Here is a 60948-nt window from a genome sequence, read left to right as displayed (position 1 = left end):
GTGACAGGGCCACAGGCTACACATGGAGCTTTAGGGTTTACGAGGGCAAAGATAGTCAGGTAGAGCCGGAAGGATGGCCAGATTACATGGGGAGCGCTGGCAAGATCGTTTGGGACTTGGTGTCACCCTTATTCGGAAAGGGGTACCACTTATACGTATACAATTTTTACAGCAGCGTGCCACTTTTTAGTCACTTGTTTGATCATCAGATTAGAGCATGTGGCACCGTGCGACCTAATCGCCGGGGCTTCCCCCAGAGGCTTGTAGATGCCCATCTTAGCCTGGGGGCGAGAGCCTGCTTCAGATGTAAAAATTTGCTCGCTGTGGAGTGGCGGGACAATAGGAATGTTTTCGTTCTTACCACCCTTCACGCAGACACGACAGTACAAATTCGTACGGCGACTGGTGTTGTGGAGAAACCCCTCTGTGTCCACGAATATAACCAAAACATGGGAGGGGTGGACCTCAACGACCAGCTGATGGCGCCGTATCATATTGCCCGCAAGACGAGACGCTGGTAGAAAAAAGTGTCTCTACATTTATTTCAATTGGCTCTACTGAATGCTCACGTCTTATACAAAGCTTCAGGACAGAATGGATCCTTCCTTCAATTCCAGAAGGATATCATCACAGAACTCCTGTATCCAGGCGGTGCTGTACCTCACCATCCCCAACCAAATGCAGTAAGCCGACTGCATGAGAGGCATTTTTCGTATGCCCTCGAGAGTACCCCTACCCAACGAGCCCCCAAAAAAAGATGTCGTGTCTGTAGCAAGCGCGGATTTATGCGTGACACCCGTTATTTTTGTCCCAAATGTCCTGCCGATCCTGGTCTTTGTATTGGGGAATGTTTTGAACGCTTCCACACACAAGTTAATTATTAGTGTAGGGTAAAAACATTTCACAGGCTAGGCTCACTTACACAGGGTCTCCCAAGATGCCATCGCATTTTGAGAGACCCAAACCTGGAACCGAAAAGTTGAACAGTTACAAAAAAAAAGTGTTAAAAAAAAAAAAAAAAGAGGAAAAAATAAAAAAAACAAAAATAGTTGTCGTTTTATTGTTCTCTCCCTCTCTATTCTCTCTCTATTGTTATGCTCTTTTTTACTGTATTCTATTCTGCAAAGTTTTATTGTTATGTTTTTTCATGCTTGCTTTTCAGGTATGTAATTTACTTTACTGTTTTCAGGTACGCCATTCAGCTGTTGTGCGGACTTATTTATCTTGACAGCAACAGCGGTAGCTCCCACGATATATAAAGCCGCGACTCCAGTGCTGTAGGAGGTGATTTCACCACCACAGTTAAAAAAAAGAGAATATATGCCGAAGCATGGGGGCAGCAGGGGCGGAGGAGCGATTTTGCTCCTAATGCAGCGTACATACGGTTGACATTCCTACGGAGGCTTTCCTGTGGAAAAGTCTGACCATGTGTACACGGCATAGAAAAGTCCGACCGTGTGTACGCGGCATAGAAAAGTCTGTACACACGGCATAACTTTTTTGCGGGAGGATGCCCCCATGCTTCGGCATATATAAATGGTGCATGTATGCCCATCATTAGAAGTGGGTGGATGAAGGGAGGTATTCTAATGGTGGGCATACCCACCGATCAATCTTTTTTTCGTTCAGCCAACAGGCTGCATGAAAAAAAAAGGTTACAATACATGTCCAACAAGAACCATCAACGTACTGGTATGTTGCTGGACTTTGAATGGTTATACCAGAATGATGCCTGCGGGTTTAGGCATCATCTTGGTATCATTCTTTTCAGCCAGCGGTCGGCTTTCATGTAAAAGCAGTCCTAGCGGCTAATTAACCTCTAGACTGCTTTTACATTCAGTGGGAGGGAATGTCCCCCCCCGGATATAAACAGCGCCATTGGGAATATGGGGAAGCATTTTATCACACCGATCTTGGTGTGGTCAGATGCTTTGAGGGCAGAGGAAAGATCTAGGGTCTAATAGACCCCATTTTTTTTAAAAAAGAGTACCTGTCACTAACTATTGCTATCATAAGGGATATTTACATTCCCTGAGATAACAATAAAAATGGTAAAAAATAAAAAAAATGGAAGGAACAGTTAACAAATAAAATAAAAAAAGCGAAATAAATATATATAAAAAAAAAAAAAAAGCATCCCTGTCCCCCCCTGCTCTTGCGCAAAGGCGAATGCAAGTGTCGGTCTGGAGTCATATGTAAACAGCAATTGCACCATGCATGTGAGGTATCACCGCGAAGGGCAGATCGAGGGCAGTAATTTTAGCAGTAGACCTACTCTGTAAATCTAATGTGGTAACCTGTAAAGGCTTTTAAAAATGTATGTCGTTTTTCGCCACTGCGCGTTTGTGCGCAATTTTAAAGTATGTCGTGTTTGGTATCCATGTACTCGGCCTAAGATCATAATTTTTATTTCATCAATAATTTGGGCAATATAGTGTGTTTTAGTGCTTTAAAATAAAAAAAAGTGTATTTTTTCCCCAAAAAATGCGTTTGAAAAAACGCTGCGCAAATACTGTGGAAAAAAAAATTGCAACACCCACCATTTTAATCTGTAGGGCCTTTGCTTTAAAAAAATATATAATGTTTGGGGGTTCAACTTAACTTTCTTGCAAAAAAATAATATGTTTTTATGTAAACAAACAGTGTCAGAAAGGGCTTTTTCTTCAAGTGGTTAGAAGAGTGGGTGATGTGTGACATAAGCTTCTAATTGTTGTGCATAAAATGCCAGGACAATTCAAAACCCCCCCAAATGACCCCATTTTGGAAAGTAGACACCCCAAGCTATTTGCTGAGAGGCATCTCAAGTCCATGGAATATTTTAGATTTTGACCCAAGTTGCGGGAAATATAACTATATATATATATATTTTTTTTTTTTGCGCAAAGTTGTCACTAAATGATATATTGCTCACACATGCCATGGGCATATGTGGAATTACACCCCAAAATACATTCTTCTGCTTCTCCTGAGTACGGGGATACCACATGTGTGAGACTTTTTGGGAGCCTAGCCGCGTACGGGACCCCAAAAACCAATCACCGCCTTCAGGCTTTCTAAGGGTGTAAATTTTTGATTTCACTCCTCACTACCTATCACAGTTTCGAAGGCCATGAAATGCCAAAATAGCACAAAAAAAAAACAAATGACCCCATTTTGGAAAGAAGACACCCCAAGGAAACTGCTGAGAGGCATGTTGAGTCCATTGATTTATTTATTTTTTGTCCAAAGTGATTGAATAATGACAAAAAAAAAAAAAAAAATTGTCACTAAATGATATATTGCTCACACATGCCATGGTTATATGTGGAGTTGCACCCTAAAATACATTCTTCTGCTTCTCCTGAGTACGGGGATACCACATGTTTGGGACTTTTTGGGAGTCTAGCCGCGTACGGGACCCCGAAACCCAAGCACCGCCTTCAGCATTTCTAAGGGCGCAAATTTTTGATTTCACTCCTCACTACCTATCACAGTTTCGAAGGCCATAAAATGCCAAAATAGCACAAAACTCCCCCAAATGACCCCATTTTGGAAAGTAGACACCCCAAGCTATTTGCTGAGAGGCATGTTGAGTCCATGGAATATTTTTTTTTTTTGCCCCAAGTGATTGAATCATGACCAAAAAAAATAAAAATAAAAAAATGTACAAAACATTGTCACTAAATGATATATTTCTCACACATGCCATGGTTATATGTGGAATTGCACCCCAAAATACATTCTGCTGCTTCTCCTGAGTACGGGGATACCACATGTGTGGGACTTTTTGGGAGCCTAGCCGCGTATGAGACCCCGAAAACCGAGCACCGCCTTCAAGATTTCCAAGGACATACATTTTTGATTTCACTCACACAAATCTTAAAGGCGGTGCTTGGTTTTCGGGGCCCTGTACGCGGCTAGGCTCCCAAAAAGTCCCACACATGTGGTATCCCCGTACTCAGGAGAAGCAGCAGAATGTATTTTGGGGTGCAATTCCACATATAACTGTGGCATGTGTGAGAAATATATCATTTATTGACAACGTTTTGTAATTATTTTTTTTTGGTCATTATTCAGTGACTTGGGGCAAAAAAATTAAATATTCCATGGACTTAACATCCCTCTCAGCAAATAGCTTGGGGTGTCTACTTTCCAAAATGGGGTCATTTGGGGGGGTTTTGTGCTGTTTTGGCATTTTATTGCCTTCGAAACTGTGATAGGTAGTGAGGAGTGAAATCAAAAATGTATGCCCTTAGAAATCTTGAAGGCGGTGCTTGGTTTTCGGGGTCCAGTACGCAGCTAAGCTCCCAAAAAGTCCCACACATGTGGTATCCCTGTACTCAGGAGAAGCAGCAGAATGTATTTTGGGGTGTAATTCCACATATGCCCATGGCATATGTGAGAAATATATCATTTAGTGACAACGTTTTGTAAAATAATTTTTTATTTTTTTTTGGTCATTATTCAATCACTTGGGGCCATAAAATTAAATATTCCATGGACTCAACATGCCTCTCAGCAAATAGCTTGGGGTGTCTTCTTTCCAAAATGGGGTCATTTGGGGGGGTTGTGTGACATCTTGGCATTTTATGGCCTTCAAAACTGTGATAGGTAGTGATAGGTAGTGAGGAGTGAAATCAAAAATGTATGCCCTTAGAAATCTTGAAGGCGGTGCTTTGTTTTCGGGGCCCCGTATGCAGCTAGGCTCACAAAAAGTCCCACATATGTGGTATCCCCGTACTCGGGAGAAGCAGCAGAATGTATTTTGGGGTGCAATTCCACATATAACTATGGTATGTGTGAGCAATATATCATTTAGTGACAACTTTGTGCAAAAAAAAATCAGTTTGTCATATTCCCGCAACTTGTGTCAAAATATAAAATATTCCATGGACTCGACATGCCTCTCAGCAAATAGCTTAGGGTGTCTACTTTCCAAAATGGGGTCATTTGTTTTGTTTTTTTGCTATTATGGCATTTCATGGCCTTCGAAACCTTGATAGGTAGTGAGGAGTGAAATCAAAAATTTGTGCCCTTAGAAATGCTGAAGGCGGTGCTTGGTTTTGGGGCTCCGTATGCGGCTAGGCTCCCAAAAAGTCCCACACATGTGGTATCCCCGTACTCAGGAGAAGCAGCAGAATGTATTTTGGGGTGCAATTCCACATATAACCATGGCATGTGTGAGCAATATATCATTTAGTGACAACTTTTTGTAAACATTTTTTTTTTTTTTTCATTATTCAATCACTTGGGACAAAAAAAAAAAATATTCAATGGACTCAACATGCCTCTCAGCAGTTTCCTTGGGGTGTCTTCGATATTTTTTACTTTTTGTTATAAGAAAAATCATTTTTTTTTCAAAATTTACGGTCTTTTTGCGTTTATATCGCAAAAAATAAAAATCGAAGAGGAGATCAAATACGATCAAAAGAAAGCTCGATTTGTGGGAAGAGAAGGACGCAAGTTTCGTTTCGGTACAACATTGCATGACCGCGCAATTACCAGTTAAAGCAGCGCATTGCCAAATTGTAAAAACACCTTGGGTCTTTAGACAGCGTATTGGTCCGGGGCTTAAGTGGTTAATAAACATTGGCACATTCTTACCAATGACTCAGTGCTCCACTCCATCCTTCCAGGTAGGCCTCAGGTCATTTATAAAGGAGTTCCATCTCTCAGGAATCGAGTGGCACCCAATATATTACATCCCCCCTCCCAGTAGCTAAGGCTTTCTCGAACATCTGACTGGCTTTTACCAATGTAGGAGATGCAGGGTGTGTACTTTGAATGGTTGCACTCATAGGCGCACTAATAGATTTTCATCTTCAAGCACTCTTGCTGAATTTGAGATTAAGCCTTTCATAACCTGTTCCACGGTAGGGGTCGTTTACCTGCTCCAGTGCCCTTGTGGGCTACAATATGTGGGCAGGACTAAACGACCCCTTCGTGTCAGGTTGAACGAACATATCACGAACATCCTTAGTGGGTTCCCAAAACATCCACTGTCCCGACACTATTTAGAGGCCCACGATAAGAACCCAGCCAAAATGATTTTTTTGAGTATCGATAAGTATGCCCCACAGTGGCACTTTGGTGTGCAGCATATCCAGGCTAGAAATGGCCTGGATCCATAAAATCAAATGTTATACCCCTTTTGGACTCAACGTGGAGGTAGACATTAATGCCTTTATTGACAACTCTTAGTTCTGTTGTTTTACTAAATATCTATAATTTATATATTTTTTTTACTGCTGCATAGATATTTTTAGGGTTTATTAAATATCCTTAGGTTTCATTTAAATATGAACATAAGGTGTTTCACTAATTGGTGGTAATTATATATATTTTTTGGGGTTATTTTGTTTATTTTATTACATTTTGAATCACATAATGGTTGATATTTGTTGCCTGCAAGCTGGCCATTGTACGCATTAGCGTGTCTATAGAAGTTAGATATTTCACAATACTAATACCACTTTCACACAATTTTTTTTATACCTTAAAGATATCTATCTATCTATATATATATATTTGGGTATTTTATATATTTATATTTAAAGCGGAGGTTCACCCTAATTATCAAGTTTATCTCAATCATATCAGTACCCGACGTCAAAGCAGAATCCGTTGTTTTTTTTTGTTTTTTTTCAATGTGATTGCTTACCTTGCTAAGCCAGCATCTAGTGTTACTTCCGGGATCCTTTCACTGCGGGAGTGGGCGTGTATTTCGTTTTCCCCGACCGTGCGCTATGTCTCCTGGGAGTGATGTATCGAGCCTCCCAGGAGACGCGCTGTACTGAAATCCCGCGTTATGTCGCGGGTCACGTGACGGCAACTGTGTAGTGTTGACGGCGCAGCTCGCCGTCAACACTGCACATTCACCGTATCCCGGAAGCATTTGCTTGTGGGCTTCAGACTGCCCACAATCAAGATGAAAACGTGTATCACAAATTTTTATAAACTATCGTTTTGTGCTGAATGACTATGCGGACGGCTAAAGTATTAGGACACGCGAGTGCAGGATTAAACAAGGTAACACCGGCACAATCATTTAAAAAAATAAAATAAAAAAATAATACCCGCGGAACCCCCGCTTTAAGTTTTATATTAATTCTTAAACTTTTTTTTATCGCTGTTAAAGGAGTTCTCTAAGCTAAAACTTTTAACCCCCGCTGTGCCCGGGCTGTAAAACTATACAAAATAAACTTTCACTTACCTGCCTACGATCCCCCGTTGTTCCGATATCGCCGTCCCATTCTCCGGTCCCGGTCTGTTCCACTTCCTGCGGGTCGGTGACTCACAGTGCGCTCAGCCTATCAGCGGCCGCGACGGGACATTGCTGCGGCCGCTGATAGGCTGAGCGCACTGTGAGTCACCGACCCGCAGGAAGTGGAACAGACCGGGACCAGAGAACGGGACGGCGATATCGGAACAACGGGGGATCGTAGGCAGATAAGTGAAAGTTTATTTTGTATAGTTTTACAGCCCGGGCACAGCGGGGGTTAAAAGTTTTAGCTTGGAGAACTCCTTTAATGATTAGGGATTTTTTGCTTTATAGGAATTGTCGCTTCATTTACTTTGACATATTCTAATGCAATTTTCTCATCAATTTATATTTACTGTAATATAGGCATTGTGTGTGATTAGTGAAGTTCCATAAAAAAAATTCTGCCCTACTAGTTTTATTAATCTTAACATATATTAATATTGCTTATGTGACGTTATTTTAAGTTAGGACATAGGTGCCCTCTTGCCAGTGAGCAAGATGGTTCCTCTGCTGGAGAATCAGATTGAGGCTTGGTTCTCCTTGTTCCTATTTATTGCGATGACTCAGTGCGTCGCCCGTTTCCCAGTGACGATGCCTAATTGAGACGAAACGTACATCGGGAGGATAGACGTGCTGACGTTGTCACAATAGAGACGGGCGATCGTATGCCGGTCGGCTTTTTCATACGAACGTTCTTACCAATACGCTTCTTTTAAACGACAGTTTGTAAGTGCACATTTTGTCTTTTGAATAACTATTCTTGGTTTTTAACTGTATTACGCTATGTGAGCTTTTTAAATCTTTTTGGATGAATGGTGATGACCTCTGAGTGCTAGCAGTTCAACTATTATCCAGCCTTTGTCTGAATCGGAGGAGTGTGACTGGTCCCTGCAGGTCCAATTATACAGGCTGTTTTACCAGCTTGTTCTGGTAAGCAAAAAATCCTTACGGTGGTGGATTACGAGTGTTTTGTGGTGTGAAATTATATTCAGTATTTCTGATGGCACCTTCAAGTCTGGGACTTAATTTCACCTTCAAGATCATATTGGATTTGTCTTCATAGACTTTCTTCTATGTGATTTGTCTCACTTTTAAGACCTCATTGGATTGTTTTCATAAGACTTTTTTCTATGTGGTTTTTCACTAATTTCTTAATCTAATTTGATTGATTGAGGATTGGCTTATTTCAATCTCTATCATTGTTGGCATTTTCACTTTTAGTTATTGTATTGTAGCGCAGCTTGTTTTACACTTTATATACATTAACAAAAACACCCTGTGGATAACGAAATTCTAATCTAAGAACCCACCACAGGAGCCTATGCTAGTATGTGTGACACCTGTCCACCCTAAGCATACATAAATAAACCGACTCTGGAAAAACATAACGCCCCCCACAGGGGATAAGAAAAGGGAAGGAGCAGACTGTCCCCTATTTTCTTACCTTATGGCCTGCATAAACCGATTGAGTGTCTAGACCTGCTTAAACGGATAAAAAAAAATATGGAACACTTCACAAATTTGCGTGTCATCCTTGCGCAGGGGTCATGTAAATCTTCCCTGTATCGTTTCAATTTTAGTATATGTGCTACCGAAGCAAGCACCCTGTATCTCCATGTGCTTGGAAGCATTCGGCGCCATCTCTTATTTAGGCCCCTATTTAAGGAGGTGGAGAATCCGGGGAGGCGCTGTGGATCCGACGTCGCCCTCTGGCACAGCACGCCTATTTATCCTTTGGATACCCTAGCTAGGGCTTCACTTCCTGGAGTCTGGGTGTACCAAAATGGCCGCTGTCCGACTTGGAGCTAGAAGCTACCTCATCACTCTGCGCCCCCAGTCCACATGCTGGGGATAGAGAAGCCCTGTAACATGGGGATCTCTTGAAACAGCAGAAAAAAAAAGGCACTCTGACCATGCGGCTGCCTACGGCTCCACTAGGAGAACCTCCTGCTGTGCCATTCCAGATGGACCCACTGGATCACCTCCTCCACTCCTCACAGGTAACCTCACTGAGGATACAGCCATAAATCGGGAGAGGGGGTCCCTTATTTTCACCCCAGACTGCTTCCTTCAGGTTTTTGGGTGGCCCAAACTGACTCATACCCCTGTTGAACTGGGTACGGATGTCGGGAGGACCCTGCCCTCTAGCACGAAGGCCGGAAAAATAACAAACATCCGTTTGGGGTTCCTGTCTGGCTGGAGGAAACACAAATACTGAGGAGCCAATGCAGGTGCTGTGCTTTTTTTATGATGTGGATCATGTGTTTCCTGTGCTAGGTGGGAGGAGCCTCTTTGTAAGCCATCCTGGAAGATGACTTGGAAAAACACTGTTCCAATGCAGCTGGAAGTACAACTTCTGCTATACATTTTGGCACCAGCTGAGTGGGGCTTTAAAATATATATAAAAAAATCCAGATATTAACATAAGCATTAGTGTTTTTTCTATAAAATGTCCACCACCAAGGCATGCTGACATACCATACTCCCATTCTATTTGTGCTCCCAGGACCTACACAATGCTCACACACCTGCTTTGAGCTACCACTGCATGGTGCAGTGTGTACTCAACACAAGAAAAGGTTGCGCTGACTAAATATCAAAATAGATGTCTAGCATGAAAACAGCATGAACCTGCAAAAGAAAGAATTTTAAATATTCAAAAAAACTGTCCACAGGCGATGTTTTAAAATTCTTACATTTAATCAGTTTCAAGTTCCTCTTAAATAAAATAGAATTATTCTTCTCATTTCAAATTCCTCGACAAATACCCAAATGTGTTACCTGATCAGATGTGAAACACATCATTGATGGTGAAAGTGTGAGGAATGTAAAATAAGGCATATTATGAAGCGTTCTAAATACAAGCGTGTGTGAACTGGATTACCAATTGCAGTTGAAGTTTGTTTTACCTAGTGAAAGGGCAACCTACAGATCCAGATGAGGTGCTCTCTGCATGCTTGCAATCAGTAATCTCTTTGTAGAAGCCAAAAAATACTTCTGCCCCTTTCTGTTCCAATTTGAATGCTGATGTGAAGGAAATTATAGGCTAGTGCAAGAGAGATAAAACGTGAGATTCTATTTAAATATGCACATTGAAAAGAAAAAAAAAAGGCTGTAAAAGGAGTACAGCCAAAGCTTGTTTGGCTATACTTCTGTGGATCACAGGAGTGCAGTCCGGTGACCCGTTTTCAGGAGAGAACGGGCTTAAGTACACTCCCTGCTCCAGTCAGCAGATCCAGGTGTCATGACCATAGAGTCGGTATCCCTGGACTGCCACTAGGCTCAGTCTCTTAGTGAGCCGCTGAGAGCGTAAGCTGGCCAGTCCTGCCCCTTCCACAGCCCAGTGCTCAAGTGAGTGTTGGGGCAAAGAGAGCCCACCAACAGTCAGTAGCTCTCTGCTCACAGCTGTGAGAACCAAGCAATCGGCGGTGTGCGATTGCTCGTTTCTCATGTTAGGAGGGGCTGGGGCAGATGCAGCATCGAACCAATGCTGCATCCACCTAGGCAAGTACGATACCAAAAAAAAAACATACATCTCTTTTGATTTTCAATCTTGAAGGATAATCCTGTTCGCCCTTTTAAAAGGTTAACTAACCGCTCCAGCGTTACATACTTGCATCAGTTCGATAGCTACAGGCCCCAGGGACAGTTTACATTCAGCAAGGCAAGTCTTCTCCAATGCTACATTTGCACAGTAAAGATCAAGCAAAGTACAGGTGTGTTCTACACTGCACCAACACCAAGGGGAAACAGGACTGAGATGTAAACAATCCCCAGAGGCCATTGCTATTGGATTGAGCCACATACACATCTCCATAGAAGGGTAGGCAAATATATGTTAGTCCACCCCAAAATGTCCAAACAATTATTTTAGTAAATATAAACTTCTAAATACCTTTTCTCATCAGCAGTTGGCGCAGTCTTATGACTTCTATTGGTGTCTGGTTAAAGCTGGTAGAAGTTTTCATTCTCACATTTGTCCTGAGGCTGCAGGACCCCTGAGCTTCTGTCTGGACAGTGTGGATTGCCCCCTCCCAAAGAAAAATAAATCCTAGCAATACACACAAAACTGAGCATGTGCAGCTTAGCCTCCAAGGCTTTGTTCTATCAGCAGATGGATTGGGGACATTGGAATGAGAGAATCAGAGGGATCAAATAGCCCTTTTACACAAGGCAATGGATTAACCCCTTAGGTTTCACAGTGAGTACAACAAGCATGCTTTACTGCATATAAAGACTGTTGTGGGTTTAGTAACTCTTTAAAGCTGAACAGTCAGCTTTGGGGGGGGGGGGGGGGGGATGGATGTATACACACTGAAAGTGACTAGATCAGTTTCTACTAGAACAATGTGAAATATGAGCCTATTCCTCAACCCCCCAATATTCTAATGCACAGTGGATAGCCACCAATTGTTCACTACATATAACAGCAAAGGGAATGGATGGCCAGTTGCATGGCTTCAAAGGAACCAAAAAAAGGTGGGGGGTCCCGGGGGAATTACTGCATTGTGCCTTTTTTTCCAGCCGACTCAAGTTTGGCTTTAAAATGTTATGTGGGATTGGCATTTAGTATGGCTACTTTAGAAAACTTACCAGTGTCGTGCAATAGTATCAATGACCAGATTAGGATGATCATGCTACATTAATACAGATCAACAAGATATTGTGTCAGCAGCATTCCTAAGAGTCTTACCTTTACAGATATTCAATTTGTTATTGGAGAGCCATTTTAACCAAGAAGCCACACAGAAACCAATTAACTTTTTATTCATTTATTATTCAGCAGCAAAATCCTCAAAGGCCAATTGAAATCCTAGATAAAAAATTTAAAATCCAACCCCTTCAAATTAGATATAAATTTACTAATTTCAATTCAGCCCTCCCATTATCCCTTTTAATTACCATCTATTGGTGCTGTATCCGTCCCAGGGGATGGCTCCAGCGTGCCTCTGGTCTCCTCTTTGCTTTTTAACAAAAAGAAAAAACGTGCAACTCCTTCTGGCATCCTAAGCGCTCCACTTGTATAAAAAAGAAAAAAAAAAAAAAAAAAAAAAAAATTCTATAGAATAGCCAATTGGATGATTAGGAAAAAGATTCCACACGAATGGGGTTTAGATGGGGCAGGAATCCACTCCTATGTTCTTGTTATCTGATCCCGCTCCATGAATCTTGGCAATTCATCCCTATCCTATTCACTCCTTCCTATGATTTGAATCCAATGATCCACAGCTCCAGGATTGGGATCCAGTGAGCCCTCTCCAATCCAAACCTTTATAACCAGCAAAATCAAAAAAAAAAAAAAAAAGAGGCAGTTAGATATTATCAAAACAGGTTTCTGGGAACTGATCAGTTATGTGTGCAGACTTGTAACAAAACAAAACCAAAAAGAAAAGAAAAAAAATGTATGCACATATAACGATTACATTTCCCAAAAAAGTCTAATTTAATGGTTATATCATTAAAATACTAAAGAAAATAAATCTTATTAGTTTATCTCATGACTGATACGGGCTGGTGTCACAGAAGCGCTTTTCACAATGAAATGTACATCCAGTGTGTGCTTCCACCAATTCACCATAGTGGGAACATATAGAGAAAAACCAGTATGCCACCCAAGTGTCAACAGGTGATTTGCTGTAAATACAGACTGCATTTCTGACTAAACACCTGCTTGTATGATAAAGTGCTTCCCCATAGACCCCCACCACAGACAGGAGAAGCATGTCAGTTGTACATTTCTGAAAACTGTGATAACAAAAAGCACCCATTTGACACCAACCGAGGAGGAAGGGGGAAGATTTAAGTTTTCTTTGAATATTTTTGTTATGCCCACATATCAGGGAAGCACTTAAACAGCAACAATGCTAATAAAACGTATAGTTATTTAGGACAGATTATGCTGCTGGCATTCCAGATGTGTCAAGCACCTGAACTTAAAGCACTGAACAGATGTAAAGAGAAAGTTGCACATCAACCTATTTTATAGAGCTACTTCAATAAACTAGCGTAGTTTAATATTTGATGTTTCAGCTGTTAACACATGCAGTACCTCAAATTGTCAATAGTACTAGAACATATTCAGCGGGGATTGACTACAAAACACATGTTTAGGGCAAGGTGGGTCTTTTGCAAAGGCTTGGTTATACACACCGCCTTTAAAATAGCCATAAATTGCTTATAAAACTAGAATTGCCTGCTATAACACCATCACTCTTGGCCAATATGTTTTATTCTGCCTATTTATATATTCTACACAAGTGGAAAGTTCCAAAGGTTGTGCAGTACTGTCATACACACCCCTTTAAAAAAAGTTATGCGACATGACTGCATTACCCCCATTTTAAAAGAATGCCTTAAGACTTTTACCCTGTAATCTGATGTAAAATCTAATGCAATTGAACTGGCCACAGCTAGAAATTTTTCACTATGAATCTAAAACATGAGTGGTGAAAAGGTCACAAAAACTAGTAGGTCCAGCTGTGTATTACAATTAAAATAAATGTACTGTAAGCAAAAAACAAGGTGGCCTATCAAGTTGCTTTTAGTAATTTTTTTCCCCCTGAGCAAGGATAACTCCATCAAACTTAAAGTGGTTGTAAACACTTTTTCACAACTTTATGCTACAGGTAAGCCTATATTAAGGCTTATCTGTAGCGACCCAGGATATCTCCTAAACCTGCACGGTTGAAGAGATATCCCCCTATGGCTGCATGTGCCGAAGTCATCAGCACATGCGCACTGGGGCAAATTTAAGCAACAACAATATGTACCATTGCTTCAGTTTTCGTGCCATTACCAGCGGCTCCTGCACGCATGCGCGGGAGTGACATCATCGAGGCTCCGGCCAATAACAGTGTCGGAGCCGCGATGCCGGAAGTAACTTCGGGACGACATGTTGGCGGCCGGAAGGGGAAACATGAACCACTGCGGGGGCTTTGATCTGAGGAAAGTAATACATAATGAGCTAGTATGCTATTGCATACTAGCTCATTTTGCCTTTGTCTTGCAGGGTTTTTTCTGGGGGGGGGGGGGTATTTTTGGACGAGGGTTTATTTCTTTAAAGCAGAACTAAATGCATCAATACTTGCCTCCCGTGACGAAACATCGGCAAGCTCCCCTGCTGGCATAGGCAGCGCCCAGTTTTTTTTCCCTGGGTCATTGCTGCACCAAGATGTACAGAGATTGTACAGTGATCTAAGCATGCGTGTATGTTCTAAAGCATCTTTTGAAGAGCAACGCAAGAAGCCTTCATTGCAGAACAGACCAAGCATTTTTTTTTGTAATAAAGGTCCTAACGCAAGACTAAGTTTCAGTTAAGAATAATGCAGTTTTGCCTTGCATAAAAACATTTTACCTGGTCCCTTAACCTATGAAGTAAAGGCATAAGAATATACTTATGCATGAAAATGTATCTAAAAGCGCCAAGAAATAATTTAGCTTGCAGAAAACGAATAAAATGTAGAGTGGAAATCTATTTATATATAAACTACATCAGCCAAAATCTATAGCTGTATTAGGAGAGTAATTTGTGTAGAACTGCATAGCTAAGCAGGTGGCACCAGATGCTGCAAAGATTAAAATATATAATGTTGCCCAGCTAAGTAGCGTCCCAGGTATATGAACCTTGAAGCCAACCGAACAGAATTACAAACACTTTGGCTGCCAATTATTTAAACTGTCTTTATTAGTCTGCCGAGATACTAATTTCACCCATGCGGCTTATTAAAAAAGTTTTAGACTCCACACGCAGGATGTTCCTTGATTGATGTACTAAAGGGCCAGGAACACAGAACTAGAGCGTGCACACACCCAGTGACAGGAGTAGCGAGCTATTAGCAGTTAAAGGAGACGTATGGCCAAAGCCATTTTGGCCCCACTCCTATGGATCTCAGGAGCGCAGTTAAATTTTGCACTCCTGTGACCGATTTTCAGCCAAAAGCAGGCTAAAGCCTGCTGGCAACTGACATCACTCAGCCAGTCAGACTCTGGATGGATTCATACTTTATTCAGGATCCACCCAGGAGCCCGAACCAGTAGCCGGCCAAGCCTCGCAGCAAACAGCTGAGACTGTGCCAGCCACTCCTGTCACCTCCACAGGCCCAGCACTGCAGTAAGAGCTGGAGGGGGAGAGCAGAGGGGAGAACCGAGCGATCAGTGGTCTAAGGACTTGTAAAAAGCACCAAGTGGAACATTTTGGCATTTTTTTCTTCTTTTTTACATGTTTTTTCTGCATTGAACAGTCTGTAACCACTTTTTCCCCACCCAAAAAATGTACACCAGACAGGAATTAAAAAATTTAAAATTCAATATCCTGATGCATAAGATGACATCAGCTGTGTTGCAGAGCATAGGAAACGCATTTGTATGACGAAACCCCAAGACATCATTGAAAAGCAATAGTTTTAACCTTATGTTGTGTGCACACTTAATCTAATTTTTGATGGAGCTATCCTAATGGACAATATTGGCCACAAGAGGGGAAACAAGTCAGGCATCACCCAAGTTGAAGGCTTACAATACTACCTAAAGAAGCTTAAGTAGCATGTACCTCCCTCAACTGACAGATTGATATTTTAAGATCTGGAACAGCAGAGAAAAGCAATGTGGTGTATTATAAGAATATGGCAAGATAATAGATTAAATAACCCAAATCTTTAAAAAAAAGTGTAATGAGTGGAAAAAGGAAGCGTTGCAACCTACACACCTATGAGTAGTTTTAAGTGCAAAAAGAAAAAAAACTGCTCTTGATCAATAGTCTACAAACATCTGATTTTGAAATCTATTTAATTCTGACAAATCAAAAAAAAAAAAAAAAAAAAAATGAATAAAAAAAAATAATTAAAAAAAAAAAAACACAATAGCAATGTTTACCAGTCACAGAGAGGACATGCAGTTAGCAGTATTGATATTATACTGTAAACAAGTTGAGAGGCCTACAAAACAAGTATCGTGGCAGACTTTATCCTACAAGCACTTTATTAGTTTAAAGAGCAATCCAAGATCTTGCTTTTATAATACTTATAGCATAAATTCAATACTGCCAATTTGTCTCACAATAGCACTTGGAGTCATACCATGGCCTCCATTTTTGATCTGATCCTCCTCATGCCTCCATCTGAAAATCCTAAAATGATTGAAATGTCCTCCATAATCCATCTCTTCAGTTATGTCTACAGAAAGACACATGGAAAGCAAGGTAAAAACAAGATTTCCCCACAAATGAAAGGAGAAAAAAAAAGTTAATATTTATACCACAACCACCCCAAATCCCCACCGCCACCACACATTGCAGACAACACACCACAACACTGGTGCTTCTGAAGAGAGGCTGGTCGACTTGTGAAATTATACCTACAACTGCTAAATACGCTTTTTGGGCATGAAGGAATGGAAAAGGAAGATACTGGTGTAAGCATTAGCCTTACTATTCTAAGCAGAAGGCTTAGCGCTTCAAAACTTTAATAAAACAGTGAATTAAAAAAGTACTGAATAAAGTAACTGTATACAACATGAGGGGCTACAAAAGAAGCATCACTTCACTTTTATCTATTTATGTGCGGGAACGAGATCTGCTGTGACGGGGAGAGTAGCGAGGGGATCCTCGGCTTCTTCTTGGAGAGTAGCTGCGGCTGCGACTGTTGCTTCTACTACGGCTTCTGCTACGACTACGACTGCGAGAACGCGATCTTCCATAGCTTGGGCTTCTTGGACCATCGACTTTTACACGAATGTAGGCAGTTTCTCCCTATTAAACAGATAGAACCTGGGATTGAACAAGCCAAGCTTAAACAGCTATGCATTTCAGGCAAGATGAAATACTCTTAAGGTGATGGAAATCCATTGTTATTGAAGAAGCCTAGACAATCTTACCTTTAAACCCACAAGATTAATAACCCCATTAAAAACCATGCAGCAATGGTAGGAAAAAAAGCAAACAATTATATTTACCTCATGTGACCTAAATTTAGTGTTATCCAGTTTCCGCACTGCATAGGTCATATCTTCTTTTCGCACAAACTCCACGACACCAGTACCATCTCGGTAAACATCAGCGTAACATACATCACCTGCTTCACGCATGTGATCCTTCAAGTCCTGCCAGCTTCCACTTGGAGGAAGTCCTGAAATTAAAAGACAAGATGAGGTTAACACTGGTTAAAACAAAAAAACTCTTGCGAAAATTCTTAGTTTTGCATAAGGTGGGAGGGGTTTAAAAGTCTTTGAAGATGATATTTTTAATCATGCTTAGTCAACTTACATAATCAAAAAATGTAAGCTCAGACAATTGCACAAGTTTTTACAATGCAAAAAACTCATTCATATTACAACCCAACAGCACATGGTCCAACAACCAAACTAAAGCATTCACACAGTAAGGGATTAGAACACTTCTCAGATTTTCTATTGCGGTCTGAGACCTCCATTAGGGACCCTTTCTATTAGTCCTGTTTACCATCATCACCAAAAGGTAATATAAAGAAAATTCTCAAATTTTGTGTTATACCCAGAACAAGAATAGTGGCGATATCTTCCAATTGGGGAAAGTTAGTTCTGGCAACAACCAGAGATTCCCTTAATTTATAGGAATTTCTCTCACTTCCCCGCTTTACATATGGGACAGGAAGTGATGAAAAATCTCCCAATGGGACACAGATTGAGAAAAACAAACACAAAATATTGGACATGGCTTCAACCCTACTTTATTTTTTGATAAAGGTTAGTCTTTAGTTCTACTTTAACTGATCTACCATCTGTGGCACACTCTGTCCTCCCTGGAAACATGCCCCATATCTGGTTTGCAGTTAAAACCCTAGTCATCCAAAAACTTGCCTGTGTTGTATATGACACAACATATTATATGCTAGCAAACTGCCTACTCAAATTTTAAGGAAAGGGTGCTAAAATTCAGTTTGCAGGATAACAGGTCCATAAACTATGTGCATTTGGGGGGAAAAAAAAGCAGATACAGTCCAGGAAGCTAAAGCCTGGAGGCAGATCTAACGCAAACCTTTTATTCAAGCAAATACTTTGTTTTGGACAGTTTAAACCCTTTGACCTCCGTAATTTACCCCCCTTCATGACCAGGCCATTTTTGCGATAAGGCATGATTTTGCTTTAACTGACAATTGCGCAGTCGTGCGACACTGTACACAAATAAAATTAATGTCTTATTTCCCTCCACAAATAGTGCCATCTTTTGGTGGTATTTAATCACCTCTGTAGGTTTTATTTTTTTCCCCACTAGAAACAAAAAGACCAACAATTTTAAAAAAACAAACTTTTTTTTACTGGTTTGCGCAAAAGTTATAGCATCTACAAACAATGGGATATTTAAAAAATATTTTTTCCTAGTAATGGCGGCGATCAGTGACTTATAGCGGGACTGCAATATTGTGGTGGACAAAAATCGGACACTTTGAGGACCCGTAACATTATTAGTGATCAGGGAGCTTTGACTGCTTGAAGACATGGATCAGTGTTCCTGCTTCATAACATCCATGTCTAATATACTTGCAGAAGGACAGTCTGCTTGTGTAAACAAAGTACTGAATGATCATCGGGTCCACAGGACCCCCTGAACCGGGGACGGCGCACCTGAAACACGGAAGTGCAGGAACCTGCATCAGTACGGGACTGAGCAGATATGCCACCCTGTAGCAGTAAATTAAAAAAAATTCCCTGAGAAAAAAAAACAAACAACTTTGGCTTAAAGGGGTTGTAAAGGTAATCCCCCCCCCCCCCCCAAATAGCTTCCTTTACCTTAGTGCAGTCCTCCTTCACTTACCTCATCCTTCGATTTTGCTTTTAAATGTCCTTATTTCTTCTGAGAAATCCTCACTTCCTGTTGTTCTGTCTGTAACTACACACAGTAATGCAAGGCTTTCTTCCTGGTGTGGAGAAAGCCTCTTGAGGGGGCGAGCAGGAGGCTCTCTACTTTGCAGATAGAGAAAGGAGCTTTGTTAGTGGGCGTCCTGACACTCCTGTTTGCCCCCTCCCCCCCCTTAAGACGCTTTCTCTACACCAGGGAGAAAGCCTTGCATTACTGTGTGGAGTTACAGACAGAAGAACAGGAAGTAAGGCTTTCTCAGAAGAAATAAGGACATTTAAAAGCAAAATCGAAGGATGAGGTAAGTGAAGGACTGCACTAAGGTTAAGGAAGCTATTATGGGGATGTTTTTTTTTACCTTTACAACCCCTTTAACCACTTAAGGACCACCTCCTGCACATATACGTAGACAGAGTGGCACGGCTGGGCACAAGCATGTACCTGAACGTCCTCTTTAAGTGCCCAGCCGGAGCTGAAGAACGGGGAGAGCGGTGTGTAAACACAACTTCCCCGCGGCGCTGTCATTGATCGTCTGTACCCTGATATAGGGAAAGGCGATCAATGACGTCCAGCCCGACCCCCTACAGTTAGAAACACATACGAGGTCACACTTAACCCCTTCAGCGCCCCCTAGTGGTTAACTCCCAAACTGCAATTGTCATTTTCACAGTAAACAATGCATTTTTATAACATTTTTTTGCTGTGAAAATGACAATGGTCCCAAAAATGTGTCAAATTGTCCGATGTATCCGCCATAATGCCGCAGTCAAGAAAAAAAAAAAAACACGATCGCCGCCATTAGCAAAAAAAAAATTAATAAAAATGCAATAAAACTATCCCCTTTTTTTGTAAACGCTATAAATTTTGCACAAACCAATCGATAAACGCTTATTGCGATTTTTTTTTTACCAAAAATATGTATCGGCCTAAACTGAGAAATAAAATGTTTTTTTATATCTTTTTGGGGGGTATTTATTATAGCAAAAAGTAAAAAATAGTTTTTTTTTTCAAAATTGTCGCTCTATTTTTGCTTATAGCGCAAAAAATAAAAACCTGCAGGTGATAAAATATCACCAAAAGAAAGCTCTATTTGTGGTAAAAAAGGACGCCAATTTTGTTTGGGAGCCACATCGCACAATTGTCAGTTAAAGCGACGCAGTGCCGAATCGCAAAAACTGGCCAGGTCCTTTAACTGCGTAATGGTCCAGGTCTTAAGTGGTTAACATAGCCTAAAGGTCCTATTTTGCACTACAGTGTACAAAAGTCAGTATTTGCATAACTAACTCAAAAGCTCACCAGCACTTTTGTTGGCAAAAAAAGTTATTGCTTGCATCCCATATATAACTTACCTGATACTACTACTCTGTATTCTGAACGCCTGGATGGAGGCCCATATCTTCCACGAGCAGCTCCTCCACCACCACCGCCACCTCCTCCACCACCGCCGCCACCACCTCCTCCACCACCGCCTCCTCCTCCTCCACCGCCGCCGCCTCCTCCACCGCCACCCCTTCCACCAGCTCCTCTGCCACTTCTTGGAAACTCTACACGTAGACGATAGCCATCATAATCATAGCCATCTCTTCCATACACTGCATCTTCAGCATCCCTGAAAGAAAAAAAAAAAAAAAATGTTGTTTGCGTAGCTGTATTAAAAAAAGGGAACTTTCAGCCCAATTAAAACACATTTTTTCCCTACCTTCTCCCACATTTGGATTATGTTTATTTATTTTTAACTTCACTGCCTTTTTATGTACCATACATTTCTGCACATGTACGGAAATCCCCCCCTCCCACATCCAAAGATATACTGCAGGACTCAAACGTGGCATGCACCAAAGAGGAGGCCTGAGTTAAAGGGGAGTGAAGTGCCTCCAAGATTGAGAGCATACATTTTCTTATAAAAAACACTGCTAGCACCAATTACATATGTTGTGAGTTTGTGCAACTTGTTCTCGTAGCTGCTTCACCTTGCTACCTGGCCAATCACAGCTTTCCATCACATACAATGCAGGTACAGCAGTCTTGCATTGTACACCTGTACAGAGGCGGTCTACTCACATTCCAAAACAGTAGAAAGCCCCTTGCTAGGAATAAAGCCCCATTCACTGGGAGAAAATACACGAGCCCCATGCAGGTCAGTGTTCTGCTTGTACAGGGGAAGCACAGATGTTACATGCATCCGTGTCGGTTGTCTATTGGCTTATATGTCACACTGGGAGCAGTCGCGGCATCCCAATACACAACAATGGAACTGCCAACAGAGATGAGCACAACTGTGCATTCCTGTGCCAGAAAAACATAGCCCTGCATGGAGCAGATGTGTAATTATCCTGTGTGAACAAAGTTATTCCTTGCAGCCCTGCAGGCTGCTTTCTGGTTATCTGGAATGTGGGCAGTCCTCCTCAATTCAACTATATAATCACCATGATGCCTAAGGCAAGTATTTGTCTCTCCCGCTACCTTAACAAGCACTTAGCATATCTAGTAAAGGGCTCCACTTGTAGTTTTTTTTGAAGAAGCCCAGAGTTAGGCCTTAATTCAAACACTGGTCATACATTGAACAATTTTCCTTTAGATTTACCACAACCATATAATCACAGAACAAACTTAAATGCTTTTTAAAATTGTATGCACTACATAGTTGAAGGTAAATCTAAAGAAAAATTAAGATAATTGTATAATGTATGCCAGCCTTAGCCAGTGGTTGTCAACTTATGAGCTAAAGAGGGGTCCAAAATGCAGCCCCTGTCAAAGGGCCAGACATAATGTTCGATATATGCAATTACTTGAGAATTGTCAGAAACTGCAAACCTAATAGAGAAAATGATGGTCAGAGTGTGGGCATGCTACATTTTTGGTTGGTAATTTGCCACATAAGACAATATGAAACTAGGAACATCTTACATGAGGCTAGTAGAGATCTATGCCATCACTCTAAGGGCTCTTTCACACGGAGCGTATCCGCATTGATCCGCTCCGTTAGCCCAGCGGGGATTCCTCCGTAAATCCCCGCTGAGCTGTCGGCGGACAGGGCGGTCCCCGCACACAGTGCAGAGACGGCCCTGTCTCTCCTCCGCTCACCCGATCTGTTCCGCCGGATGGAAGAAAAATAGGGTTTTCTTCCATCCGCAAAAGCGGATCTTTGCGGACGCGGATGGTTGTGGACGTTAGCGGATGCATCATCCGCTAACGTCTGCATCATCCGCTAACGTCTGCAATCCCATAGGGCTACATTACAAGTCCGTAAACGGACTTGTAATAAACGGACCGTTTGTCCGTACGTGTGAAAGGGCCCTAATACATAGATCACTGGATCTCAACTCCTGTCCTCAGGACCCAACAGGTGAGGTTTGCAAGATAACTGAAATACATCACAGGTGAAATAATTTGCTGCTCAGTGATTGCAGTATTCTAGTCTGCATCTCTCCCAAGATAATACTTGGTAAGTATAGGTTTGCCCCCCCCCCCAATCATACTTACCTAGGTGGATGCAGCATCTGTGTCCCCCCCCAGATGCCTTTACAACGAGAACTGAGCCATCCAACATGGCCGTTGGCTCGGTTCTCACACCTCCCCTGAGCTGTCAATCAGCATCTTTCTCTCCTCTGCACTCACTGGAGCTAAGCAGGGATGGCTGCCTCAGAGGTTCGCTGTCAGTCCAGGCACCTGGCGGATCCAGACTCCCATTGTCGTGGTGCCTGGACTGATTCCTGTGATGTCAGAGAGCGGACTTTAGTCCACTCTCTGCTAAAAACGGGTCACAGACGTGCAAAACGAATTGCACTCCTGTGACCCATAGGAGAAGCCCAGGCTGGACTGCTATAAAGTATGGTATGTTAGTGAGTTCTTAGGCCAGGGGTTGAGAACCACTGCTTAACCTGTGATCCTCCAGCTGTTGTGGAACTACAAGTCCCATCAAGTCTCTGTCAGACCCCTTTCACACTGAGGCGCCAAAAATAGTGCCTCTCCAGTGTGAAAGCCCAAGTGCTTGCAGGGGGGAAAAAAAGCCTGTAAGCAGCATCTTTGGGTCAGTTTGAAAGCAATGTATATACCGCTCCCAAATCACCCTGCCCATTGAAATGAATGGGCAGCGCCACACAACGGGCACTTTCCACCCTTTCTTCGGCTGCTAGCAGAGGTTAAAAGCATCCGCTCCCAAAGCACCCTGACCATTGAAATGAATGGGCAGCGCCACAAAACGGGCACTTTCCACCCTTTCTTCGGCCACTAGCAGAGGTTAAAAGCATCCTGCTAGCCGTCGAAAAGCACTGCTTTACCGCCAACGCACCCTGTCCAGAATGAAAGTAGCCTCAGCCTTGTAGTTCTACAACAGCTGGAGGATAGCACAGGTTGAGCATGCCTGCTCTAATCAATGTTTCCCACTACAGACCGCTGAGGTCCAAGGGGTGCACATCGCATACCAAGAGGCCACAAGTTGGGCAGCAGTGATCAAACTTGAATAGTCTCACACTAAAAAAATTGGGGCATTTCACAGACAAATAAATCCTAACTGGCTAACTACACAGGCATAGTCCTAATTCACCAATCTCAACACCAGGATAAGGATCTTAACGTTTTTTTCCCTCTATAATTAGCCCAATAAAATGACTTTGTGCTAAAGCTTTATGAAGTGAATCTGAAGCCGTTAAAGTGAAAGCACGGTACAGACAAGGAAGACGTGTGCACATCAGCCCAGCGAACAAAGACTAGACCGTTAAAGCCACGCGGCCCAGACCGCCTCCACCGCCAGGGGGCGCTACAAAACACTGCACGATCGCCGCATGTGCTCATGGCTTCACAGCCGCCAAACGTGCCTGTATGCTTCCCCGTGGCTGTAGGCCCATTGCGGCGCACACATAGCAGTCCAGGCACTGGCACCAGAGAGACGACTAATTACCTGGGGTCCTCGAACTCCACGAAAGCAAAAGGCGGCCCTCCGCGCCGGTTCTTGAGGTCAATGTCTCGGATGGCGCCGTACTTGTAGAACACGTCCTCTATGTCCTTGGTGCGGATGTCTGGCGGCAGGTTCCCCACATATATCCGACAGTCGTTATTACCCGCCGGCCCCCTTATCACACCACCCCCTGACAAATCCATTGAAAAGGAACGAGTTCAGAGAGGAGGTTAGAAAAAAAGAAATGGCAGAAGCCAATGCCGCTTATCAGCTGCAGTCAACGGAGCAACCTAAAATGGCGACTACAAGAGCGCTCTTCCTTTCTTTGCACTGCCTCGCGCACGAATTCAGCCAACAGCAGAATGTGAGAATGTAACCTTCCGCGTACACGGCGCTCTGTGTAGGGAGGAGACACACAGCGATACTAGAAACCTACTAAGGCGGCAGTGCGCCGTAAGGAGATTATTTATGCGGGAAAGCCGAGCTCCCCTTCTGTCTCACACACAGATTGGTCGGGGCGCTATCAGGCTGAGATGATGTCATCGGAGAAGAGTACTTCTCCTTCACCGATTGGCTGGGCTAGTCTTTGAAAACGGAAATACGCCCCTCCCCTCCCCCATCTCGCCTTGGTTTTTAGCGCGCTTTGGGCTGCTCTTTGTTCTCTGATTTATTAGTGTAATGGAGGTTTTTTTTAAGAATGTCATAGCATTGATAGTTTTAGCCACCAAAATGTCTGACGGTTTAGCCTGTGCTGATTTATATGCTCTACAGTGTTATCTGAGGTTCAGTTTTGGATTGGAATGCATATGCTGTGTGAGGTAAATATGTAGATAGATATGCTGACCATTCCCTACATCAATAGTATACTGTATAATTTTTATTCATTATGGGCCCCTGCAGGTTTATAATGTAATGTGCTAGTGTTCACCACATACTATCACATTCATGCAGAGTCCTCCAGTGATGAGCTATCCTTGCTTCCATCTTTGTCTAGTCTTTCATCCAGGTCATGGCCTGGTCATTTGAATTGCCAGGCCACAATGGCGTTCCCACCTCATCCCTTTAAAACCAAACACATATCCGCCTAGGTTCACGTTAATGCGTTTTGACATGTCAAATCCGCGGCTGCTGCTGGCAATGACACCATTTGAATCAAGGTGCTGCACAGATTCCCCAAAGTAGTTCCTATACTACTTTTGGTGACTTTGGGGTGCAATTTGTATAGACATCTGTGCAGCAACCCGCACAGATGTCTCTGAAGTCGGGACTGACACGTGGGTATGAAATCATGTGCGTTCAGCTGGAATTGTATCATTTCAATCCTGCTGTCAGTGTGAATCTAGGCTTAATCTCAAAGGCTCTGTGGATGATTTATATGGTAATTAAAGGGTTTGTTAATCCACATTATTTACTTTATATAATCCGATTGGTCTCCTAATGATATGTCCCCCTGTGTGTCGTATAATTAAAAACAAAAATTTAAAAAGCCGTGAATATACCTTATCTGTAAGCACTGCTCAGCAATCAGGTCACTCGCCGCATCTCTCCGTCTGACAGATGCAGCAGAAGGGGCTGTGATTTCCCTGCTGACATCAGTCTGGAGGAGAAATCCGGGGTGTCAGGTGACTGCTGATCAGCGCTTACAGAAGGTATATGTTTTTTTTTTTTTTTTATATATATTTATTTATATATATATATATATATATATATATATACACACACACTTGGGATACAGAGTAGATTATATAAAGTAAGGCCTGGTATTTAAAGCAGCAGCAGGAGAGGTGGAGCCGACAGGCAGAGGGGGGAGGAGCACACAAGAGGAGAGACAGCAGGGCTGCGGAAGACGGAGGCACGCAAACTGACCACGGTGTCCGGGCTCAACAGTCATGATTGCCGTGGTCAGTTTACAGAGGGTTGGGGAGAAACGGTCGATCAGCCAGGTTTGTTAGGTGTTACAGGGATCTAAATGACACAGCACAAGCACTGTCATATAACATGCTTTAAAGGAGCAGGATCCATTTTTTGGGGTTAACGTGCGCTTTAAATTTGCGTAGTGCCTTATCTGAATTAAATTAGCCCCAGAACCTGTGTAATTAATGAGTTTAGTTTTAAAGGAATGAGGTAGAAACTCTATTCCACACATAAGCATGAAGTGTACCAAGCCTTGGTGCAGGTTTAGTATACACTCACTGGCCACTTTATTAGGTACACCTTGCTAGTACTAGGATGGATCCCCTTTTGTCTTCAGAACTGCCTTAAAGTTGTACTAAAGGTTCAAAAATAACAAACATGTCTTATCTCCACTGTGCAGTTAGTTTTGCACAGTGTTGCCCTGAACGCCGTCTTCCGGGGTCCCTTGACAGCTGTCCCGGGTCCTCCCCGCATCAGATAACCCCCTCTGAGAAGCGCTCTCTCAAGGTGGTTACCTTGCGGGCTCGCTTCCGAGTCCAGTATTTGCATCCATAGACACGAATGCCGGACTCGGCCCCACCAACCGGCGCTCGCTTTATTGGATTTGACTGACAGCAGCGGTAGCTGTTCTCAATCTATCCAATGAAGAGCCAAGATCCAGCGTGTTCTTGACGCGGGACCTTTGAGGGCTCGGGTAAGTAAAACGGGGGGGTGGGGTGGTAATTATCAGATTTTTTTTTCCTAAGTCATCTTCCAGGATGGCTTACAGAGAGGCTCCTCCCACCTATCACAGGAAACACATGATCCACATCATAAACGCACAGCACATGTATTTGCCCCTCAGTATTTGTGTTTCCTCCAGCCAGTCAGGAGCTCCAAACAGACGTTTATTTTTCCGGCCTTCGTGCTAGGTGGCAGGGCTAGGTGGCCTCCTGATGTCCATACCCAGTACAAACAGGGGTAGTACTCCTGAGGTACAGTGGGGCAAAAAAAGTATTTAGTCGGCCACCAATTGTGCAAGTATTCCCACTTAAAAAGATGAGAGGCCTGTAATTGTCATCATACAGTAGGTGAACCCGATTTTGTGTCAATCTCGCTCTCTTTCTCGGCGAGATTGAGCACCTACGAGCCCCATCGCGGGAGCCAGCGCCGAGCTGGCTTGCCGCGATGGAGACAGAGCCGTCATAGAAGCGACGGGAGATCCGACTTGGATTCCCGCCAATTCTACACGTGTGCGGCGTTTGTTATGAATCCTGAGGGGGAAGTCCCCGCCGGATTTTAAATAAAAATCCGGCATGGGTCCCCCCTCAGGAGCATACCGGGCCCTTAGGTCTGTTATGGGTTGTAAGGAGAGCCCCCCTACGCCGAAAAAACGGCGTAGGGGGTCCCCCTACAATCCATACCAGACCCGTATCCAAAGCACGCTACCCGGCCAGCCAGGAAGGGAGTGGGGACGAGCGAGCGCCCCCTCCTGAGCCGTACCAGGCTGCATGCCCTCAACATGGGGGGGTTGGGTGCTCTGGGGCAGGGGGGCGCACTGCGGCCCCCCCACCTCAGAGCACCCTGTCCCCATGTTGATGAGGACAGGGCCCCTTCCCGACAACCCTGGCCGTTGGTTGTCGGGGTATGCGGGCGGGAGGCTTATCGGAATCTGGGAGCCCCCTTTAATAAGGGGGCCCCCAGATACCGGCCCCCCACCCTAAGTGAATGAGTATGGGGTACATCGTACCCCTACCCATTCACCTGCAAGAAAAGTGGTAAAAACACAAATAAACCACACAGTGTATTAAAATATTTTATTTTTCTGCTCCGGAGGCCCCCCCTGTCTTCTTTATTAGCTCTTTTACCAGGGGGAGCTTCTTCTTTGACGTCTTCGGGTGGGTGGGGGCCGCCGTCTGGTTCTCTTCCACCGCCGGGGGGGGTGGCTTTTAAAAAAGCCCCCACCCCCCCGGCGGGTTTCCTCCGGCGTCTTCGGCGGGGCTCTTCTTCTTCCGCTATCCCGACGGGTCTTCTCCGCTATCCGGGGGGTCTCGCCGCTCTCCGCTGTTGACTCGTCGCACCCCGGTTCTTCGTCTCGCAGTCCGGTCCCTTCTTCCGTGCTGTACGTCTTCTTCCGTGCTGTGAGTTCTTCTTCCGCGCTGTGACGTCATGTTCTTCACTTCTCTTCTTCTCCCGATGTTGACTCGCCGGTCCTCCTCGCTGAAATGACGGATGCGCGCCTTGCATCGGACCTATATAGGCCTCACAGTCCCATCATGCTCTGTACCTACCCATGTGATACCTACCACGTGGGTAGGTATCACATGGGTAGGTACAGAGCATGATGGGACTGTGAGGCCTATATAGGTCCGATGCAAGGCGCGCATCCGTCATTTCAGCGAGGAGGACCGGCGAGTCAACATCGGGAGAAGAAGAGAAGTGAAGAACATGACGTCACAGCGCGGAAGAAGAACTCACAGCACGGAAGAAGACGTACAGCACGGAAGAAGGGACCGGACTGCGAGACGAAGAACCGGGGTGCGACGAGTCAACAGCGGAGAGCGGCGAGACCCCCCGGATAGCGGAGAAGACCCGTCGGGATAGCGGAAGAAGAGCCCCGCCGAAGACGCCGGAGGAAACCCGCCGGGGGGGGTGGGGGCTTTTTTAAAAGCCACCCCCCCCGGCGGTGGAAGAGAACCAGACGGCGGCCCCCACCCACCCGAAGACGTCAAAGAAGAAGCTCCCCCTGGTAAAAGAGCTAATAAAGAAGACAGGGGGGGCCTCCGGAGCAGAAAAATAAAATATTTTAATACACTGTGTGGTTTATTTGTGTTTTTACCGCTTTTCTTGCAGGTGAATGGGTAGGGGTACGATGTACCCCATACTCATTCACTTAGGGTGGGGGGCCGGTATCTGGGGGCCCCCTTATTAAAGGGGGCTCCCAGATTCCGATAAGCCTCCCGCCCGCATACCCCGACAACCAACGGCCAGGGTTGTCGGGAAGGGGCCCTGTCCTCATCAACATGGGGACAGGGTGCTCTGAGGTGGGGGGGCCGCAGTGCGCCCCCCTGCCCCAGAGCACCCAACCCCCCATGTTGAGGGCATGCAGCCTGGTACGGCTCAGGAGGGGGGGGGCGCTCGCTCGTCCCCACTCCCTTCCTGGCTGGCCGGGTAGCGTGCTTTGGATACGGGTCTGGTATGGATCGTAGGGGGACCCCCTACGCCGTTTTTTCGGCGTAGGGGGGCTCTCCTTACAACCCATAACAGACCTAAGGGCCCGGTATGCTCCTGAGGGGGGACCCATGCCGGATTTTTTTTAAAATCCGGCGGGGACTTCCCCTTCAGGATTCATAACAAACGCCGCACACGTGTAGAATTGGCGGGAATCCAAGTCGGATCTCCCGTCGCTTCTATGACGCGCTTGCTGGGATGTGCTGTCACTATTCCAGTGAGTGCAAGATGTCGGCGAGATCTCGGCACCATGTCGCCGAGTATCAGCGCGACGCTGTCGTGCTAAAAGCACAATATCACAAACACCTACTGTAGGTATACCTCAACTATGAGAGTCAGATGAAACCAAAGTAGAACTGTTTGGAGGAGAGAGAATGCCGAGTTGCAACCAAAGAACACCATACCTACTGTGAAGCATGGGGGTGGCAACATCATGCTTTGGCGATTTTTCTCTGCAAAGGGAACAGGACTACTGATCCGTGTACATGAAAGAATGAATGGGGCCATGTATCATAAGATTTTGAGTGCACACCTCCTTCCATCAGCAAGGGCATTGAAGATGAAACGTGGCTGGGTTTTTCAGCATGACAATGATCCCAAACACACCGCCCAGGCAACGAAGGAGTGGCTTCGTAAGAAGAATTTCAAGGTCCTGGAGTGGCCTAGCCAGTCTCCAGATCTCAACCCCATAGAAAACCTTTGGAGATAGTTGAAAGTCCGTGTTGCCCAGCGACAGCCCCAAAACATCACTGCTCTAGAGGAGATCTGCATGGAGAAATGGGCCAACATACCAGCAACAGTGTGTGACAACCTTGTGAAGACTTACAGAAAACGTTTGACCTCTGTCATTGCCAACAAAGGATATATAACAAAGTATTGAGATTAACTTTTGATATTGACCAAATACTTATTTTCCACCATAATTTGCATATAAATTCTTTCAAAATCAGACAATGTGATTGTCTGGATTTGTTTCCACATTTTGTCTCTCATAGTTGAGGTATACCTATGACAATTACAGGCCTCTCTCATTTTTTTTTAAGTGGGAGAACTTGCACAATTGGTGGCTGACTAAATGCTTTTGTGCCCCACTGTATGCGTCAGTTTGGGCCATCCAGAGACCTGAAAGAGCAGTCTGGGGTGAAGGTAAGAGACCCCCTCTCCTGATTGATGGTTGTAGCCTCAGTGAGGTACCTGTGAGGAGTGGAGGAGGTGATCCAGTGGGTCCATCCAGAATGGCACAGCACAGTGTTCTCCTAGTGGAGGCGCAGGCCGCCGCATGGTCCGGGTGCCTTTTTTTCCTGCCATTTACAGAGATCCCCATGTTGCAGGGCTTCTCCATCCCTAGCATGTGGACCATGCTGGGGGCGCAAATTGATGAGGTAACTGGCGGCAGGAAGTCTGGTGGCAGCCATCTTGGTACTCCCAGACACCGGGAAGTGAAGCCCTGGCTAGGATATCTGAAGGATAACAGGCATGCTGTGCTGGAGGGCGGCATCGGATCCACAGTGCCGCCCTGGATTCTCCACACCTCCTTAAATAGGGGCCTAAATAAGAAGATGGCGCAGAAGGCTTCCAGGACAGCATGGAGATACCAGGATCCATGGAAGCAGGTCTGGAGGCACCATTGGTTGATTCAGGCCCTATGGTAAGAAAATGGGGGGCAGACTGCTCCTTCCCCTTTCTTATGTTCCTGTGGTGGGGGCACAGGGGGCGTTGGGTTTTTTCCAGAGCCTGTTTATTATTTTGTGCTTAGGGTGGACAGGTGTCGCACATACTAGCTAAGGCTCCAGTGGTGGGTACTTTTAAAAATTCTTAGATTAGAATTTTTTTTATTCACAGGGTGTTTTTGTTAACAGGTATTTACTTCAGTGGAAGTAATGTGCTGGCGTTTGTCATTTGATTCATTACAAGACAAAGCCCACGAGTCCAGAGATAGCAAAACCGAGACACCCAGAAAAAGGTGGCTGATGTGCACCAAGAAAATGCCTTATGGGTGGAAGAAAACGGTCAGGACTGTGAAGACAAGCTCAGACCCTGTCCTCAAGGGTTTTATGGACTCAATGAAGAAAGGCATGAGACAGACTTTACAGTCCGTTAAAATCAGAGAGCAGGAAGCTTTTGCTGAACCTATCCCCTGTACTTCCGGCACCAGTACTAGTGTTAGGCCAATGGTCCTGACCCAGGCACGGGTAGCCCACCTACACAGAGTACTGGAGGAGAGCTCGGAGTCTGAGGAGGGGGACTGTAATGAGGAAAGACCCAGCAAGGTTCAAAGATCCCCTTTTCCCCTAATCGTCTTTCAGGACAGCCACCTGAGAGACCTTGGCTCCTCCCCTCTGTAGGAAACACCGTGCCAGCCTCCTATAAATTTCCTCCTCCCCTGCTGGCTCCTCAGTTATTTGTGTTTCCTCCAGAGGGGAGACACAGTTAGGAACCAGCTAGGAGAGCCAATGGAGGCTCAGGCAGACAGTGCAGGTCGGGGGGGCTCCGTTTTGTAGCACCGAGTGCGGTGGAGAGGAGTGCACAGCCAGCGTCCCATGCCTCAAGCAGCGTGTGTAGCAGGAATGGGGATTCCAGAGCGCAGCCACGCAGGGTTTCGGGACCGCACGGAGCCGACGGCGGGTGATGTCATGTCGGGCAGACTGGGCGTGCACTTTCCGGCCGCAAATTTATAAAACTGAGCCAGGCAGAGGCTGGAGGGAGCTACAATTGCTGTAGAGACAGCAGAAGCAGCGCTGGTGACACAGACATGTCTGAGGCAGAAGGAAGGGACACTGCTCCAGCAGAGACCAGCTCCAGCCATCCTAAGCTAAGGGGAACCTAGGGTGGACCTCCCCTATCCTAAACCCACCACCCCTCCCCCCGCCCCAGGGAAAAAGGGGGGGGGGGGTAAGTCAAACCCCTTAGTGTCAGAGGGTGGTTCATGGGGCCCCTAGTGAGGCAAGCCCACATGAAGGCACTGCGCACCTGCTGTGGGCAGGAAGTGGTTACGGTACTAATTGTGGGGTGTCTTTTTCCCTTATGTCTTTTAGAAAACTGACAAAGATAGGCCTGCTCACAGCTCAAAGAGGAAGTGTCCATCCTGCAAAGTCACACTTAGGGATTCATGGAGGAAAACTATTTGTAGTGATTGCATTAGCAAGCTAGTACAGGAACATACTTCAGAACAGAATGAGCTAGCATCATCTGTTAAAGAGTTATCCAACACTTTTGAATCTTTTAAAACCTTTTTTGAAAGATTTCAAATCCCGCAGCTTCAGTCAGCTTCTCCAGTACAGGCAGCAGTTTTAATACCGGAATTAATACCGTCCACCAGTGCAGGCCCAGTTACTCCTAGAGAGGAGGCAGAAGAGGAACCTGACAGCGCATTGTCCGGATCCCAAGAATCGGAGGAGGCTCAGGAAGGTGATTCCAGGAAGCCATCCCGTTACAAGCTCTCATTAGAGGATGTCGATCACCTCTTGGGAGCCATATACACCACTCTGGGTATACAGACAGAGACAAAGCCCCGATCCCTACATGACCAGATGTATGCGGGATTGGGAGAACAGGAAAATAAGAATTTTCCAGTTCACGTGGTGTTAATAGAAGCAATTAAAAAGAAATGGCAGGAACCAGAAAGAAAACCCATTTTTTTTCTAAAGCTTTAAAGAGACGTTTTCCGTTTTCAGATGACCCATCCTCAGTATGGAACAAAACTCCAAAGCAAGATGCCACCTTCTCACAGGTATCAAGGCATACAGATTTAGCTTTCGAGGATATGGGCATCTTATCCGAGGCAATGGATAAAAGGATGGACTCATTATTAAAAAAATCTTGGGACTCCACACTGGGAAGTTTAAAACCAGCAATGGCAGTCACGGTGGTGGCCAGAAATATGGAGTTCTGGTTAAACCAGATCCAGGCACACATTGAGGAAGGAACTGCGAAAGGGCAAATCCTATCCTCCTTTCCCACACTGCAGCGAGGCATAGCCTATATCGCAGATGCCTCAGCTGAACTAGTACGGATGGCAGCTAGATCATCCGCACTAGCCAACTCCACAAGACGGGCCCTATGGTTAAAGACATGGCAGGGGGACTGCGTGTCTAAAGCCAAATTTATGTGGCATCCCATTTACAGGGGACTTGCTATTTGGGCCAGGTTTGGAGAAGGTGCTAGATCGTACAGCGGATAAAAAGAAGGCATTTCCGCTGAAACACAAAGTGCCCTGGAGTCAGCCGCAACAGAGCAAAAAGAGGCAAAAAAGTACAACTTGGGTTCCAAAAGGTCCCCGTTATACAACACCCAAGGCAGATAACCAGAAAAGACCTTGGGTCCCGAAGGGTAAAGGCAAAGGAAGAGCGATTTTTCGTCCTCCTGAGCAAACCTACGACAAATGACAAAATGGTCACTGTAACGGATACATGCATGCTCCCGAGACAGTTATAATCTTCGTGCAGGAGGACTACAAGGAACTGCATGGCTTGTCACAAGTGGATGTACCACAGTGTATTCTGAGCTCAAAGGGTTAATTGGACAAGTTTCTTTTCATTGTTGAATGCTAATGTTCACTTCGCATAGATAATGAACCCTCTTTTGTGTGGAGGTAAACAGCCCCCCTGTGAGGTGTATGCTGATGGGGATTATGTGTGAGTGATAATTGTTTTAAAGGTTAATTGAATTCTATGTGCCTGGCCAGGAAATGTTAAGTGGGGTGAGGTGCCGAAGCGGCTAGAAACTGGCCAAGTGATTAATTCAAGGAGATGTCATTGTTTCAGGGGGTCTGTGTTGAAGCCCCCTACTGGGAAAAGGGGAGGGCGGAAACTGTCATTGTTCTTGTAACAGTTGTAACCAGATATAAGCAGGTGAAATATGCCAAATAAAGTCAGTCTGCTTGACCCTCCAAACGTAGCACGTCTCGTTTCTTGGAAGGGCGTTCGATGGGATATACCGGCGGTACCTGCATATCGCAGCTTGCCAGGGAAAAGGACGTCTCCAACGGCCGATACCCCTCACTACCAGTGGGTAGCCGTTACAGTCACAGTAGGAGGAAGACTGGGGGCCTTCCTCCCACAATGGGAAAAGAGAACCTCCAATCGCTTTATTTTGATAATAGGGGAAGGATATCACCTGGAGTTCTCAAAACCACCACCAAACAGATTGTACTTCACCAAACTTCCAAAAAACTAAGGAAAAGCCGAAGGGTTAATGAGAGCCATAGATGATCTCAGGAAACAGGAAGTAATCACAGAGGTGCCAAAGGAAGACAGAGGACAAGGGTTTTACTCCCACATATTCGGAGTACAAAGTAATCACAGAGGTGCCAAAGGAAGAAAGACAAGGGTTTTACTCCCACATATTCGGAGTACCACGGGGAAGGTCAGACCAATCCTAAACCTCAAACCCCTGAATGTGTCCATAACCTACAAAAGAGTCAGGATGGACTCAATATATTCAGTCAAGGCCTTACTACCCCCAAACTGTTTTCTAGTTTCCCTAGAATTGAAGGACGCATACCTACATGTCCCAATACACAGGTTAGCATTAGAAACAAAAAACAAAACCATGCACCTACAATTCCGAGCCTTACCCTTCGACCTTTCCTCTTCACCCAGAATCTTTACAAAGATTGACAGCAGACCCCTTTGAACCACTAGGAAATTGCAACCTAAAGACACTGAAGCTAAAAGCAGTCTTCCTGGTAGCAATCACCACAGCAAAAGGGGTTTGTGAGATAGAGGCCTTATCAATCAGACCCCCCCCCTTTTGTCAGATCTTTGCAGACCGCATAATTTTTAAAATGGACCCGGGATTCCTGCCGAAAGTAATCTTGAGATTCCATAGGGAACAAGAGGTCGTGTTACCTTCATTCTGTTCGAACCCTTCTACCTTCATTCTGTTCGAACCCTTCTAAAGAACAGGAAGTAAAGTTTCATAATTTAGATGTCAAGAGATGCGTCTTACATTATTTAGAGGTAACTAAGACACTAAGGAAGACAGGGCACAGAGCCACTAGATGCACCATAGCGAGATGGCTAAGAGAAGCCATTGAACAGGCTTACAAATTAGGAGGCATACAGATCCCAGAGGGTATCAAAGCGCACTCCACAAGATCAATGGCAGCCTCACAGGCAGAAAGAGCTGGAGCAACGTCGGAACAGATTTGTAAAGCGGCGACATGGTCCAGCTTTGCCACCTTCATAAGACACTATAGGGTGGATCTTTGGTCAGCTAAGGATCAGACCTTTGGACGCAAGGTCTTACAAGCTGTGGTCCCGCCCTAAAGGCAAGTGCTCGGTTATCCTCTCAGGTGACTGTCCTGAAAGACGATTAGGGGAAAAACAAAGTTACTTACTGAAAACGTTCTTTTCCGGAGTCTTTCAGGACAGCTGGGTACCCACCCGAATGTGTATTGAGATTTCCTTACAGGAAATGTGATTTAGTTAACTATGTGTATCATATATTCTTGTGTCTCCCCAGTAACTGGAGGTGCTTTTAAAAGAACTGAGGAGCCAGCAGGGGAGGAGGAAATTTATGGGAGGCCGGCGCGGTGTTTCCTACAGAGGGGAGGAGCCAAGGTCTCTCAGGTGGCTGTCCTGAGACTCCAGGAAAGAACGTTACCAGTAAGTAACTTTGTTTTTCCTTCAGGGGAAACAGAGGAGGTATTAAAGGTTATATACGACACCCTGGAGCTGGAGGAACCAGAAAACCAGGAGTTGTCTGTACATGACCTTTTATATGGAGGCCTTCAGCCTAAGCAGAGCAGAACCTTTCAGGTACATACGTCCCTAAAAGAGACAGTACTTCAGGAATGGAGGAGACCGAAAAAGGGAGTCTTCTTCCCTAAAAATTTGAAAAATAGGTTTCCCTTCAAAGAGGAGGATACAAAGCTGTGGGAGAAGTGCCCCAAACTGGACGCTTCCCTAGCTAAAGTTTCAAAAGGTTCAGAGCTTTCCTTTTGAGGATTCAGGCAGCCTAAAGAAAGCGTGGGAAGCCTGCTCCGCTAACTTTAAGCCAGCACTAACCACTACATGCGTGGCTCGTACGCTTGATTTGTGGCTTAAACAGCTCCGCACTCTTCTGTAGTAGATACTCCCAGGGAAGAGATTTTGGATGCTTTACCAACACTAAATAAGTCAGTAGCCTATATAGCAGATGTGTCTACGGCATCTGTATTATTCTCGGCCACGTCTACAGCATTGATTAATGAAGCCAGGAGGGCTATCTAGCTGAAGTTCTGGGGAGGAGACATAGGGGGTTATTTACTAAATGCAAATCCACTTTGCACTACAAGTGCACTTGGAAGTGCAGTCATCGTAGATCTGAGGGGGACATGCAAGGAAAATTAAACAGCATTTTTGCTTACACATGATTGGATTAGGGTTGTCCCGATACCACTTTTTTAGGACCGAGTACAAGTACCGATACTTTTTTTCAAGTACTTGCCGATACCGATTACCGATACTTTATTTTTTTTATTATTTTTTTTTCAATGTCATGTGACAGTTTGACAGATGGGGACTGACTAGTGGCTGGCGCTGATAGGCACTAATAGCTGGCACTGACAGGTTAGCTGGCATTGATGGGTGGCACTGATAGATGGCACTGAGTGCAGGGGTGTACACAGGGCAGGGTGCAGGTGGGGACAGGGTATAGGTGGGTGCAGAGTGTAGGTTGGTGCAGGGGAGTACAGAGGGCAGGTGGGCAGTGCGTACAGCGTGCAGGGGAGTACAGAGGGAAGTTGGGCAGTGGGTGCAGGGGAGTGAAGAGGGCAGGTGGGCAGTGGGTGCAGCATGCAGGTGGGTGGTGGATGCAGGAATGTCTTCCCTCTCCCAGCAGACACCCATCCCCCCCCTCCTGTGGCTGGAGAGGGTGGGTGGAAGCCAGGCTTCTGTATTTAGATGTAACACAGCAATGCCCTCCTGTCCAGCCAGATTCTATGCACCCACCTGCACTCCCGCAGCATCGCTCCCTGCCGTTTGTCACACTAGAGCCGGGGATGGAAAGCTTTTCCTTGGCAGAATTGGCACACTTTAAAAATCACCCCTCCGAACACAGACCTCAGATACAGTGCGGCTCAATCCAGTGAGAGAGCTGCTCCTCCTCATGACCTGTGAGACATGTCAGAGCCGGGGAGGAGCCGCCTAAGAAAAGCTTTCCATCCCCGGCTCTAGTGTGACAAACATCAGGAAGCGATGCTGCGGGAGTGCGGGCGGGTGCCGAGAATCCGGCTGGACAGGAGCGAATTGCTGTTTTGCATCTAAATACAGAAGCCTGGCTTCCGCCCACCCTCTCCAGCCACTGACTCCTCCCGCCCTCTCCAGTCACTGACTCTACCCGACAATCAGGTATCGGGTAAGGCATCGGGAGCATTTGCGCGAGTACAAGTACTCGCGCAAATGCTCGGTATCTGTCCCGATACTAGTATCAGTATCGGGAAGACACCCTAGATTGGATGATAAAATCAACAGAGCTTCCCCTCAGATCTGCAGCGATCTACATTGACTGCACTTTCAGTGCACTTGTAGTGCAGAGTGGATTTGCCTTTAGTAAATCAACCCCACAGTGTCAAAGGCCAAACTCTGTTCCCTCCCCTTTAATGGAGATTTGCTCTTTGGTAAAGAGCTAGAATATGTCCTAGAGAGGTCGGCCAATAAAAAGAAAGGGTTTCCTTTTCCCAAAAAACAGCAAAAAAGGATTGTTTGTCCCTTCCAGATGAGCTTCATCCCCCCCATCTCTAAGAAAAGGGGGATTTTATTCTCACGTTTTTCTGATTAAAAAAAGCCATCGTGAAAATTTCGACTCGTTTTGAACCTGATGCAAGTGAACATGTACGTAAGGTACAAACCATTCAAAATGGAGTCAATCTACACCACCAGAGTTTTGTTAACCCCTGGGGTCTTCATGGTCTCATTGGACCTAAGAGACGCTTATCTTCATGTCCCCATTCGAAAGGAGTCCAAGCAGTTTCTCAGGTTTGCAGTGAAGAATGGATTCAAGACCCTCTATTTTCAGTTCAATGCTCTGCCCTTCGGATGGGCGTTGGCACCACACATCTTCACAAAGATTCTGGCAGAAGCTCTGTGGACCCCGAGATCGGAGGGGATTCATATAATTCCCTATGCGGACGACCTGCTGATCTTTGCAGACTCTGCAGACGAGGTGAAACCGAACCTGAGCAGAACTATCGGTCACCTTTAGCAGCTGGAGTGGCTGGTAAATCAGGAGAAGTCACAGTTGGTACCTACTCAAAGTATAGAAGTCCTAGGATACTTAATAGACTTGACTACATCCAAAACATTTCTGATGAAAGAAAAAGTGGTAACAATAATTGCAGAGATGAGCAGCCTCTGAGACCTCAATTCAAGGTATAATGAGGATCCTTGGTTTGACAGCAGCCATCCCAGGAGTCCAGTGGGCACAATTCCACACTCAAACACTTCAGGCGTTCATGCTTTCTCTCTGGGATGGAAGAAAGGAATCTCTTCAGAGGCAGACAGAGATCCCGCAGGAAGTATAACTCAATATTGGTGGTTGATCCCTGCAAATCTCTGTGCAGGTCGACTTTGGTCCCAACACAGCCCTCTTGAGGTCACCACGGACGCCAGCGGTCAGGTGGGGAGCCCATTTAGGCATACAGATGGCCCAAGGGGTCTGGAACTGGTGGGAGGACAGCCACTCCTCCAATGCAAGGGAGCTGAAAGCAGTTCTAAAGGCTCTAGTAACATTTGGTCCGACTCTGAGGGGGAGAAACGTTCAGGTCCTTTCGGATAATATTACCACAGTAAGTTACATCAGCAAGCAGGGAGGTACAAGAGTCCCATGTCTTATGAGGATAGCAGAAAAGATCCTTCAATGGACAGAGGCAAATCTCTTGTCCCTGTCTTCAATTCACATAAAAGGGGGATTAAATACTCTGGCAGATGTCCTAAGCAGGGAGATTCTGTCTCAGACAGAATGGTGCTTGAATCGAACAGTGTGCAGAAGTGGGGAATCCCACAGATGGACCTTTTTGCTACAAGGCAGAACAGGCAGGTGGAACAATTTTTCTCCCTACAGAGAGATCATCTCAGTTTGGGCCTAGATGCCATATCCCAGTCCTGGGAGGCAAATCTGGTGTATGCGTTTCCACCTTTTGCCCTCATTCCAAAGATTATGCGGAAGATAAGAGTGTTGCGCACAATATCCTGATCACACCATTATGGCCAAGGACGTCTTGGTTATCAGGACTAGTAAGACTCTGCATCACGGAGCCTTGGAGACTGCATTACAGGACAGACCTCATATATCAGGGAGAGGTGAATCATCCAGAAGTGAGCTCTCTTTCTCTGACGGCCTAGCTTCTGAGAGGGAGCTGTTAGAGCAGAGAGGGTTATCGGCAAAAGTAATCAATACCATTGTTAGCAGCCGGAAACCGTCCACTAATGCAATTTACAATAAAATCTGGAAAAAATTTGGGGCCTGGCGCATTCTCAATAACGGTGTCAGGAGCCATGATCCCGGCGGTCCTAGATTTCCTCCAAGCCAGAGCAGATTTAAATCTTGCAGTCCGTACCATTTAAGGTGCAGGTATCGTCTCTGTCTAGCTTTTTAAATCAAAGACTGTCAGAAGAGCCACTGGTCAAGAGATTTCTTGCATCCATCAGCTGTAAGCATGTCCCCAACTTAAGGAGGTTCCCTCCCTGGGACTTATCCACTGTGCTGCAAAGTCTTTGTAAGACACCGTTTGAGTTAATAGACATCTTGCCCATAAAGCTCTTAAAGGAGTTGTAAAGGAAAAAAATTGTTTTTTGCTCAAATGACTTTACAGGGTATAGAGACATTAATAGTTAACCGATTCCTTTTAAAAACGATTAAAAATAGATAAACAATCATATAATGTACCTTTTTTAGTTTCAGTTTAGTTTTTGCATGTTATGCTGCCTCTGTGCTGTTTAGAGCCATAGAGAAGTGAGGATTTGACAATGAAACTAGAAGCTCCCAGTACTGTGGTCCAAAGGAAACAGACAACCAGGAAGTGTCCAGAACAGAGCAGAATTACAGCAACATCAGAGCAAAAACTAACAATGAGGCCATGAAACCAGGACTGCAGTAAGGTAAAGGAAACTATTTAGCTAAAAGAAACTTGAAAACAGTAGTTTTGGTGGCCCTAGTCTACGCTAGGAAGGTTGGTGAGATACAGGTGCTTTTAGTGATTGAGCCCTTCTGCATCATCTTGCAAGACAAAATTATCCTCTCGCTGGACCCGTCATTTCTCCCCAAAGTACAGTCTAACTTTCATAGGTCGGAAGAGAACGTGATAGCATCATTTTGTGGAAATCCTAAAAACGACAAGGAGGCAGTATTTAATAATATAGATGTCAGGAGATGTTTGATCGCTTACATAGAGCGCACCAAGGAATGGTGACGTTCCACCAGCTTGTTTGTGGCGTTTGCAGGTTCAAACGGGTAAAAGGGCATCTAAAAATACCATTGCAAGGTGGATGAAGTTGGCCATCGTGGAGGCATACAAAGCTGCATCCCGGACACCTCCGTTAGGAATAAATGCTCATTCCACAAGAGCGGTTTCTACTTCTTGGGCTGAAAGGGAAGGAGTGTCTCCCCTCCAGATTTGCAAGGCTGTAACCTGGTCCAGGTTCCAGACCTTCGTAAAGCATTACAGACTGGATCTGCTTGCCAGCAAACACCAGTCTTTAGGCAGGAAAGTGCTGGAGGGCTGTGGTCCCGCCCCGATAAGGTAGTCCTATTTTGTCCTCTCTGTAAGCCGTCCTGGAAGATTCCTGGAAAAGGTAGTTAACAGGTAATAACACTGTTTTTCACCTTTTAATGCATATGATGCATTAAGGTGAAAAAACAGGATGGTTTACAACCCCTTTAACGACTTAAGACCGGGACCAATATGCAGCTAAAGGACCCAATGTATTCAGCCACATGTCTTTAGTAAAAAAAATCGCAATAAGCCTATATTTATTGGTTTTCGCAAAAGTTATAGCGTCTACAAACTAGGGTACATTTTCTGGAATTTACACAGCTTTTAATTTATGACTGCCTATCTCGGTTCTTGAGGTGCTAAAATGGTAGGGCAGTACAAAACCCCTCCAAATGACCCCATTTTGGAAAGTAGGCACCCCAAGGAAACTGCTGAGGCATGTTGAGTCCATTGAATATATATATATATATATATATATATATATATATATATATATATAAATGTTTTTTGTCCCAAGTGATTGAATAATGACAAAAAATGTTTTACAAAAAGTTGTCACTAAATGATATATTGCTCACACATGCCATGGTTCTATGTGGAATTGCACCCCAAAATATATTCTGCTGCTTCTCCTGAGCACGGGGATACCACGTGTTTGGGACTTTTTGGGAGCCTAGCTGCGTATGGGGCCCCAAAAACCAAGCACCGCCTTCAGCATTTCTAAGGGCGCACATTTTTGATTTCACTCCTCACTACCTATCAGTTTCGAAGGCCATAAAATGCCAAAATGGCACAAACCCCCCCCCCCCCCCAAATGACCCCATTTTGGAAAGTAGACGCCCTAAGCTATTTGCTGAGAGGCATGTCGAGTCCATGGAATATTTTATATTTTGATACAAGTTTGCGGGAATATGACAAACTGATTATTTTTATTTTTTTTGCACATAGTTGTCACTAAATGATATATTGCTCACACATGCCATGGTTATATGTGGAATTGCACCCCAAAATCCATTCTGCTGCTTCTCCTGAGTACGGGGATACTACATGTGTGGGACTTTTTATGAGCGTACGGGACCCCGAAAACCAAGCACCGCCTTCAAGATTTGTGTGAGTGAAATCAAAAATTTGTGCCCTTTAGAAATCTTGAAGGCGGTGCTTGGTTTTCGGGGTCCCGTATGCGGCTAGGCTCCCAAAAAGTCCCACACATGTGGTATCCCCGTACTCAGGAGAAGCAGCAGAATGTATTTTGGGGTGCAATTCGACATATAACCATGGCATGTGAGAGTAATATATCATTTAATAAAAATATTCCATGGACCCGACATGCCTCTCGGCAAATAGCTTGGGGTGTCTACTTACCAAAATGGGGTCTTTGGGGGGGGGGGGGGGGCTTGTGCCATTTTGGCATTTTATGGCCTTCGAAACTGTCATAGGTAGTGAGGAGTGAAATCAAAAATTTACACCCTTAGAAAGCCTGAAGGCGGTGATTGGTTTTTGGGGTCCCGTACGCGGCTAGGCCCCCAAAAAGTCTCACATGTGGTATCCCCGTACTCAGGAGAAGCAGCAGAATGTATTTTGGAGTGTAATTCCACATATGCCCATGGCATGTTTGAGCAATTTATCATTTAGTGACAGCTTTGCGCACAAAAAAAATATATATTTATTTTTCCCGCAACTTGTGTCAAAATATAAAATATTCCATGGACTCGAGATGCCTCTCAGCAAATAGCTTGGGGTGTCTACTTTCCAAAATGGGGTCCTTTGGGGGGGTTTTGAATTGTCCTGGCATTTTATGCACAACATTTAGAAGCTTATGTCATTCATCACCCACTCTTCTAACCACTTGAAGACCAAGCCCTTTCTGACACTGTTTGTTTACATAAAAACATTTTTTTTTTTTTGCAAGAAAGTTAAGTTGAACCCCCAAACATTATATATATTTTTTAAAGCAAAGGCCCTACAGATTAAAATGGTGGGTGTTGCATTTTTTTTCACACAGAATTTGCGCATTTTTTTGGGGAAAAATACATTTTTTTTTTATTTTAAAGCACTAAAACACACTATATTGCCAACATTATTGATGAAATAAAAAAGGTGATCTTAGGCCGAGTACATGGATACCAAACACGACATACTTTAAAATTGCGCACAAATGCGCAGTGGCGAAAATTACTGCCCTCGATCTGCCCTTCGCGGTGATACCTCACATGCATGGTGCAATTGCTGTTTACATATGACTCCAGACTGACACTTGCGTTTGCCTTTGTGCAAGAGCAGGGGGGGACAGGGATGCTTTTAGCTTTTTTTTTTTATTTGTAAACTGTTCTTTCCATTTTATTTATTTTTTACCATTTTTATTGTTATCTCAGGGAATGTAAATATCCCTTATGATAGCAATAGTTAGTGACAGGAACTCTTTAAAAAAAAAATGGGGTCTATTAGAACCTAGATCTTTCCTCTGCCCTCAAAGCATCTGACCACACCAAGATCGGTGTAAAAAAATGCTTTACATTCAGGGGGGGTGGGACATTCCCTCCCACTGAATGTAAAAGCAGTCTAGAGGCTAATTAGCCGCTAGGACTGCTTTTACATGAAAGCCGACCGCTGGCTGAAAAGAATTATACCAAGATGATACCAAAACCTGCAGGCCTCATTCTGGTATAACCATTCAAAGTCCAGCAACATACCAGTACGTTGATGGTTCTTGTTGGACATGTATTGTAATCCTTCTTTTTTTTTTTTTTTTTTTTTTCATGCAGCCTGTTGGCTGAACGAAAAAAAGATTGATCGGTGGGTATGCCCACCATTAGAATACCTCCCTTCATCCACCCACTTCTAATGATGGTCATACATGCACCATTTATATATACCGAAGCATGGGGGCATCCTCCCGCAAAAAAGTTATGCTGCGTACACACGGTCAGACTTTTCTATGCCGTGTACACATGGTCAGACTTTTCCACGGCAAAGCCTCCGTAGGAATGTCAACCGTATGTACGCGGCATTAGGAGCAAAATCAATAGTTGTGAGTGTCTGCGCTGTGATTAAACTAGTGGAGGATGGACAGGAAAACAATGGTGGTGAAAAAGGGGGGGAAAGGGGTGTTTGAATCGGGGAAATCAAACGTGTTCAGATGCAACAGGAAGTGACCTACAAAAATGGTGAATGAATCTGATCCTGGCTGGACTGAGTGATGAAACACAAAATCAAACAATAAATAGGTAAAATGTGTGATATACCTAATGTATACTACAAATGACTGTGAAATGAACAATGCATGCAATTTGTAGTGAGTGAAAACCCAAATAAGTGGGAATCACAGTAAAAGTGCAGAAGTGACTTGAATGAACAATAAGTTGGGTGCCAAAGTCCAATAAGTGAAGGAGTGCAACCCAATTCAATCCACGGATCGTGCAACCCGCACCATTAGGTGAAATAAGCGGCTTACCTCCTGGTTATCACTCACACATAAAGTAAATTGCTAGTACTTCAGCCTCTTGTTTGTTGAGTATCCTATGTAAAAGGCTGCTATCTGTCCTCTGAGATCTTCAGTCATCCCCAGGGATAGCTGTGCTGTGTGCTGGACAATTTGCGAATAAGGGTGACACCAAGTCCCACATGATCTTGCCAGCGCTTCCCATGTAATCTGGGCAACCCTCCGGCTCTACCTGACTATCTTTGCCCTCATAAACCCTAAAGGTCCATGTGTAGCCTGTTGCCCTGTCACAAAGCTTATAGAGCTTGACCCCGTATCTGGCACGCTTGCTGGGAAGGTACTGCTTGAAAGACAAGCGGCCAGAAAATGTAATCAGGGACTCATCAACGCATACAACTTGCTGGGGATTAAACAAGGCTGCATAACGTTCATTGAAATGGTTTATGAGGGGCCGAATTTTGTAGAGCCGGTCAAATTCAGGGTCTCCATGCGGACGACAAAGTGCATTGTCACTGAAATGCAAGAACCGCAGGATCGCCTTGTATCGTTTCCTGGCCATGTGAGCAGAGAATATGGGCATATGGTGAAGTGGATTTGTGGACCAATACATCCGCAACTTCGGAAATTGGTGTATGCCCATGTTGAGGGTAAGGACCAGAAAGGTCTTAAATTCGGAAACCGTAAGTGGTTTCCATTCTCTGGCAAGGACTGACTGGGGTTTAGCGGTGATGTAGGTACCAGCATATAAATTACTCTGGTCCACAATAGATCTATAGAGATCTTCCGTGAAATACAGCGAATAAAAATCAAGTGACATAAAATTAGCTGTATCCACCTGAATACCGGGTTGGCCAGTGAATGGGGGGGAAGTACGGGTTATGTAGAAGTGGTGGGGACCCAATCAAGATAGGCGAATTCTGCAGGAAGGGCACGACGGGCCTGTCTTTGTCTTCTTCTTGGTGGCAGCGGGACACTACTTGTACTTGCCACCTCGCCAGCTTGAACTGCACTTATGGGACTCACCACGTGATACTGCAGTGCTGGATGAACGACCAGGGTGTACTAGGCCGCTGGTGCCTGCCAGTTCACCAGAAGGAATAGCGACGCTAGTACTTCTCTGCTTCATACAGGGGTCCCGCGGTTCTTGCTGCTCAACATCAGAACGGGGTCGGGTACGCCTGGCCTTAGCAGGGCCCACAACTTCGTCGTCAGAGCTATCTGGCATGGAGCCGCTGTCGTAAACAGGATCGTATTCTGAGTCAGAATCTGACAGATGCGTGACCTCCTCTTCACTATCTGTCATGCTCAGAATCATGAAGGCCTCTTCACCACTGTACATTCGCTTTGCCATTTTGGGCTTTAAATTTAGTGGTACACTGGTGATGATTCACAGGTAAAAAAAGCACCTGACTGTCAGCAAACGTAGAAAACGCTTCCAAAAAAAAACTGTTGGTGATCGCAGGGATCAGGCCTGTCTCTGCGAACGCTGCAGTTATGTGTGTTATGTTTTTGAAGTGACAGTGATCGATACTGCACTTGGGTTGGTTGGGCTGGGCGGAGGGGCAAAACCCAGGTGCTAGCGGGTATCTGGGCTGATTCCGCTAACAATGCATTTTTGGGTACCCTAAACTGCTGGGTACGCTAGTATAGATCTGATCAGATCAGGTATCGATCCGTTCAGATACTATACCACTAAGGGGGGTGTATGCTTTGCGAGTGGGTGTAAGCGGTACTGGCACTAACCTAACGCTGCCTGGGGCGACGCAGACCCTGACTGACGCTAAAATTCAATTGATCTCACCCGCCGGGCGATCAGGGGGTTAAACCTTTATTGGGTTATATACGGCGAGGGCCCTGATGCTATAAACAGCAAACTAACCACCGTCACCCATAACACTTATACGGTGATCACTGGTGAAAGGGTTAACTAGGGGGCAATCAGGGGGTTAAAACCTTTATTAGGTAATATATGGGGGTACCTGACGCTTTCTAAAAACCTGGCGGTGAACCTAAATAACTAACTGGCTAACCTGGGTCACCAGTGACACTTATATGGTGATCACTGGTGAAAGGGTTAACTCTAGGGGCAATCAGGGGTTAAAACCTTTATTTATGGGGGTACCTAACGCTATAAAAACCTGGCGGCGAACCTCAAAAAAAAAAACTAGCTACCTAGCAGCAACAGTGGCACTAATACAACGATCAGAAAACCGATCGCTTAGTGGCACTGGCAATAGGGGGTGAAAGGGTTAACTAGGGCGGTGATCAAGGGGTTAAACCTTTATTAGGGGGGGTAGGGGGCTACCCTGGACCTAAAGGGGCCTAAAGCTAACTGCCTGTAAGGGCTTACCTTGAGTGGAGTCCTTTTTGCAGATTTGTAAGCTCACCCTTGCAGGTATACACACAGCCCACGGTAATACAGGTAAGACACTACCTGAGCTGTGAGTCTGTGCACGGGGGCTAGATAGAGATTAGCCCAGGATAGTCAAGTATAGCCGTGGCCCAGGATTCCAGAGAGAGTCAGGTAAGTACCGACGGAAAGTTCAGGGTTTGCAGACAGGAACCAAAGACAAGTCCGGAGCACAAGCCGTGGGTCAAGGGATGGAGAAGGCAGGGAAAGTACAAGCCGGGGTCAGAGGGCAGGAGACAGCAGCAATCCAGGGTACGTAAGCCAAAAGGGTCAGAAGCCGGGGTCAGTCTTGTAGGCTGAAGACAAGTACAGGATCACAGGAACCGTTGGCACAGACAGGACTATCAGAGAACAATGAACTGACACCTGCCTCATAGTGAGGCAGGGCTTTATACCCTGGTTGATTAGGAAACCTGCCTCAGCTGGACCAGGATAAACAGGTGCAGATTGCAGGGAGATTCAAAGACAGGCAATCAGCACATAGTTCAGAACCAGGCTTTGATGGACAGCAAGCAGAATATGAACTTGAGAAGTGGCTCAGAGGCAAAGACCTGGAGCAGTGAAGGAGAAGTCCTGGGTTCAATCCCACCCAGAGCCACTTGGGGCGTGACCACGCCTCGCTGTCTGTTTGGCACGATAGCGATCGTGACACTGCCCTAACACTTTTTTTCTGTCACAAATGACACTAAATGCAGTGATCAGAAAATAAATGATCACTGCAATCCTTGACACTGTGACAGGGGGTGGGGGTTTATGTGCCTGTGTGTACTGGTGTTAGTGTGTGGTTAGGTGCAACTCACTTTTGGATGTCTTCTCTCCTCAGCGTCGGTCGAAAAGACCGCCACGAGGAGAGATGACATAATTTCCTCTGCCTGTGTTTACAGTTCATGGGCAGAGGCGGCAGATGCTTCGCTGCGAGCAATCGTGAGGGGGTGGCCAGAAACGAACAGCCGCCCCCTCATCCCGGATCGCTCCCAGAGCCCACGGAACCGCCGCATGTACTGGGGGGGGGGGGGTCCCGACCCACGTCTAGGCGAGCACGTACAGGTACGTACATGTGCCTGTCCGTGCCATTCTGCCGACATATATGTACATGCGGCGGTCGTTAAGTGATTAATTCTTTGTGGCATAGATTTCAGCAAGATGTTGGAAACATTCCTCAGATTTTGCTCCATATTGACATAATAGCATCACACAGTTGCTGCAGATTTGTAAGCTGCATATCCATGATGTGAATCTCTAGTTCCCCCACTTCCCAAAGTTGCTTTATTGGATTGAGATCTGGTGACTGTGGAGGCCATTGGAGTACAGTGAACTCATTGTCATGATCAAGAATCCAGTTTGAGATGAATCTTTGTGACCTGGTGAGTTATCCTGCTGGAAGTAGCCATCGGAAGATGGGTACACTGTAGTCATAAAGGTATGGACAAGGTTAGCAACTAGAAAATGCATTTCCTGAGGAAAATGCGCGTGGGAATGCTGAATAGCTGAATTGCTGAGCCCGCACCAAAGCCATTCACCATAACCACTACACTATCTTTAGGACACACAGCTCCTTTCTCTATCTGCAAAGTAGAGAGTATCCTGACTTCCTGGTCGCCCCTCCCCCCTCAAGAGGTTTCCCTCCCCCCCAGGTCAGTGAGGAGGAATATTGCACTGAGGTAAAGGAAGCTATTTATGGAAAGAAATAGCATTACAAACGCTTTTAATTCACAGACCAAATACATGAATTAAGCCTTCAAACAAAACGTAATAAATCCACAACCGTACATGCGATCGATACAGCGACTACACCGTTTGAAACACAAGGCTTTTGTGAACGAATCGGTATAAAATTTATGTTGATAAACTTAAAAATGTGGGCATGTCAGCGATTTAAAAAAGAGTGTCTTTGTGTGTTTTGCTGGGAAATTTTTTAGACGTTTTAACATGAGAGTCAATGACAGAAAATGTGGTACTCTTGTCCTTTAGAAGCTCCACGAACTAAAAATAAAATGCGTATCACAAAACTGATCACATTGCCTGAAACCAGACAAAAATACCTACGTTTTGATATATAAATTGTGTATGACAAGTAGATCTTGTGGGCGTGAGAGCAATTTGTTTCCCCTTTTTTTAAAGATAATTTTTTTTTCAATGATCTCCACTGTAAAGGTCACATGACACACTCTAAAACACCTTCCATAGGAATTCATTATAACCGATAACATTTTCTGAAAAAATCACTAAACGTAAATTGCTTTTTCACAAAAACTATAAAAGATATCAATCTGAATAGTCATAGCCGGATAGCTGAATATTTTGTGACAGCTTTAAAGTTTGTTTGGTGTTTGTAAGTGAAAGTATGAAGGAGCTGAAACTTTTGGCAGCGCGTGTGATTTGAAGCGGGAAAAAGGATGTTCTCATTGACTTCAATGTTAAAAAAAGTGTCTAAAAGCTTAATATTTTAAAAAGTATAAATAGTACAAAAAAACTTGAAGTTCCATCGTTAGCTGAACGAGACGAACATTTTAATAGTTGAATGGTCTCAATAGCTGAAAGTATGCAGAAGTTACACAGAGCCAAAAAACGTACGGAATAAAATTTTAAATTCAAACTAGAAAATGCATTTCCTGAGCAAAATGTGAGTGGGAATGCTGAATTGCTGAGCCCGCACCAAAGCCATTCACCATAACCACTACAGTATCTTTAGGACATACAAGCAGTGTTCCTTCAGTACTTATAAAGCCTAATATCACACAGCTCCTTTCTCTATCTGCAATATAGAGAGTGTCCTGACTTGCCTGGTCGCCCCTCCCCCCTCAAGAGGCTTTCTCCACATGAGGTGGGGGAGGAGGACTGCACTGAGGTAAGGAAAGCTATTTAGGGAATCAAAATACCATTAGAAACGCTTTCATCCACACACAAAATCAGTTATCGAAGCCTTCAAACAAAACGTAATAAATCCACAACCGTACATGCGATCGATACAGCAACTTCACCGTTTGAAAGACACGGCCCTTGTGAACGCATCGATATGAAATTTATGTTGATAAACTTAAAAATGTGGCCATGTCAGCGATTTTAGACAAGAGCGTCTTTGTGTGTTTTGCAGAAACATTTTTTAGACTTTTTAACATGACGGTCAATGGGAGGGAGTTTGAGGCTCTTGTCCTTTAGAAGCTCCTGGAACTAAAAGTCAAATGCCTATAGCAAAACTGATCACATTGCCCAAAAACAGACAAGCATAGCTACGTTTTGATATATAAATTGTGTATGACAAGTAGATCTTGTGGGCGTGAGAGCAATTTGTTCCCCCTTTTTTTAAAGATAATATTTTTTGTGGATGATCTGCACTCTAAAGGTCACATGACACACTCTAAACCTGCTCCATAGGATTACATTATAACCGATAAAAAAATCACTAAACGTAAATTGCGTTTTCACAAAAACCGTAAAAGATATCAATCTAAAAAGTCATGTTTGGATAGCTGAATATTTTGTGACCGCTTTAAAGTTTGTTTGGTGTCTGTAAGTGAAAGTATGAAGGAGCTGAAACTTTTGGCAGAACGTGTGTTTTGAAGCAGGAAAAAGGATGTTCTCATTGACTTCAATGTTAAAAAAATGTGTCTAAAAGCTTAATATTTTAAAAAGTATAAATAGTACAAAAAAACTTGAAGTCCCATCGTTAGCTGAACGAGATGAACATTTTAAAAGTTGAATGGTCTCAATAGCTGAAAGTATGCAGAAGTTACGCAGAGCCAAAAAACGTACGGAATAAAATTAAAATTAAGAATAATAAAAAACGAATATCAATACTGGGAATGCTTATTAAAGCATTCCCACTAATTAAGAACTAGAAAATGCATTTCCTGAGGAAAATGCGCGTGGGAATGCTGAATTGCTGAGCCCGCGCCAAAGCCATTCACCATAACCACTACACTATCTTTAGGACACACAGCTCATTTCTCTATCTGCTAAGTAGAGAGTATCCTGACTTCCTGGTCACCCCTCCCCCCTCAAGAGGTTTTCTCCCCCCCCCCCCCCCCCAGGTCAGTGAGGAGAAATATTGCACTGAGGTATAAAGCTATTTATGGAAAGAAATACCATTACAAATGCTTTTAATTCACATACCAAATACGTGAAATACGCCTTCAAACAAACCTTAATAAATCCACAACCGTACATGCGATCGATACAGCGATTTCACCGTTTGAAAGACACGGCCCTTGTGAACGCATCAATATGAAATTTAGTTTGCATTAAGTTTGTGCCAAGCAGGGCCTTTAACAGTTTTGAAACCTTTATAGACTTGCAAAAATTTATAAGGAAATTTAAATCTAAAAAAATTCTTTGAGGGAAAAGGGGAGAACGCCCATAAGTCAAGTACCCCTGAATATACACATAGTCAATTAAAGAACAAATCCACTTTCAACCCCAAAATCAGTTCTAACCACCATATAGAAGTATTTAAAAAGATGGTGGAGAAGGAAATAAAAAACATCAAACCAAAGAAAAACATCAAACAAGATAGAATATGGCAAGGGATAAGAAAATTAGAAAAACGCAAAAACATAGTGGTGAGGCCAGCAGATAAGGGGGAGGGCTGGTCATCCTAACCAAACAAGACTACGCGAGTGAACTAAACAGGTTAGTTGATGACATCACCACATATCAACTATTAAAAAAGAACCCCAATAAAGAATTAAAAAACAAACAGAGTTTCTAAACAAAGGGATTGCGGATCACATTCTGAACAAAAAAGAGGGAAGATATATACTACCTAAGGCCCCCAGAATACCAGTGATTTATCAGGTACCAAAAGTACATAAAAATAAATCGAAACCTCCCGGCCGCCCAATAATAAGCGGCATCAACTCTGTTCATTCCAGACTGGGAGAGTACTTAGATGTATTCTTACAGCCACTAGCAGCGAAAGGCGAATCATTTATCAAAGATAGCAAAGATGTTATAAATGCACTGAAACAGGTCCCAGTAGATGATTCCACGCTATCAATAACCATAGATGTGGAATCTCTATATACGAACATAAAACAAACAGATGCACTGGCAGCGGTGGCAGGGGCTCTAAAAAAAAACACTCGGAACTTAAACTAAAACAAAGGAGGTTTATACTTGAAGGTCTGCGGATGGCTATGAAGAATAACTTCTTCTGGCACAACCACAATTATTATAGCCAAATAAAGGGGGTTGGCATGGGGAACAAGTATGCCCCAAGTTTCGCCAACATTTTCCTGAATAAATGGGAGAGTGAAGAAATTTTCGGAAAATGCTGGCCACACATACAAACATACAAAAGATTCATCGACGATATCCTAATCGTATGGAAGGGGAATCGTGAGCAATTAAACAATTTCATGGAGCATCTCAACACCAACCATTATGAAATAAAATTTACGGTAAACGTACAATCTGATGTGATTCAGTTCCTAGACCTGGAAATATTCAAGGTCGAAGGTGAACTGCACACGCGAACACACTTCAAAGAAACTGACCGCAACGGTTATATACCGTTTGGAAGCTGCCACCATCCGCAGTGGAAGCGGGCTATACCCAAAGGCCAGTTCATCAGAATAAAATGAAATTGCAACTCTATGACCGATTATCAGACACAAACAAACACCTTGATCGATAGGTTTGTAGATAAAGGTTATGATAGAGAAAGGTTGGAACAAACCAGATTGGAGATAGGATCTCTGAACCGGAATGATATGCTAAAAGAGAGAGTAACCAAACCCCCTAAAAAGAATGATGTCACCTTCATAACGGGATTTAATGCAGACTACAAAGTGTTTGAAAACATCATTAGAAAACACTGGCCCATCATATTGGGAGACCCACAACTCAACACAATTTTACCAACCAGACCAAAATTTGTGTATAGAAGAGCAAAAAGAATACGAGATTCCTTGGTTAAAAACGTACCGGACCCACCTAAAAAGATGATATCCTTCCTTGACCAGAAGGGTTTTTATAGGTGTGGAAGATGCAAACCCTGTCGCACCACAAAAGGACCAAGAAAGGTTGACCATTTTCAATCTCATACCAACAAAGAACAATTCAAAGTGGATAAGCTGATCACGTGCAGCAGCACACACGTCACGTACGTATTGGAGTGCGAGTGTGGGCTGCAATACGTGGGCAGAACCACAAGAAAACTTTCGGTGCGAATGGGAGAACACATCAGAAATATTAAAGGGTTCATACACCATAGTGTGTCATTGCACTTTAAAAACAAACATAAAAAAGACCCCAGTAAAATGAAGTTTTACGCCATTGACAAAATTGAACAGAATTGAAGGAACTTAAATTTGAGGGAAGTATCGAGGAACGAAACCGAGTGGATTTTTAGATTGGACACACTCAAGCCCAGGGGAATGAATGTGGAATTAGATGTAAATTGTTTTTTGATGATTTGGGTATTCCACATTACATTTCCCCTTTAAGAAACAATATTCACTATTAAGTATTAGACATTAATGTGTATTAAGAAATTAGTAACATACGGTCAAGATACTAGTAATGATATAAACAGAGAAGTGTCTATGTATAGAAATGTTGCAGTATATGTATAAAAATTAGATTGCAGATTGTTATAAAAATATTGCAGCATAAGAAACGAAAACTATATAATTTTCCCTGCTTTTTTTATGGTTTTGGATTAATTTTTAGTAAATACAATTTTTAGTAACAGAATTTGAGCAATAAAAAGTTGTTTTATTGTACAGTGTCCCTGGCAGCGTCAACCAGACACGTTGACTGCTATTCAGGGATCATTTCCAGTAGTTAAAATGCCTGATGACTCACCCTGTATGGGGAATCAATGAATATCCAAAACAGGCATAGAATAACATAGGGTGCCAGCAACCAAAATGGCGGCACGGACACTTCCTGTGATGGAGGCAAGATGGCCGCACGCACACTTCCTGTTGCGGCGATAAGCCACTAAGGGAAAATAAACAGGGCGATGAGCGCCTGCATACAGGGGGATGGACAGGGGGGGAAAAAACAGAGGTAATAGCGCGCATAGCGCTATACATACATAGCCACCCGGGCTGCTGGGCACATCCCAACCCATGATATCCAGCACTAGCAGACGAACTGGCAAACGACTGCATAGATGCTGGGTATCCAGGAAGTAAGATGGCGGAACTGGAACTTCCTGTGCCATTAGCTAAGATGGCGGCCGGAAGACTTCCTGTTTCCAGTGACAACTTTGCAGCTTTACAGGTAAACCACAGGGGTATAAATTCAGTTGAAACAGTAGTGTCCACAGCTCTCCTGACGACGCAAATAGCGAAACGCGTAGAGGCTGCCTGGACACACACTGTTAGATTTTAAATGTATTGATATTATGTTATAAAGGTCTCTGAATCATTGATTTAAACATGGTAGCATTTGAAGGTTTGTTAAAGACAAACGAAGGTCAATGTAGGACAACAGAACAGCTGGTATAGGCCACATCTATTCTTGTAGCATACGTCAAGGTGGGTGGAGATGTTACTTAAATATACATAAGCGAGCGTTAGAGCTCATCGCAACCTTCTTTGGAAACGAGCCAATTGTGCTTAGTTAGCTGTTAAACTTGTATAAGAACACATGATGAGCGTAGTAAGTTAGGATTTCCTGGGTCATCCGGCCCGACAGGAGAGATGGGGGGAGGGATGGAACCCTCTCCCAAGCAAGAGAGATCAAATCATCTTAACATCTATTTCCTCCTTCTGTAACTTTGTGATGCCTACCTGCCATGATGTCTGTAACAATGTAAGCATAAACTGTCTAGCTGTCATAATCGTTGGAAGAATAAACCATCATATAATGAAGTTATGTCTGAATATTTTGGAACCGAGAACACGCCTGGAGAAGGGAGAGGTTTTTGACACATCGCATGACACATGTTAGAGGCATATGTCCATTATGTCTTCTGTATCTCTCACACCTCTTCCCCCCTGCTCCCCGGCATCTAACAATGGCGGACGCCAGCCAGACTGGTCATTTTTTTTCCTAAAGCCTTGAATAGGGGGAAATGAAGAAATGAAGTCATAATGATGTTTTTTCAAGTCTTGAAGAAAAATACGACCAAAGAACCTAGAAACAAAAAGGCGTTTGTGTTCCATCAGACAACTAGAAGGCTCTAAAACACAGGGTGAGTTTTTACGCTGTTTTGTTTTCTCACCTGTCAGAATGCTTGTAGTTTACGAGCAGAAGAAAAAAAAAAAAAAACCTTACACAGGGCTACTGAGCCACAGCTATTTTGGACAGAAGGTTTCAAGATATCATGCAAAATCCAGCTGAGGACTTTTCTGGTTATGGAGAAAAATCGTAGACGTTTACGTACGTGAAAGATGCTGCCAAGAAGATTCTAAAAAAGGTGAGAGTCTCACAGAAGAAGTGTTGAAATAGAATCTAAAGCTTCACGTTATTTTCACAGGCCACCATTTATACACAGGCAGATGTATTTTGGTTGAGCTTTTATGAAAGTCAGGATTTTGATGTTTGAACTGTCCAAGAATACACTATACATTATACATTCCTTTTGCTACACAAAAAGGAGAAAGACATTATTTTTTACGCACGCATCTTTACATTTGTTTACTTGAGGCTACTTTACAGCTTAAATAAACATTCACACTAACACGTGAGCCAAAAGGAACGAAAAAAAGGAAAGATAAAGGAACGGCGGGCCAGAGGATCAGTACAAGAACTGTATCAGGAATCAAGTACTCACCGAGACCGAACTGCCGAGGGTGGTTCACCTTTACGACCAAGCGCGCCCGCCCACTGAGTTTTGGAACAGGTGGCGGAAGCACGAGGCGGTACCGGTGCCAGTGGAGAAGCGTTGACCGGTGACGGTTGTAGATGACAGGTGCTTCTGGGTGACTGCAGACGGAAACAGGAACAAACGATACTGAAGCTGGATAACCGGTACTGAAAGAGTCCAAGAAACAAACTGGAAAGTCCGGGGTGCAAGCCAAGGTTCGGGGAGCAGAGAAGACAGCAGATCCGGGTCACAAGCCAAGAGGTTCAAGGGCAGGAGAAACAACAACAGAGTCCAGGTCACAAGCCGAGGTCGGGGTCAGAAGAGTTCAATAGAGTGGTGAAGCAATCCGAGGTCAGGTTCCAGGTGAGAGGTGAGTCGAACGGAATTCCAACAGGAAATGGTTTCCAGAGACACAGGTTCAGGAAGTAGCTGATGATAAACCAGCAACCTGTCTACTGACAGGAGCTGGTTTAAATAGGGCGGTCACGCTGGTGATTGGCCCCGAGAGGTCACATGCGTATGCGCACACGCCTAAAGTGCCCAGTTAGCCGCCGGGAAGCCAATCTACTACGCTGGTGTGTTAAAGGAGGAAGTACAGCGCTTTGGCCCTGACAGTGCCCCCCCCCAAGGGGCGGACTCCGGACGCCTAAACTGGCCATCAACTCCGGATGCTCCTGGTGAAAAACACGAATTAGCCGAGGGGCATGCACATTTCTTGAAGGTTCCCATGAGTTGTCTTCTGGAGGGTAGCCCCTCCATTTGATCAGGTATTGGAGTTGTCTCCCCTTTTTTCTACAGCTCAAAATGGCCTCGACCTCAAACTCCTCTTCTCCATCAATCTCCACTGGTGGTGCAGGAAGAGCTGCCCTTCCCTGAAAAGGGTCGGGGATGGTAGGTTTTAGGAGGGAGGCATTAAAAACCGGGTGGATTCTATAGGAGTTGGGTAATGAAAGTTCAAAAGCTACTTCGTTGATCTTGCGTTTGATTCTAAACGGGCCAATGAATCTTGGACCTAGCTTCCGGGCAGGAACTGGCAACTTCAAATTAGCCGCGGAGAGCCAGACCTCTTCCCCAATTTCAAAAGAGGGACAGTCCTTCCTTCCCTTATCATAGAATTTCTTATAATCCTCTTGGGCTTGCTGCATTACATCCCTGAGTTTCCGAAAGTTAGACTGTAAGGTGGTTATACGTTCCTGGGCAGCTGGGACAGGTATCTCCGGGAGAGGGTCTGGCAGGAAGGCCGGGTGAAAACCGCAATTAGCCCAAAAGGGTGTTTGGTTGGTGGTAGTGTGAACAGAATTATTGTAGGCAAACTCCGCGGTGGGCAATAGAGATGACCAATCATCTTGGGAGGCAGAACAAAAACATCTGAGGTATTGTTCAAGAGTTTGGTTTGTCCTTTCCGTTTGCCCGTTGCTTTGCGGGTGGTAGGCTGATGACAAACATGTTTTGACTTCCAGGGATCTGAAAAGCTCTCTCCAAAATTTAGAGGTAAATTGGACTCCTCTGTCTGAGACAATGGTTTTGGGGACCCCGTGAAGCCTAACGATTTCTTTGAAGAAAATTTTCGCCGTTTCGGCAGCAGAAGGGGTTCCAACCATGGGTAGAAAATGTGCCATTTTAGACAGGCGATCCACGACTACCAGGATTGTCGTTGAAGCCCTCCGATGGAGGTAAATCTACGATGAAATCTAGAGCAATATCAGCCCACGTTCTGGAACTGGCAGAGGCTTAAGTAACCCCCAGGTCTTGGTTTTAGGACCCTTGTTGCGTTGACAGATTGCACATGAAGAAATGTAAGTTTTACAGTCTTGTTTCCATTTTGGCCACCAAAAATAACGGGAAAGTAGTTCAGAGGTCTTCCTTGTCCCAAAATGACCGGCTAACTTACGGTCGTGGAAGGTGCTCAGAACTGATTGCCTGATCTCGGTGGGAACGTAGATCCTGTCTTGAAGCCAAAATAAGCCATCGCGCTCCTTTAGTGACGATGATACTGGGTCCGAGATTTGTCTGGATGCAATTTTGATGGAATTTAACAGATCAGTTTCAGAAACCAAGAGAAAATTCCGGGAAGGCAGGATGGTACTTGGTTCCGCTGTGCAAGGAGTCTCTGGGAACATCCTGGAAAGTGCGTCCGCCTTTCCATTTTTCGAACCAGGCCTATAAGTAATATGGAAATTAAATCGTAAAAAAAAAAGAGCCCATCGAGCTTGTCTAGGTCTCAAACGTTTTGTGGAGCGCAAGTACTCGAGATTTTTATGGTCCGTAAAAATTATAATCGGGTGAATTGCTCCTTCTAACAAGTACCTCCACTCCTCGAGGGCAAATTTGATAGCGAGGAGTTCTCTGTCCCCTACGTCATAATTCTTCTCTGGAGTTGTTAGTTTCCTGGAGGCAAAGGCCACGGGATGGAGTAGGGACTTTAACCCTTGCCTTTGTGAAAGAATGGCTCCTAGGGCTGTCTCAGAGGCATCCACTTCCAAAGTAAAGGGCAACTTTGGATCAGGGTGCCGTAAGACAGGTGTTGAAGAAAAAATCTTTTTTAGTTTCTTAAAAGCTTCCTGAGCCTCCTGCGACCAGTGAAAATGGCTGCCTTGGTGGGTAAGTTTGGTGATAGGAATCACGATGGCAGAAAACCCGACGATAAATCGCCGGTAGAAATTGGCGAAGCCAATAAACCGCTGCACTGCCTTCTTATCCACTGGTGTCGGCCAGTCTAAGATGGCTTTGATCTTCTGGGGATCCATGGCGACCCCGCCGGTGGAGATGACAAAACCTAGAAACTGTATCGTCGTTCTTTCAAATTCGCATTTTTCGGCTTTCAAAAATAATTTGTGTTTCCTGAGGATAGTAAGAACTTTCTTGACGTGCTGCCTATGAAGCTCAAGAGAAGGGGAAAAAATGAGGATGTCGTCCAGGTATACAACTAAAAAATCGTCCAAATACTCACGAAAGATATCATTGACCAGATGTTGAAAGGTGGCCGGGGCATTGCAGAGCCCGAATGGCATGACGAGATATTCAAAATGACCGAACCGTGACCTGAAGGCGGTCTTCCATTCATCCCCGACTCGGATTCTAACAAGATTGTAGGCACCCCTCAGATCCAATTTGGAAAACACCTGGGCATCTCGAAATCTCTGAAAAAGCTCTGGTATGAGAGGCAACGGGTACCTATTTTTGATGGTGATCCGGTTAAGTTCTCTGTAGTCGATACAGGGTCGTAACGAGCCGTCTTTCTTTTGAACGAAAAAGATACCTGCCCCCGCTGGAGAAGAAGAAGGTCGGATAAAGTTCTTTTGTAAGTTTTCGTCGATGTATTCCTTAAGAGCCGCAAGCTCGGTTTCAGATAACGGGAAGATGCGGCCAAAAGGTATTTCAGAGCCAGGTAAGAGATCAATCGGGCAATCATAAGGCCGATGGGGAGGGAGAGAGTCAGCCTGCTGTTTATCAAAAACGTCTTTAAATTCATGGTAAACAGAGGGGACGTGAGGTGGAAGTTCAGGTGAGGTTACCACAGTTGAACAGGTGGCTACCGTGGGTGCGCAGCAGTTTTGGGCACAAAAGGAAGATGTAAAGTTGACCTCTTTCTTCAGCCAATCGATGCAAGGTTGATGTGTTTGCAACCAGGGGAGTCCTAAAATAATAGGAAAAAGCGGTGAAGGAATGAGATCTAGTCGTAGAAATTCCTGATGACCTGAATCGGTAATGGCTAGAAGAGGCACAGTTTCCTGTGAGACTAGTCCCGATTTAGGAAGAGAGCCATCGGCCAAATGTATTTGCAGGCGTTGATCCTTATTGCGAAGGGGTATGTGGAGTTTAAGGGCTAAATTGGAGTCCAGAAAATTACTGCATGCACCTGAATCAAGGATGGCCGGGAGGCGGATGGTCTTTTCCGGTAGCTGTAAAGAGACGAAGAGTACAAGATGAGTTTGAGAACTATTTGAGACATGAAGGTTGAAAACGGGTTGAATCGGGAACTTACTCGGTCTTATGGGGCAGGTGCGAAGAAAATGACCGGTGGCACCGCAATACAGACACAAGTTATTCTGGCGTCTACGCAGTCTTTCCTCACTGGTGAGAGGGGTTCGAACCAGTCCGAGTTGCATGGGTTCCGGGTCTGGAAGACTGCCGTGTTGAGGAGCCACAGGAGGGGATGCAGCTGGAACTACCCTGGGTGGAACCCAAGCAGGGCGTGAAGTCTGGAAGCGCTCAGTGCGTCGTTCTCGTAAACGTCGGTCCAGCTGGGTGGCGGACTGGATCAAGGCCTCTAACGAAGCGGGAGCCTCGGTTCTTGCCAACTCATCCTTGAGAGTTTCTGAGAGTCCCTGGCAGAATTGGTATTTTAGTGCTGCGTCATTCCAGCCGGTGTCAGCTGACCATTTGCGGAATTCCGCGGTATAATCCTCTACCGGACGCCTCCCCTGGGTTAGATTATGGAGGACGGTCTCAGCAGAAGCCATACGCTGCGGGTCATCATATAACTGAGCCATATGATCAAAGAAAGAGTCCAGTGAATCTAGGATCGGACTTCGTTTTTCCATTAGGCTGTGCGCCCAAGCCTGGGGTTCTTCGGACAAGAGGGAAATAACAAATCCAACTTTCACGGCCTCTGAGAAAAAAGTTCTAGGCTGGAGGTCTAAGTATAAAGTACACGCGTTTTTGAACGCCCGCTATTTTCGGCGTTCGCCAGAAAAACGCTCCGGAGGAGGGACCCGAGGTTCCGGGTGGATCAATCCGACAGCTGAACTGGGAATGGACTGTGATGAGGAAGTCCCGACAGCAGATGCAGCAGGTGGGGGTGTTACCCCAGGACACCCAGTTAACTGTTGTAGACGGCCATCGACTTGGACATATCCCTCCCTGAAGTTTCTGCACCGCCTCGGTAAGCGCGGACACCTGCTGGCAAAGTGTCTCGAAAGGTGAACGCACCCTGTCGGTCTCGGACATTTTTTGTTTTCGGCTGGTTTATACTATCAGGAATCAAGTACTCACCGAGACCGAACTGCCGAGGGTGGTTCACCTTTACGACCAAGCGCGCCCGCCCACTGAGTTTTGGAACAGGTGGTGGAAGCACGAGGCGGTACCGGTGCCAGTGGAGAAGCGTTGACCGGTGATGGTTGTAGATGACAGGTGCTTCTGGGTGACTGCAGACGGAAACAGGAACAAACGATACTGAAGCTGGATAACCGGTACTGAAAGAGTCCAAGAAACAAACTGGAAAGTCCGGGGTGCAAGCCAAGGTTCGGGGAGCAGAGAAGACAGCAGATCCGGGTCACAAGCCAAGAGGTTCAAGGGCAGGAGAAACAACAACAGAGTCCAGGTCACAAGCCGAGGTCGGGGTCAGAAGAGTTCAATAGAGTGGTGAAGCAATCCGAGGTCAGGTTCCAGGTGAGAGGTGAGTCGAACGGAATTCCAACAGGAAATGGTTTCCAGAGACACAGGTTCAGGAAGTAGCTGACGATAAACCAGCAACCTGTCTACTGACAGGAGCTGGTTTAAATAGGGCGGTCACGCTGGTGATTGGCCCCGAGAGGTCACATGCGTATGCG

General features: G+C 44.7%; 1 protein-coding gene and 1 non-coding gene across 3 annotated transcripts; both read right to left on the bottom strand.

The window, feature by feature from the left end:
- Positions 1-8740: 8740 nt before the first annotated feature.
- On the bottom strand, positions 8741-8847 carry LOC120929724. Its single transcript, XR_005747432.1, has one exon. It is a non-coding gene; the product is annotated as a U6 spliceosomal RNA (small nuclear RNA).
- Positions 8848-11999: 3152 nt separating this feature from the next.
- Positions 12000-24477, bottom strand: SRSF1 (serine and arginine rich splicing factor 1). 2 transcript variants are annotated; one of them, XR_005747064.1, is made up of 5 exons: positions 23971-24475; positions 20420-20679; positions 17192-17364; positions 16318-16988; positions 12000-12512 (listed from the first exon to the last, which is right to left on the bottom strand). XR_005747064.1 is itself a non-coding variant. In XM_040337846.1 (5 exons), the coding sequence occupies exons 1-4, from the start codon at positions 24168-24170 to the stop codon at positions 16794-16796; spliced, it is 828 nt and encodes a 275-aa protein (XP_040193780.1). In that variant the 5' UTR covers positions 24171-24477; the 3' UTR covers positions 16189-16413; positions 16784-16793. The 2 variants fall into 2 exon arrangements, 1 of the variants encoding a protein (XP_040193780.1); XM_040337846.1 differs by lacking the exon at positions 12000-12512 and having other exon boundaries at positions 16189-16413; positions 16784-16988; positions 23971-24477.
- Between the last annotated feature and the right edge of the window lie 36471 nt (positions 24478-60948).

This window comes from Rana temporaria, chromosome 2 (assembly GCF_905171775.1).
Source record: "Rana temporaria chromosome 2, aRanTem1.1, whole genome shotgun sequence".
NCBI lineage: Eukaryota > Metazoa > Chordata > Amphibia > Anura > Ranidae > Rana > Rana temporaria.
Note: the sequence above shows the minus strand (reverse complement) of the source record. Positions and strands in the feature narration are given on the sequence as shown.

Bases quoted from the DNA above. Each gene is read 5' to 3' on its own strand.
- SRSF1 (XM_040337846.1), bottom strand. From the start codon at position 24,170: ATGGATTTGTCAGGGGGTGGTGTGATAAGGGGGCCGGCGGGTAATAAC. The intron at 17,365-20,419 runs GTAAGTTATATA...TTTTAATTTCAG, and splicing joins ATACAGAGTAGTAGTATCAG to GACTTCCTCCAAGTGGAAGC. The intron at 16,989-17,191 runs GTAAATATAATT...TCTGTTTAATAG, and splicing joins CTAAATTTAGGTCACATGAG to GGAGAAACTGCCTACATTCG.